The following is a 72089-nucleotide window of genomic DNA, read 5'->3' as shown; positions in this document are numbered from 1 at the left end:
TCCTTAAATGTTCGGATGAAGACCCCGAAGACACCATTGGATGTAGCTTCCTTCAGTGGTCCATGATGGGTGGAAGACAATGCCGCTTCACAGGATCACACAGCACTCTCTCAGAGGTCTCTAAGACACCATTGGTTCTAAACTTCCTGCGGAGGTCTAATGCTTTGGACTGAAGACACCATTCAGCCTCAGACTTCTGCAACACTCTGTCCAGGGTCTGAATGCACCATGGCTCTTAGCCTCCTGCAGTGCTCTGAAAGGGGGACTGCAGGGTCTCAGGCTTCTGAAGCGCTCTGACAGAAGGAGTAGAGACATTTTTGGTCACAGCACTCTCATCAGCACCCTGAGTCCAGGAATGGAGACACCATTGGATCTCAGCCTACTACACTGCATTTTGAAGAGTGTAGACAATATCATTTGTCATTCTTGTGCAACATGCTGATGGAGGTATAAAGACACACTTAAATCGTAGCCTCCGGGATGCTCTGGTGAAGGTACTGCAGCACTGCTTTTTCCCCAGCCTCCTTCAATGCTATGGTGGAGAGACAGTTCACAGGATGGGATCTCAGCCTGGCACAGGGCACTCTTGTTAGGACTAAAAGGCTACCTGTGCCAGGCTTATGCTGCACTGAGAATAAGAGGCTAAAGACAGCATTGCTTCTCAGCCTCCTGCAGTTCTCTGCATGAAACACTGAAGTCAAAATTGGTTCACAGCCTCTTGCATCACTCAGAGGAGGGGCTGAAGTCAGCCGTTGGTCAGAGCCTTCTGCAGTTTCCAGTTGGAGGGACAGAGGACAGCATGCACCCTAACCTTCTACAATGGTCTGTTGGAGGGACTGAAGACACAAATAAATGGAAGCATATACTGTGTTCATGGGTTGGAAGAATTAACATAAACAAAATTTCTATACTGCCCAAAGCAACTTACAAAATCAATGCAATCCCTATAAAAATACCAATGACATATCTCAAAGACATAGAACAAACATTTCAAGATTTATATGAAACAATAAATGACCCTGCATAGCTGCAGCAATATTGAGAAAGATGAACAAAGTAGAGGGATCACATACTTGACGAAAACAATTAGAAGGCCATGGTAATCAAAACAGCCTGGCACTGGTATAAGAACAGAGACATAGATCAAGATAACAGTGTGGAAAGCCAGAGATAAACCCAAGTCTCTAAGTCAATTAATATTTGACAAAGAGAGCAGAAGCATAAAATGGAGTGAAAATAGCTTCTTCAACAAATTGTGTTGGGATAGCTGGACAGCTACATGCAAAACGTGAAACTTAGCCCTGGCTGGCGTAGCTCAGTGGATTGAGCGCGGGCTGCGAACCAAAGTGTCCCAGGTTCGATTCCCAGCCAGGGTGCATTCCTGGGTTGCAGGCCATAACCCCCAGCAACTGCACATTGATGTTTCTCTCTCTCTCTCTCCCCCCCCTCCCTTCCCTCTCTAAAAATAAATAAATAAAATCTTAAAAAAAAAAAGAATTTCAAAATGTGAAACTTAACCACCAACTTACACCATGCACAAAAATAAATTCAAGGTAGATAAAAGACTTGAGTATAAGTCACAACACCATAAAAGTCCTAGAGGAGACTATAGGGAGGAAAATCTCAGATATACCATGCACCAATATTTTCACCAGTATGTCCCCCAGAGCAAGGGACATAAAGGAAAGAATAAATGGGATCCCATCAAAATAAAAACTTCTTCACAGCTAAAGAAGAATCAGCAAAATGAAAGGGGAGCCATCAGTATGGAAAAATATATTTGCCAGTGATACCTTGGACAAGGGTTTGATCTCAAAATACATAAAGAACTTACACGGCTCCATTCCGGGAACAAATGACCCATTAAAGAAATGGGCAACAGACCTCAACAGTCATGTCTCCAAGGAGGACATACAGAGGACCCAGAGACATGTGAAAGGAAGCTATGCATCAATAGCTATCAGAGAGATGCAAATTAAAACCATAATGAGATAGTGCTTCACACCAGTCAGAAAGGCCACCATGAACAAACCAAACAAGTGCTAGAGATGTGATGAAAAGGGAACCCTCATACACTGTTGGTAGGAATGCAGATTGGTGTAGCCACTGTGGAAAACTACATAGAACTTCCTTTTGACCTAGAAATTCCACTGCTGGGATTATAACCTAAGAATCCTTAAACCAATCCAAAAGAACCTATGCACACCAATGTTCATAGCAGCATAATTTACAATAGCCAAGTGTTGGAAGCAACCTAAGTGCCCATCAGTAAATGAGTGGGCCAATACACCATGGTACATACCCACAATGGAACATTATGCAGCAAAATGAAAGAAGGAGCTTCTACCATTTGTGAGAACATGGATGAATTGGAGAGCATTATGTTAAGTGAAATAATCCAGGGGGTGAAAGAAAAATACTACATGACTTTACCTATAACTGGAACCTAATAAAAAACAAACAAACCAGCCAGCAGCATGATATAACAAGGGACATTGTAATAAAGAACAAACTGAGGGTAACAAGATGGAGGGGTGGCAGCAGATAACGGGATAAAAGGGGAAGAGTCAAAAAGAATATGAATAAAGGACACATGGACACATCCAAAGGGTGTAATATTGAGTGGGGGCTGGGGTAGTCCAGGGAGTGTTGGTAGGTGGGGGTGGGAGAGGGGGGAAATGGAGACAATCTACTTGGACAACAATATAAAAAGACAGAAAAAAAAAGAAAACGCTATAGACGCCACCAAAAATCTAGTTGATCTTAGTAAGAGAATTTGGCAAAACTGCAGGATAAAGTCATATTAAGAAATCAAAGGCACTTTTGTGTACCAACAATGAAATATTCAGAAAACAGATATCAGGAGGAAAATCCCATTTGCTGTAGCAAAATGAAAAATAAAGTACCTAGGAATAATCCTACAAGGTGGCAAAAGTCCTGTACCCAGGAAACTATAAAATACTGAAGAAATTAAGGAAGACATAACCAATGGAAGCATATATCATGTTCATGGACTGAAGAATTAACATTATCAAAATTTCCATTCTACCCAAAGCAATTTATAGTTTCAATGCAATCCTATTAAGTACCAAAAAACACATTTTGAAGATATATAACCAACACATCAAATATTCATTTGGAACCAAAAATGATCGTAAATAGATGCAGCAAATTTCAGAAATAAGGACAAAGTCGATCAAAATACCTGATATCAAAGTACATTATAAAGCCACTGTCATCAAAACAGTTTGGTAGTGGCATAAGAAGAGACCCATAGATCAGTGGAACATTAATAGAAAGCCAATAAGTAAGCCCAATTCCCTATGGTCCATTAATATTCAACAAAGTGGGAAGAAGCATAAATGGAGTAAAAATAGCCTCTTCAACAAATTGTGTTGGGAGAACTGGACAGCTATATGCAAAATGTGAAAGTTGACCACCAAATTACACCAAACACAAAAATAACTCAAGATGCATAAAAGACTTAAATGTAAGTCCCCATAGCCTAAATGTCCTAGAGGAGATTATAGGGAGGAAGATGTCAGATGGTCCATGCAGCAGTACTTTCACTGATATGTCCCTAGAGTAAGGGACATAAAGGAAAGAATAAACAAATAGGATGTCATTGAAATAAAAAGCTTCCATGCAGCTAAAGAAACTATTAGCAAAATGAAAAGGGAACCATTCCCATAAATATATGGGAAAATATATTTGCCAGTGATACCCTCAGACAAGAGTTTGATCTCCAAAACATATAAAGAACTCACATGACTCCACTCCAGGGAGACAAACAACCCAATTAAAAACGGGCAAAGCACCTGAACAGACCCTTCTCCAAGGAGAACATACAGAGTGCCCTTATATGCATGAAAAAGTGATCAACATTACTTGTTATTTCAGCGATGCAAACTAAAAACACAATGAGATGGCACTTTACACCAGTCAGAATGACCATCATAAACAAGTCAACAAACACGTGCTGGAGTGGTGGTGGAGAAAAGGGATCCCCAGTACACTGTTGGTGGGAATGCAGGCTGGAGCAGCCCCTGTGGAAAACAGTCTAGAATTTCCTCAGATAACTAAAAATGAAACTGCCCTTTCACCAGATAATTCTGCTGGGATTTACCCTAAGAATCCTAAAACACTAATTCAGGAGAACCTATGTTCCCCAGTGTTCATAGCAGTGCAATTTGCAGTAGCCCAGTGTTGGAATCTAACTAAGTACCCAAGTAACTAAGTACTGAGCAGTAAATGAGTGGATAAAAAAAACTATTGGACATTTGCAGAATGAAATACTACACAGCAAAAAGAAAGAAGGAGCATCTACCTTTTGTGACAGCATGGATGGATCTGAAGAGCATTATGTTAAGTAAAATAAGCCAGGGGTTGAAAGACAGATACCATATGACCTCACCTATAAGTGGAAATTAATCAACAAATCAAACAAGGAAGAAAAACATAAACCAGAGACATTGAAATATAGAACACATGGGGAGTAACCATAGGGAGGGTTGAGAGACATAATGGGGAAAATTGTAGGTAGGGTCAACAAGGAGCCTATGTAAAGGACACATGAACAAAGCCAAAGGGGCATAGAATCAAGGGGGGTAAAGTGGGGATGGGTGCACTTTGGGTATGGTGTTGGGGGGTGAATGGAGACAACTGTACTTGGACAACAAATTTAAAGAGGAAATAATTGAACATGTTGTCATAGGGTGTTCACTTTGTCATTCCTCTTGTTGCAGAATAACTTGGTTCTTACTTTAAAACCACTTGGTTAACCAAGGGAAGTTTAAGTAGTGTATTTTTATAAAAACTAGATGGAGTTTTGTGATATGCAAAGCTTCTAGTTTAATATTATTCTCTTCCTGTTGAACCAGTGTTGCCATCTCTATGAAAGAAGCCCATAATTCTTCAGTTTTATTTTTCTTATATTTGGGGGTAGGGGGAGAAAGACAGAGAGAGATTGTTGTTCCACTTATTTATTCATTTATTGGTTGATTCTTATATGTACCCAGGGATTGAACCCACAAACTTGGTGCATTAGGATGATGTTCTAAGCAACCAAGCTACTGGCCAGGGTAGAATTAATTTTTTTTGAATGACAGGAGTCTCTTGTCACTAGCATTTCTTCAGAGAAAATGGCAAAAGGAAGGACTAAACATATGGATTTCCCAAAGGGCCACCTTTTTCCTAACCCTGTTCTAGAACAAATATAAGATTAACGTCCAAACAAAAATCCTAACTGGCCCTTGGTTATGATTTCTGCCTTTTAGCTGTCAAACTTGCCCTCTGAATCTCATGTCAACATAGAACAAAAGAACTTAGAACTCATAGAATGGCCTAGCGGGCTAGCCAGTAGGTTCTGACTAATGAAACATCCTACAGAAGTTTCAAAGAGCAAGGTGTTGTGTATCGTAGTAGAGGGATCTTAACATTAGGTTGTAGCATCAACATGAACTGCCCATTCTCCCTCTAGAATATCTTTCAGATCCATCTCCTTTCCACTTTTACCACCTCCCACCCATTCTGTGGGAAAACTTCAGACTCCACATTACTCAGCCACTTCTCTATAGTACTAGTGATTTTCACTGGACAAATTTTTTTTAATTTGGGTTGAGCAGTTTTGGATTCACAATATAATGAAGAGGAAGGTACAGAGCTTTTCCATATATACCTTTCTCCCCTCCACCTGTGCAGTCTCCCCTGCTATCAACATTTCCCCACATGGTTCATTGGTTGCAGTGACAAACTGGCAGTGACAGAGCCCATAGTTGACATTATCACCCAGAGCCCATAGTTGACATTAGGGTCATATTGCTATTGTTTATTTTGTGGGTCTGGACAAATGAATAATGATGTGTAACCACCCTTATATTATGACAAAGAGTAATTTCACTTTCCTAAAAGTCCTCTGCCCTCCCCTCCCTGTTCATCTCTGGTGACCACTTTGTCTTCCCCAAACATCATAGAATTTGGGTCACACAGTATATATCCTCCTCAGCTTATCCTCTTTCACCTCATATTATGCATTTAAAATTCCTGCATGACCCTAGTTTTTTGTTGTTGTTGTTGTTGTTTGTTTGTTTGTTTTTGGAAAACACAAACCAGATTACATACCCCTTTCAATTTAAATATGTGCTGACTCCCATTGAAAACATCTCAGTGGGCCCTAAAATCTGCAGGCTGGTTCCAGGTCAGTGCTGTGCTGTCAGCCCAGACCTGAACATCTGGGCCACGAAAGTGGGTCCCACACCATGGAGACATGGGATTTTCTTTTGATATATTTCATTGATTATGCTATCACAGTTGCCCCATTCCTCCCCCCTTTACTCCCCTCTGCCCTGCACACTCCCTCCCACCCGTATTTCCCCACTTAGTTCATATCCATGGGTCATACATATAAGTTCTTTGGCTTCTACATTTCCTGTACTATTCTTACCTCCCCCTGCCTATTTTCTACCTACCATCTACGCTACTTATTATCTCTACCTTTTCCTCCTCCCTCCCCCACTGATAATGCTCCATGTGATCTCCATTTCCGTGATTCTGCTCCTGTTCTAGTTGTTTGCTTAGTTTAATTTTGCTTTTGTTTGTTTAGATTTGGTTGTTAATAGCTGTGAGTTTGTTGTCATTTTACTGTTCATATTTTTTATCTTCTTTTCTTAGATAAGCCCCTTCAACATTTCATATAATAAGGGCTGGGTGATGGTGAACTCCTTTAACTTTACCTTATCTGGGAAGCACTTTGCATGCCCTTCTATTATAAATCATAGCTTTGCTGAATAGAGGAATCTTGGGTGTAGGTCCTTGCCTTTCATGACTTCAAATACTTCTTTCCAGCCTCTTCTTGCCTATAAGGTTTCTTTTGAGAAATTAGTTCACAGTCTTATGAGCATTCCTCTGTAGGTAACTGTCTCCTTTTCTCTTGCTGCTTATAAGATTCTCTCCTTCCCTGTAATCTTGGGTAATGTAATTATGATGTGCCTTGGCATGTTCCTCCTTGGGTCCAACTTCTTTGGGACTTTCTGAGCTTCCTCGACTCCCTGAAAGTCTATTTTCTTTGCCAGCTTGGGGAAGTTCTCCTTCATTATTTTTTCAAATAAGTTTTCAGTTCCTTGGTCCTCCTCTTCTCTTTCTGGCACCCCTATGATTCCAATGTTGGAACATTTAAAGACGTCCTGGAGGTTCCTAAGCCTCTCCTAATTTTCTTGAATTCTTTTTTCTTCATTCTGTTCTGGTTGAATGTTTCTTTCTTCCTTCTGCTCCAAACCCTTAATTTGAGTCCTGGTTTCCTTCCCATAACACAGTTCTAGCCAGGACACTAACTCTCGCCAAGGGACAAACAGTAAACACACACACAGACTCCAAGTATGCTTTCCATGTCATACATTCACACATCCCATATGGAGGGAGAGAGGATACCTCACCTCTAAACATACCCCATCATTAACAGAAACCTCATTCTCAGGCTCTTCCAGGCAGCCTCATTACCCAAACATGCTGCTGTAATTCGCTGCAAGGGACATCAACATAAAGAGAGATCACATCTCCATAGGAAACAATAAAGCAGACACCGAGGCCAAAAGACAAGCTCAGATAACCCAACCACTTACTCAACTGTCAGTAAGGTCCTCTAAAGCACCACCATACACCAAAGAGAAACATCTAAATATCCCTAAACTGGGAGTGACCTTTTCCAATGAGCAGTGTACTCTTAACAACAAGATAATTTTACCAGAACAACGTGTCTCCCAAATCCTTACTGACCTTACAGATGGGCCTTAGATATTGTAACAGCTGAGGTGGGAGGTGCCTCTGCTATGCTTAATGAGGCCTGCTGCTTCTACATCAACACAGGTATAGTAGAGGAAGATTGAGAGGTACTGAAGAAAAATAATGACATAATATAAAGAACCAAGGAAGAAGCTGCTTCTTATCTCTCCCCATCACTCAAGGCACTGCTGTTGCCCCTAATGACCCCTTTCCTCATTTTAGTATTTCTCTCAGTAGGACCCTGTATAATTAAGTTGTTAATCAATTTCATAAGAACAGCTGACGCCACTGTGGCAGAAACCATGAAGGCCGTTCTGCTACTAAGAGGGTGCCATCCTCTCCACCATGACTCCTGAGATTTTATAAACTCCGGCCAAGAAGAGGAAGTCCCCTTGGCCTGAGCTTATAAAATATGCACGCTTCCCACGCCCCCGCCGCCCACCACAACCAGCAGGAAGCAGACAGAAGACCTTTGATGTCCGCGTTCTGCTCACCCCTACTTCTCTTTTTTTCTTTCTTTCTTTTTTTTTTTTTTTTTTTTGGTATAAAGAAAAAGTCAGGAATGACAGTGGTATGATCGTGTATAGAGGCACCCAAGTTAGCAAATCAGGATATTGGAACAAACGGACCAGCGTGGGACAGCACCCAAGTAACTGGTCAGGAAGAGGATAGTTCTAGGAACTAGAAAGCCATGGGAACAAATTCTAGGAACCAGAGAGCCACAGGATAGAAACACCTTATAAGAGGAGGAAGAAAGTAGAGAAGTCCCAAAGTAATCAATTACAAGACCACATCCTCCAAGTGTGGGTGTTTTTTCTTCAAAAACACTACACAGAACCATCTGGGTGGGAACAGGTCTCAGCTCAACTACTTTCCCTCTCTTGCTCCCAAGAGAGTCATCTTTTAATAAACCCCTTGCTTTGCTATCAGCTTGCTACCTTTTCATGGTTCTTTAATGATCTCATACTTTGCTATTTTAATTTTGACGTGTCTTGTTGTGGTCCTCTTTTGGTTCATTTTGTTAGAGACTCTGTGAGTTTCTAGGACTTTTCCTTTATCAATATCAGAAAATTTTTGGGCATTAATTGTTCAAATAGGTTCTCAATCCCTTGATCTCTCTCTACCCATTTGGTACCCACATGATGCTGTTGTTATGCTACATTTTGTCCCTACATTTGGTCCCTTAAACTAACCACACTTCTTAAAATTCCCTTTTATTTTTGATGCTATGATTGGGTGTTTTCTTCTACCTTCTCTTACAAATTGCTGATTCACATCTCTGCTCAACCAATGCACAGTTTTTTCTTCCAGTATATTCTTTATTTCATACATTGTAGCCTCCATTTCTCACTTGTATTTTTTTTCCACTTTTGGTTTTCTGAGGAAATTCCATATGTTTTCTACGGTGGCTGCACCAGTCTGCATTCCTACCAACAGTGTACCTGGTTTCCCTTTTCTCTGAATGCTCTTCAGTGCTTGTTTTTTGATGTGTTTATGATGGCCATTCTCACTGGTGTGAAGTCGTATCTCATTGTGGTTTTAATTTACTTTTCTCTGATGGCTACTGATGCTGAGCATCTTTTCATGTTTCTGGGCCCTTCATAGACCCTTCTTGGAGAAGGCATTTTTTTTTTTTATCATTTCCATGTTCATTTTAATGCTGTTGAGCATCCTTATAACCATTTTTTAACTCTTTATGTGACAAATAAGTTTGCATTTCTTTTCCTTCTCTTCTTCAGGGTTTTCCTGGTCTTTTATTTGGGGGCTGTTCCATTGTGGCTGCATCATTGTTTTTTTTCCTCCATGTATCAGTAGATCTGCTATAACTCCTGGTCTCTGTGGGATGGCAATATGTGGTAGGTGTCCTGTGGGACCCTATGGTACAGTCTTCTTGATCACCTGAGTTGAGTGTTTCAGAAATGTCCCTTGTATGGGTTATGTGGGTCCTCCTGTTGTAACTGAGTCTTGATAGTTATTTATCAATTTATACCTGAGATTGACCCTAGACTGAATGACTCAACTCTGATTATTGTTTGAAAGCTGCTGTACAGTGGTGAACTACACAAAGAAGAATTCACCTCAGCAGAGTTTTGTGCCTGCTGAGATCTTCTTGCAGATGTGCTGCTTGTGAAGCTTATTGGGTCCTGCTCTGATGTTGTCTGAAGCTGGCTGCTGGGTATGTTAGCTCTGGATATTTTGGGAATGACTCTGGAGTAACACTGGAGACCAGTGTTAGACACAGCCTGTGATTGGCCCTCAACAACCTGTTTGGTTCTACAAGCCATCCACACCTTCTTATTGCCTCTGCTTGGCCTGGGTACATTTGGGAAGGATCAAGTGGCACATCAAGGCTGGCTTTTACCAACACCAGGTCCATGGGCAGGTTAGCAAAAATCCACGTCTGCCTGTCTTCACCTGCTAGCTACCTGCTAGGCTCAGTCACTGAAAGAAACTCTGGTAGTACTCAAGGTGCATCAGTCAGGTTCACAATGAATCACCAGATAGGAGTCAGTGGTTGTGCCATTAAGGGGAGTTGCTGGTCAGGCTTCACAGATGGTGGGTTTATAGTCCCCACCCCAGAGACACACAACTCAGTTTGCCCCAGATTCTGCCAGATCTCAGTAGTGTGGAGCCACTGGGGCTGTGGCAAGTGGGGCCACAGGATTGTGGATGGTGGGTTGGTTGAAAGCCTGGAGAGTGGACTAGCAGATTTTTGATGAGAGGTAAACAGTCAGGTTAAAGGGAAGTGGACAAAAAACACTCAATTTAGTCATTGATACCCTCTCAGTCTACACATACTCTTGTGCTGTTAAGGGGCATGTATGAGATCATGGCTACTTAATTTGGAGGTTTAGATTTGCAGACAATAAAATCCCCAAGTAAAAGGTGAATAGCTAAGCAATGTATTAAGAGAAAGCAAAGAGGAAGGCAGAATCAAGAGCATATTCACCAGAAGGGAGTTCACCAACACCCAAACATAGATGCTGGGGAATCCCAGAGATAGCATTCAGGGTCTGACTTGGAAAAGTTCTGAGCAAAGCATCCTTCTCTCAGGTGAAATTCCAAAATCTTACTTTGGGGGCTATGTTCAAGTGGTTTTTAAACAAAGTTGGCTATGTGTCAAGGGCTTATGTGATTTGGTTAATAGGTCCTTGTGGGAGAAGGTCTATTCCCCCACGAAGGAGCAGTTAAACATTAATAGTACTAGTTCCCCAAGAAGGACCCTTCATCTCCAGGAGACAGCACATCAATATTCTCATTCTTACAATAAAGGTCATGACTCAGCATGGATTCTTAACAGGGAGGATTCTTAACATTCCTTTAACCTGTCAACTCTACACACCAAACAGTACAGCTGACTCTTCAAAAGGGCATGAGCTTCACAGATTGTGGTGGGAAGGGTTCCAGAGTGTACAGCTATTGCTTTTTTCCAGGCTGATGGGAATTCACAGCACAGGGTTCTAGTGACTGTCCTTTCTGCTCTTTCCCCAGAAGAAGCCCCACACTCTTCTTGCATAACTCTAGTCTTCTTCAACCTCCCTTTCAGGATACCAGGGTGAGTAGCTGTGGAAAAAATTTGGTTGTTAGCCCTTTAAGAATGTGTCTATAACTCTAGTAGACTTCTATCTACCATTGACAAATAGAATCCCCACTGCTTTTCACAGCCAGGTGGTATATGAGCACTACTTCCTGGCTCTGTATAGATGCCAGGCTTCTTAGGGAGAATGATTCACAGCTCAGATATGTCTCAGAAACTCAGCCACTGCCCAAGGAAGTGGGACCAGCCCTTTTCATATCTCCTACCAGCCTCAATGTGGCTCCTTCTTTAAATCCTTTGTCATAAGACTTTTTTAAACTAGTCTTTAGTTGGTTGTTCAGGATGCCTGATCTATAACTTTGTTGGGATTCCAGTTTGGCTCTGTGAGGTGGTGATTATACCTTCCACCTATTCCACTGCCATTTTGAATTCTCCCTACAACTTTCACTGTCCTTCATTGCTTGTCTGTTCTTATTCAGAAATAACAACTTACTTTAAAAAAAGAGTTTATTTATTTATTTTTAGAGAGAGAGGAAGGAAGAGAGAAAGAGAGAGAAACATCAATTTGTGGTTGCCGCTTGCATTCCCCCTATTGGGAACCTGGCTTGCAACCTAGGCATGTGCTGTAACTGGGAATCAAACTGGTGACCCTTTGGTTTGCAGTCCTGCACTCAATCCACTGAGCAAAGGCACAACTTACTTTTAAACAAACCATTTTCATTCAATTTTCTCAAAAATGCTTTTCCATACCTTATACAACTTAAAAGTAATATATTACCATTCTTTAGAGTGGTAAATTTATAAATATATTTTAGAAACATTGGTTCCTTTACTAACAAATGTTTCCAATTTTAAGAAACATGCTTCCTTAACAAAACACAAAACACATTCACTAACCAAATATTCTTTGAAGTGTTATATAAACACTTCATCATTTGGTATATGTATGTATGTATACATATACAAAATGATTCATTCTTTAAAATTTCAGTCATGAGACAAGTTTACAACAAGGCAAGACTTTACCAATGTATGAGTTAGTACAAATCCATTCATTCAGATGGCTACAACTTATTAATATTTCTGAAGATGATGGTTAAGATAAGCATTTGTTTTTGGCAAGGTGTCTTGAATTCATAGAAGCAATTTGGACTTTTTTAAAAAACAAAACAAAATAACTCATTTCTCCTTTTTTGTTCTTCAGTTTTAGGATTAAAGAGTGGTAGAAAAAATAGTTTCCATTGAATTGTTACTAGAGTTGCATTCCTGGTTTTGCAACAACTTCTACAATAATAATACTTGTTATTGGTTCCCTAAAGAACTGCATTGCAACTTATGTGACATTATAGATTAACCTAAGTGTCTACCTCTATATTCCTACCTTGACTCTTTACCTCTAGATACATAGTTTTATTTTAGCTTTGGGAAGGCATTTTTAATCCTATCTGATTTTTGCAGTTTTAGCTATCAATTTTGCTAAATTACTGATCTTAGAGATATTAAATTATTTCATATATTTTCTTGGTCTCTAAGGGGCAGAAAAAGTGTTTTTGGCATTACTAAGGAATTCTGTGGACTCAAGAAGGTACAGAGGGACTTGGCTAGATAACACAGTTGGTTAGAGCATCATCCCAATATGTTAAGGTTGTGGGTTTGATCCCTAGTCAAGGCATATATAAGAATCATAAATAAGTAAAATAACAAACAATGCTTGTCTTTCTCACTCTCTTTCTCTCCAAATCCCCACGTCAAGTCAAAAAATAAGAAAGAGAGTATTGGCAACCATCATTCTCTCTGAGAGTCAAAATCAAGAACTGACAAGCTGCATTTCCAGGTAGACAGAATTAAGCCACACACTTAAAACACAGGCAATAACTCTCCCTTGCAGAGAAAAAACAATAATTAATTGGCCTACTGGGCATTTTGTTTTGTTTTGTTTTAGGTACCTATTATAACTTTAATTTTTCAGTGGCCTGTTACAGGAGATTCTTGGTTCTAATGATCTGCTCAGTGACCCAAGTTTCTATTAAAGTCTTTTTAGGGCTATTTTTTAAATGCATTTCATCTTTTAGAAGCTTCTAGATAGCAATCAACAAATATATTCCACCATTCTAAGAAGTTTGAAATTCTTAAGGGAAGACCCTTGAAGTGAACTAAAAACAAATATTTTCCTTAATATGTGATCTAGTCAGTAGAGCTTAAAATTTTGACTAAATTGGTCCATTTCACTCAAAAGGCTGATGAGAAGAGATTGTGATTTTTGTATATATCAATAGGCATAGTCCCTAAGAGAAGAACTTTTAGGGCACTGTTTAGAGTGTTCAATATTAAGATAAATTCTCCTGAAGGCTGTCACAGTCCAACCAAAAAACAGAAGACATGTTAACACTATGTTTGAATAATTTAATTCCTTAAGGGCCTTTAAATACTGATTGAAAAATAACAGTTTGAAGATTTTGAAATTTTACATGTAAATATATAATTTCAGAATCTTAAAGGATTCCCTAGAGTCACCATTGTATTCCAAATTTTCCTTCTAATTATAATTTCATCAAGCCAAGTACTTAACAGAAGATGGACCATAAATACATTAGGTTGTCATTGCCCAGTGGCTTTTTTCCTTCATAACAGACTAAAGAAGCATGTACCCCATTTAAAAATATATCAGAGAACCAAAGAATAAATGCTCAGAACCTCAACAAAAGGAGAGACTTTGGGAACTGAGAGAACTCACACTGGGACACTGGAGCTATCAGGGTGAATAGAACACCAAAAGATCAAGTAGTAGATTGTTTCAAGTAATGGGGGCACTTGAACTGAAGTGGACTATTTTTTGGATGTAATGATCCTGACAGCTTGTATGTCCAACAAACTCCAACAATGCCAGGGTATGATAAAGATCATACAGTCTCAGGGTTTACAAATGGAAACATAAGTAAGGTGTAACCATAGTGTTTTAGATAAGAGAGAAAGCTAAGAGTTTTCATAGGAAAAACACATTCTAGAGCTGAGTAAACCTTGCATTACTAGCCTCTGGACCCTGTGGCTTGCCTACCAGTAGGGCACAAGCAAACAAAGTTTCCTTGAGATTTCTCCTCTTCACCCCGCTCTCTTGTCTTCCACAAAACTGGTCCCTGCTCCCAGAAAGGTTGGGGACCACTTTTCTAGATAATTGGTGGTCTGAATAACATATATGAGGTTGTCTGGATAGTGGGTGAGATCATCTATATACCTTAATGCAAAGTGTAATGATAGGGTTAGCTGAATTTTTCTTGTATATCTAGGTATTGATGCAAGCCTGGAAAGTTCAAAAGCTTATGTTTCCAGGGTAGATACAATAGCAACAGAATAATTTTTCATTACAATGTATATAATTTTAGTAATATAGAAGCTTAATTATAGTAAATCCATTTATCTCTTCACTGTATTCCACAGGTTGTCACTGTATCACAATATATAAATTATCAAATTAACATTTGGTACTCCTTAAACTCACACAATATTATAATAGAGTTATATTTTAATTTTAAAAATAAAAGTAAACAATAACAATAGTAACAAACATTTCACACATAGGGCATCTTTGTTCTTTTCCAGCAGTTCAAGGTAGCTGAGCATTGCAGAAACCTGGGTAAAATTTAGGTAAAATCTTAGAGGTAATGAATCAGTAACTTGTAAAACTGTACCACAGGACTGTTACAAAGCAGAGAATACCACTGGATTCAATCACCAGTGGTATTACCATAATTTGCCATGTGTAATGTGCTCCTGTGTATAATGTGTTTTTGGCACAATCTTTCAGGAAAAAAATCTTCCATTTTCATTTTTATTTTTTAAAAGATTTTGTCTATTCATTTTTAGAATGAGGGGAAGAGAAGGAGAAAGAGAGGGAGAGAGATATCAGTGTGTGATTGCCTCTTATAGGCGCCCTATTGGGGACCTGGCCCACAACCCAGACAGGTAACCTAATTGGAATTTAAACTGGCAACTCTTTGGTTTGAAGTCAGAGCTCAATGCACTGAGCTACACCAGGCAGCGCCATTTTAATTTTTAACTTAAATTATGCATTTATTTATATTTAGAAAAAATACATTACCATAGTCTAGGGTATTATTTTGCATACAGATATCATTATTACTTTTTAGAGTTGTACTTTTAACACATAAGTACAAATAAAAGAATTAAAAATATTTATATAGATATAAAATTAGTACTACCCATGTTTAATAGGCACTGTTACTTTCCCCTAAAAAATTTAGGCAAAGTGTAGGCATTATGTATGCAATTTCACTCCGTCTGCATGCAGGCCCTGAAGGTTACAGTCAGGCCATCATACACTCTCTTTCATATTTTTAGTTCTTCCGCTCCTAGCTAGTACTTTGTCTTAACACTTTGCACCTCATTTCCCTGTTGGCGTCCCTCTTGCTCTAAGAGGCGTCAGTCATCTGGTACGCAAGCGCAGTACAAGCCGGAAGATAGGCGGGACAAAAAGGATGTCAGAACAGGGGCAGGTCGCGGTGAAGGCACGGAGAAACTACGCACACAGCTGCGACACCAGCAGGCACGACGCCATTTGCTTAAGAAGAAGCGTGGTGGCTTACGCGTCTACTTAAAACACAGCATCAACCGTTTGGCCTGCCGAGCTCCTAGCAGGAGTCGCTGTTCGGTAAACAGCACCAGATAAGAGTCAGAAGCGCCCGAAAACAGTCGGCATCGTCATGCCCAAGAATAAAGGTAATTACGTGCAACCACGGTCTGTTCAACCCAGTGCCATCTGTCTTGATTGGGGAATAATCATCGTTTACCTACCTTTTGTCCTGACCGCAGCAAGGGGATCGCGGCTGTCAGTGGGTGATCCAGGCGTTCTGGTCTCGGGAAAGGAGGATCCTGTATTTCAGCGGGATCACAAAACCGTCGCCATTTTTATAGGGCCTCCTGCGGCGCGATAGTGACATGTGGGAGACGTGGTCGTTCGGTCCTTCCCAAGACTGACCTGATTCAGTTCTTAGCTTTCGAGGGTAATCCCTACTTTATTGGTTTACTTATAGGCAATTAATGATTGTTGAAGACATGCCTCTTCCTTCTTAACAGTACGTGATTTCTTCATGCATAGGTTAATCTATGGTGTTTTACTTTCCGCCAGCCTTTCACAGAGTTTAGCATTGTTTTCGAAAAGACGTGTTACGTATTTAGAACTTTTCAGTTTTCTTTTCCAGAATGTATCGTTGACATTTCTACCTGCTTTTATTCTAGGGCAACCCGTTCATAAAGTATCATAATTGAGAACAGGTTTACTTGAAACTTAAATTGAACACCTACCCCTATATAAAGCACAAAGCTCGCCCAATCACTTCTGGGGAAAAATATGATTTTAATGACAGCATATGTTCTTACATTGTAACCATCTTTAAAATGTGTAGGAACAAAAAAGATAAGTAAAAACAGGAAAACTTTTCTTTTTAATTACAAAATAAGATCATTTCACAGCCCACAGTAAGTCTTTGATAATTTATTCTTTGGACACAGACCTACCTATATATTCTCTTTTTATTTAATATCTGGTTCCAGGGATTACACCGTGTTTCCTTTTGTAGCTGTTACTATGTACTCTATGTCTCTCCTATTCAGGGCAGTCCTGTCTGGGTCCCCAAAAACAATTGCGTAGACTCTTTGTGTATCATTGATTTTACTGCTAATTACTCTGAGAGAGACTGTCATTCTTAGTATATGTTAGAAAACTTTTTAGCTTTCTGCTGACATGTGTAATTCATGGTTAGCCAATAGATGATAACTAGATCAGTTTAAAAGGTATGTTATTCTCACCTTTATTTGTAGTGATCAGATTTTCAAACATGCAGCTCATTTAACGTGTGTACTCTCTAAAAGCAGTAGTCCTGCTTTGTGGACATTGTACTACTGCAACATGATACTTAATAGGTGTTGAATCAAGTTTGTTCATATTACCTTCTGTGAAGACTACATCTTTAGATAAATAAAATTCTCTTTTGTTTCTGTAGGACTTTTAAACTAAATTCCTAAGAAAGATCCCATCAGAAAATACCTGACTTGTTTAAGGAATATTGTAATTTTGATTTACTTCACATTTAGAAAAAGGGCAAGGTAAAAATACATAATATATGATCAATTCAAACCTTATTTTTTCAAAAGAGATTTTAAAGTGGATTCTGTTACATGACAATAATGGCTTGGTTACAAAACACTATGGTTAATTCAAGTAAATTGACAACAAATCATTTTTACATTTGAGGCACACGAAAAAGTATAAACATAGTAATAAATTTGAAAAGAAATAACTTTTCTGAACTTAAGAATTGCAACAAACATATTCATTGAAATCCCCCTGTTTGCCTCTCCCAAATCTCTCTTCCTCTTTTTCTGGAGATAATTGCCTTGAATTTTATGTTTTCGATTGTATGTAATACCAGTCTGTTTTCTCCTAGGTTACATAGTTCAAAGAGTTCTTTTTGTTCTCCAGATACAACTTTAAAAATTTTTTTCACTTTTGTTCAGTTACAGTTGTCCTACCTTTTTCCTCATGGCTATCCCTTACCCCAATCCCCACCCACTCCCACAGTTAATTCCCCCACATTGTCCATGCCTATGTCCATGACTCCTCTATTTGTGATCCTTTGCAGGTCCCTTCCCCTCCACAGACAGTAATGGTCAGTTTGTTCTTATTTCAGTGTCTCTGGTTATATCTTGCTTGATTGTTTATTTTGTTGATTAGTTTTCACTTACAGGTGAGACCCTATGGTATTTGTATTTCATCTCCTGGCTTGTTCACTTAGCATAATGCTCTCCAGTTCTATCCATGCTGTCCACAAAGGGCAGGAGCTCCTTCTTTCTTTACACTGTGTAGCATTCCATTGTGTAAATGTACCACAGTTTTTTTATTTTTTCATTTACTGATGAGCACTTCAGCTGTTTCTAGCACTTGGCTATTGTAAATGATACTGCTATGGAAAGAGTTCTTTCTAGAAGTCCTAAATTTTATAAAGGGAGGTTTACTGGTATAGATTAAAAACTATTGCCCTTTTTCTTCATTTGAAAATTTCGACCCTGGCTGGTAGCTTAGTTTCTTAGACCATCATTCCCCTAGGCCAAAGATTACAGCTTTGATTCCTGGCAGGGGTCACATACAAGAAACAACCAGTGAATGCATAACAAAGGGAAAAACAAATCAATGTCTATTTCTCTCCCCACCTTCCTGTCTCTTTCCCCTCCGCCTCCTCCTCATTCTCAGCCCCTTCTCCCTCCCTTCCCTTTCCTATCTCTAAAAATCAATTTTAAAAAAAGAAAGAAAATTTGAAAACCCTGTGATCATTGTATTAGTAACAGGTATCCAAGCAAAGATATAAATTACATTATGCCATATATTGAATACTTAGTAGTTTGGGCTCATTCTCATTCAGTATGTCACCTTTAGAAGTTTTAGACACCCATCTTCCAGTCTGGAAAAAGGGCATCTTCTCTGGCTTATTCATGAAGAGCATTTGGGGTGAGACACTCCTATACTTTAAAGGTATTACTATATGTGATTTTTAAATTGCTACATGAAGTAGCAATTTAAATGAGTGTTCAAATGAATGAACACTTCTTGGTTCATTCATTTGGAAAGAATGCCAAACTTTGTTATATATAATTAAGTAAGCAAAGCAGATATGAACCTTATCCTACTGGAACTGGCATGATTAATGGCTTGAGATACAGAACATTTTCCTTTTAGGAAATCAGTTTTGATGTATCCCAAGAAGTTGAGAAGGCTCACCTCTCTTGTTGAATAACAACAAAGTAATGTGTGTCTGCTCCAGAAGGAACTGTACCAGAAGGTGCATATTAGAAGATAGATTTTTGCCTTTGTAGTGTAAACTTTTTTTCATATTCTTCCCAGTTTTCCTTATTACTACCACTCATAGCTTCTCTTTCACCTACTAGAAATAAACAGCTCTTACAGTTTTAGCTCCTGGAATAGAAATAAGATATTATGGAGAAATACCCCATACCTTAATACTCAATAGAATGTCTCAGAATTAAATAAAATTAATGTCATCCTCATGTGTTAAACTTTATAAAAGCAAACACTGAGAAATCCAATTAAGTATTATTTTATATCTTTAGCTTGGTATGGTTATGGCAGAGGACTAGATAATATTCCTTCTTTGTTGATGGGAATGTAAATTAGTGTGGCTCATTAAAAGCCTAAGGAAGTAGGTGTATAACATTTAATTCAGAAATTATATATAAATTTCTTATCTGGAAATATTTTTGTGAAATTATCTTCAACATTATTTAACAACAGTGAAACATTAGAAATAAACAGAGTAAGGAATCAAATACACTAACCTTTAAACTGTCTATTTCAGTGTGGAGTTAATTGACGTTAAAAGACATTTAGGACAAATTGGTGGAATTATAAAGAGTTCTATTTCTTAAGCTCTGGCTGGCATAGCTCAGTGGATTGAGTTTGGGCTGGGAATCAAAGTGTCACAGGTTCGATTCCCAGTCAGGGTACATGCCTAGGTTGCAGGCCATGACCCCTAGCAACCGCACATTGATGTTTCTCTGTCTCTCTCTCCCTCCCTTCCCTTTCTAATAAATAAATAAAATCTTAAAAAAGTTCTATTTCTTTTGGAAAGCATAAACTATAAAATGATAATAGTAATCTCTGGTAGTGGAATTTTTATTCTGCATACTTTTATATAACATACTGTTATGTCAGAGAAATCCAAATGCAATGTCAGGAAGGTAATGGGGTTGATATATCTTGGTCTGGTAAAGAACTAAAAGGAAATTCTTAGGGCATTAAAAGTGTAACTGAATCAGTCACCAAATCAGGTAAATGTTTAAAAATCTCATTTAGAGTTCTGTTAATGTTATAGTGCTATTTAAATGATACCTTTATTTTTAAGTGACTTTATAAAGTTTATGGGTCTTATTTTAGATAGGTTCCATGTTTCATAGTTTAGTGTTTGAAATATAGATTATTTGATTTGATTTTTTAAATTCACTTTTTTAATCAGGTAAAGGAGGTAAAAATAGGCGTAGAGGTAAGAATGAGAATGAATCTGAAAAAAGAGAACTGGTCTTTAAAGAGGATGGGCAAGGTAAGACCTTTTAGAGTTATTAACATTAAAGTTATTTAAGTTATTCACTTTAATGTTTTAAAATGAATTTTAATCTTTAACCTGAAAGAGATGATAGTTATAAATCCTAGGTTGTTGATCCAATGTCTTTTTTGCTTTTCCTCATTTGTAATCCTTTATCCTTACCCATAATTTGTTTATTAAATAATCAACTACATACTGGAAAATTAATTAGTGGAGTTTTTGTAATCATATATTTCATTGATGTATGTGTAAGAACATGATCTAAATGACAGTGAATTTTAGAGTTAAGCAACTTTAGACTGGAAAGTTATCATTGAAAATTTCATACTGTAATGTTGTATAGTAGATCATAGATGTTTGCAAGGGCTTTTGTTCTTAAGTTCTCTGGTGCCACTAGTATGCAATGTAATAAAATGACTGGATAACTTAATAATATTGATTTAAGCATGTGTAGTCTCTCAAGAGACAAAAATAAGGATAATGAACTGACTGGAGTACTTGGTTTTTCCTTGTTAAAAAATAATGTTAAACTTATAGAAAAGTTGGAATATGAATACAGAAACTTTAATCTATCTTTTACCCAGATTGCATAATTTTTAACATGTAATATTTTCTTTCTTTTTCTTTGTATATATTTTTAAATTTTTTTTTTAAGTTATAAATGTCTGGTTACATACAGCTAACAGATTTCTGTGTGAATTACTTCATATTATCTCCTAAGAACAGGACTTTTTCTTATAATAGCAGAACTACTGTAAAACTTTTCACTTTGAAATTATACTGTTTTTTAGTATTATTCTTTCTACCAAATAGCCACCAGCTGTATGTAGCTGTTTAAGTCAATTAAAAATCATATTTGACCTATTGATTATCATATTGTTCAATCCAGATACATAATCTGCAGAAAAAGTTCTCCTGGGTAGTGTTGACCTAGTGTACAGTCTACATCAGATTTCTTTCAGCACTTTATAATAAAAGCATGTGATTATTCATGCCATACATGTAGAGCATGAAGGACCCAACATTTTTTGTTAGTTATATAAAACATGTTTTCTGGTGAAAGATAGTCAGTTACTCAGTTACTTAGCTTTCATCTTTCTCACTTCCATTAAAAGTTTGTTTTCAGGGCTTTTAATTCTCCCCCACCCCGCCCGTTCAGGGAATGCTGAGTAATAAGCCAGGTCATTACCTATGGTAAAAGGGATTCCTTGCCACCTATTAATCTCACAATGTATGTACAGTTTATCTCTCAGTATAACTTTAAATTTATCCAGGATTTCTTTGGAGTTAGTTCTAACAATTTTTAGTAGTGTGATAATGCTTCCCTTTCTTACTCCCACTCCTGCCAGTTATATTTAGAAAGAAACTGCCCCATGCCATCTAATTCTCACATATTGTATTGTTCATCTTTTCTAGTGGGAATGAAGTGAGGTTGGCCTCTTGGAAAGACTTGTAAATACTTTAATTAAACACTTAGCATTTTATCATGAACTTGTTTTAAAGGAACCTGAACTTCCAAGTTATTCGAAAGTAAACAAAAGTGTATTAATAATTAACCTACTGTTTTTGTCACTAAAGTTTCTGTGGGAAAGGAGAGCCAAGATTGGGCTAGTATTTAAGTGAGAAAGATTAATAAGCCAGTGTTCTCCTGTGTATTTAGAATGAGTCACTTTGTTGTATAAAGGTAGAGCATTTTATTATGAAGACAGGAGCAGAATGATTTACTCAAAATAAGTGGATAATTAAGTATTCCAAAGAACCGAAAGAATGTCATGGATAGGCCATTTGTAACAAATTACTAATGTCTGTAGGCTTTTATTTACTTTAAAAAGAAAAGGAGGAAATAAATAAGCATAGCAGAAAGAAGCCATAAGAATAGTTTTACTGGTGGAGATTTCTCTGATTTTTTTGGATAAAATTAGAATGTGTCACCCTTAAAGAGCTCATGTAGGGTACAGTACTTAAGCCTTTTGCTTATCAATCCTTAGCTTAAAAAAAAAAGTATAGGCTGACCTAAATGGAACAGTAAAAATGAAGTTATCAACTATGTGCTAATTTCAGTTGTTAACATCTTAAGAAAAATTGAACAATATCTCATACTCTTTTCTGCCCTCAGAGTATGCTCAGGTAATCAAAATGTTGGGAAATGGACGATTAGAAGCAATGTGCTTTGATGGTGTAAAGAGGTTATGTCATATAAGAGGAAAACTGAGAAAAAAGGTAGGTATGGAGATTTATCTTACTTTACATTTTTTTAAAGGAATGGTTGTGCTTTAGATATATATGGGTGGAATAATTAATTTTTCTGAGTTTCCAAAGATGATTCTAAGAATAGTAATCTATATGACAGCATAAAGCAAGATCTTTAACAAGATGGGAACTTTTATAATAGAAAATTGTATTTACAAAGAATTATGTGCTTCATCTAAGTTGTGCTTCTGACAGAAACATTTACTCCGAACATAGTATTGAGGAAACACAGAAATACAATGTACAAAGCAATTCTTTAAGAAAGTTGACTCTTGCCCTGGCTGGCGTAGCTCAGTGGATTGAGTGCGGGCTGCGAACCAAAGTGTCACAGGTTTGATTCCCAGCCAGGGTACCTACCTGGGTTGCAGGCCATGACCCCCAGCAACCGCACATTGATGTTTCTCTCTCTCTCTCTATCTCCTTCCCTTCCCTCTCTAAAAATAAATAAATAAAATCTTTAAGGAAAAAAAAGAAAGTTGACTCTTAAAAACAGATTATACCCTGAAATAAGGAACAAAAGCCTGAGAATTATTTTCAGATTAAAAGAGACCAAATAGACTACTAAATGAATATAGTGCATTTTCCTTGAGTAAATTTTGCTTTGAGGGAAACAGCTGTGCATGTTAGGGATATTTTATTGCATTAATTATATGCTTAGTTAGTTCTTCATCACAGGCAGTTTTATTAACCATGTTTGTTAAGTGTTTATCTCTAATTTTATGATGTACAGCTTTTTTATGTTATAATCAATTCTTTTCCAAGTTAATAGTAGTTTTAGGACCTGAATTTACATAGATTGGTAACCGAGTGTTTATATGTATAGATGGCTAATTTTCATGTTTTGAATAACAAATATATTACACTGTTTTGTGATCAAAAGCCTATAATTCCATAACAAATTATTATTCTTTTACAATTTTCCATTCCTCAAGTAGATGAAATAAAATTGTTACATATTTTAATACCTTAATTTAAAAATTTGAGACAAACTCACCTGTATAATATAGTCTTCCCTAATATACTATAACTATATGTAACTAGTCATTTTTCCCTATATTCACATACACACAAACATACAAAAGACTATAGTATAGTATATACTGTGGTTTTTCTTTAACCTTAATATATTTTTTCTACTCTAGGTGAATAGTAGGTATCTTTTGTAGGAGGAATGGTTTATCACTGCAGGTTATTATTTGTATTTATTTTGAATATAATATACAATAAATTCTTTTTTATAGGTTTGGATAAATACCTCAGATATTATATTGGTTGGTCTTCGGGACTATCAGGTAACAATTATAGTAACATTTCATTGAATACTTATGTATAGTATGTCAATTTTAATTTTTTAATTTACTTTAGTCATTAATATTTAAAAGATACATTCTCTCATTAAAATTTACTAAGGGCAAGTTGTGTCCGAACTATGATATTTTCTTAATTCAGAGTAGTTCCTACAGTTGATTAATAATGTATGTGTTTTGTAGGACATCTGTTTTCTTTGGTACTGTTCTTTGTTGTTTTTAAATATGGTATGCAGTAAATACTCTTTGGAAGTTTGGTGTAAATACTAAAGGTCATTCTGTCTTCATTTACTTAAAAGTCAGTTGTATTCTAGGAATTGTAGTAGATATTCCAGGATTATGGGTCCCAAATGCAAGGGTGTGAAATACTATTGATGAAGTATCAAATTTTTACTGTTCTATGGTAAAATAAGAAGACATATAGGTATTATATGGTATTTTCATAAAATTCAGTATTTTTACCACTTTTGAAATAAGAGTGATCATACATGGTAGTGACTTTTATTAAGGGTTTTACTTGGAAAACAAAAAATTTGTTACCTTATGTTGGAATCCCATCACCAATTTTTATTTTTTAATTTAAAGGATTCAAATCCCAAGTCCAAGAAACTGCTACTCTAAGAGATACAGCTAAATTAAAGTCAAATCTTCCATGCTTCAAAAGGTTAACAATGTAACACAATTTTTGGACATGTGCCCTAGTAGTTGCAATATGGTGTTATATAAATATATGCTATAAGTTTTAGATGAGCATTTAGAAAAGATGACAGTTGCCCTTGTGATCTCAGCCTTCAGACTATACATGTATTCAGTCAAACTCATTGATATCTGTCTGTTGGAAAACATCACCATATACTTCATGATATTGTGAGTTTGAAAGTACCACTGTCTTTTTTTGTCAGTATTTAGGTGTAGTTTTCAATAGAGGTCTTACAGATTGGTTTATAATGTTTCAGTCTTCTGTTTTCTTTTTGATTTTTCATATAATTATTATGTACATTGTTGAAAGAGACATATGGAAGATAATTATTTTACTTTCATCTCTAAATTATTTTTTAAAATAATTGATACGTTGATTTTTCTATTTAGTGAGACATTATTCCCGTAATTGTTTTTTTTTCACCCACTGAACTCAAAAAGGTTTTATATTATGTTGGCAGAATTTAATAAAAGAGTAGTCAGAGGAGACAGCTAAGAACTTGGCATTCAAGGGAAAGAGATTCCAGGGAGGTATAAAATAAAATAAATTAGAGAGGAGAAATGACATATAAATGAAGAAAAATAATTGAATTAATATACATCTGATCATGTCAATGGTGATGTAGGCTTCAAAGGATAAATTGTCATGCTATTATCCCTATGTGGCAAAACATTCAGATATTATTAGGTCCTGAAACTAGCTAATCAGAGAAAGACAGGTACCATATGATTTCACTCACATGAGGACTCTTATAAAACAAAATGAACTAATAAATAAAATAGTGGTAGATTCACAGGAAGACCAAGGTGACACCTGTGTCATGGAGGGTGCTGAGGGTTGATGTGTTTCAGTAAAATACATTCTGAAAATCATCACATTCACCAAAAACTTTCAGTTCATCCCCAGTCAGGTCACATACAGGAGCAGCTGATTGATTTTTCTCTCTCACATTGATGTTTCTCTTTTTCTTTCTCTCTCTCTCCCTTCCTCTCTCTACAATTAATAAATATATCCTTGGGTGAAGATTAAAAAATATTTTCATCACTTAAAAAATATTTTTAAATGCAGTTTCCTTACATTCTTTAAACATTTATAGTATCTGCTGTAAATTCTTAGGTAATTATAACTTCTGGGTTTCTTCAGGAACACTTTGTACAGACTGACATTTTTCTTATTTCTAAGCCACACTTTTCAGTTTTTTGGAGGATATTATAATTTTTTGTTGAAAATTAGAAATTGCTAATATGTAGGAAAACTGGAAATCAGATTTCCTCTCCTAGGAGTCATTCATGGTACTTACTTGTTTAGTGACTTTTAAATTAATTTTGTATGACTCCTGTTATTTTTGTTGTTTATGACCTATTAAAGGCGTGGTTGGGTAGGCAGGCAGTTTATGTTTGGATTGTTAAAATCAGTAATCCTACCAGCCATTGTATATAGACTGTGTGCATATTGATGTATGTCTTTAACACTAAACCAGGCAATTGACAACTCTGCTTTAGTCTATATTTTATGTTTGTACAAAATCTCAATGTCAATGAAAGCTGGGAAATTGGGACCTGCCTGGATCTCTCTTGAGCGTGTTCTTGACCTAGAATCCTCTAGAGCATGCAATCATGAAGACAAGAGTGAACTCTGATTTATTCAAAATTACTAGATAATTAAAGTACTCCAGTGCCAGAAAGCTTGCAGTGGAAATGGTATCTGACACAATGTACTTCTTGTCAAGAATTCGACAAGATTCCTACCACTATGATAGCTTACTGAGTGTCTTCCTGTAAGCCAGAAGGTCACAGGTTTGATTCTCGGTTAATTCACGTACCAAGGTTGCAGGTTCAGTCCCCCGATCAGGTAGCATGTAAGAGGTAATCCATCAATGTTTCTCTCCCTTTCTCTCTTTCCCCCTCTCTTCTCTCTCTAAAATCAAGTAGCATGTCTTCGGGTGAGGATTTTTTAAAAAGAAAAAGAATATAATAATAATATGTTGTGCATTTGAGATCTGTGTACATCTCATTCCAAAGATTTTCCTGACAAGGTTTTTAAGATATAATCCCAGCAGTGGAATGCTGGGTCTAAAGGCAGTTCCATTTTCAGTTTTCTGAGGAAATTCCATACTGTTTTCCACAGTGGCTGTACCAGTCTGCATTCTCACCAGCAGTGTACTTAGACTCCCTTTTCTCCGCATCCTCTCCATCACTTTTTTATTAATTTGTTTATGATGGCCAGTCTGACCCGTGTGAGGTGATATCTCATTGTGGTTTTAATTTGCATCTCTCTGATGGCTAGTGATGCTGAGTATCTGTCATATGTCTCTGGGCCCTCTATATGTCCCCCTTGAAGTAGTGCGTATTCAAGCCTTTTACCCATTTTTTTAACTGGTTGTCTTCCTGGAGTGGAGTTGTGTTACTTCTTTATGTATTTTGGAGATACAACCTTTGTCCAAGGTATCATTGGCAAATGTGTTTTCCCATACACTTGGTTCTTTTTTCATCTTAATGCTGTTTTCTTTAGCCATACAGAAGTTTTTTAATTTGATGAGGTTTCATTTGTTTATTCTTTCCTTTATGCCCCTTGCTTTAGGGGACATATCAGTGAACAACCATGAAACACCAATCCAAAAGAACCTCTGTGCACCCCTACCTTCACAGCAGCACAATTTATGATAACCAAGTGCTGGAAGCAACCTAAGTGCCCATCAGTGAGTGAATGGATCAAAAAATTATGGTACATTTACACAATGAAATCTTATGCAGAGAGAAAAAAAGAGCTCCTACCCTTTGTGACAGCATGGATGGAGCTGGAGAGGATTCTGCTAGGTGAGATTAGCCAGGCAGTGAGGGACAAATACCATGTGATCTCACCTTTAACTGGAACCTAATCAGCTAAAGAAAAAAGCAAACAAAATATAACCAGAGACATTGAAATTAAGAACAATCTAACAATAGCCAGAGGGGAGAGGAGAGAGGACGTTGGGGGGAAGGGTTTCTTTTGTTTGTTTGTATTTTTACTTCTATTTTATTTATTTATTAATTTTTACATTTCTGTTTAAATATATTTTATTGATTATGCTATTACAGTTGTCCCATTTTTTTCCCCTCCACCCTGCACACCCCTTCCTACCCACATCCCCCCCCCTTTAGTTCATGTCCATGTGTCATACAAAGTTCTTGGCTTCTGTTTTTCCCATACTATTCTTACTCTCCCCCTGTCTATTTTCTGCCTACCATCTATGCTACTTATTCTTTGCACCTTTTCCCATTCTCTCCCCCTCCCACTCCCCTGTTGATACCCTCCATGTGATATCCATTTCTATGGTTCTGTTTCTGTTCTGGTTGTTTGCTTAGTTTGTTTTTGTTTTAGGTGTGGTTGTTAATAATTGTGAGTTTGCTATCATTTTACCTTTCATATTTTTTATCTTTTTCTTAGGTAAACCCTTTTAACGTTTCATATAATAAGGGCTTGGTGATGATGAACTCCTTAAACTTGACCGTATCTGAGAAGGACTTTATTTGCCCTTCCATTCTAAATGAAAGCTTTGCTGGATAGAGCAATCTTGGGTATAGGTCCTTGCCTTTCATGACTTCAAATATTTCTTTCCAGCCCCTTCTTGCTTGTAAGGTGTCTTTTGAGAAACCAATTGACAGTCTGATGGGAACTCCTTTGTAGGTAACTGTCTCCTTATCTCTTGCTGCTTCTAGGATTCTCTCCTTCATGTTTACCTTGGCTAATGTAATTATGATGTGCCTTGGTGTGTTCCTCCTTGGGTCCAACTTTGGGACTCCCTGAGCTTCCTGTACTTCCTGGAAGTCTATTTCTTTTGCCAGAATGGAGAAGTTCTCCTTCATTATTTGTTCAAATAAGTTTTCCATTTGTTTCTCTTCCTCTTCTCCTTCTGATACCCGTATAATTCAGATGTTGGAACATTTAAAGAGGTCCCTAAGCCTCTTCTAATTTTCTTGAATTCTTGTGTCTTCATTCTTTTCTGTATGGTTGTTTCTTTTTCCTCTAGTCCACACCATTGATTTGAGTTCCAGTTTGCTTTCCATCACTATTGGTTCCCTGTACATTTTCCTTTATTTCACTTAGTGTAGCCTTCATTTTTTCATCTAATTTGTAACCAATTTCAACCAATTCTGCGAGCATCCTGATTATACCACTGTTTTGAACTTTGTATCTGATACGTTGGCTATCTCTTTATCACTTACTTGGTTTTTTTCCGGAACTTTGTCCTTTCATTTTGGGTCATTTTTGTTGTCTTGATGATGCTATTTCATAGTGAGTGGTAGAGCCTTAGGTGTTCACCAGAGCGGGGTAAGTCACGTTGCTGTGTTGTGATGCTGTATGTGGGTAAGGGGTTCAAGAAGGAATAATGGCACTTGCTCCACTCTCTGCCAGATTTCATTTACTTCCTCCACTTCCCACAAGCAAATTGGGTCCTTCTGGTGTTGATTCCCTGGTGGGTGGGTTTGTGTAGGTTCTAGGACCCTGTGGGTCTCTCCAGTGAATTCTCTTGTGAGGCTGGGAGTTTCTCCTTATGCCTCAACCCCCACAGTGTTTTCATAAGTGGTTTGAGGCTTTATTTCCGTGTGCTGGAACCCTGGGTTTCTCAGTCCATCTCACTCCTCATTTGTTCCTCCTGGTTTATCTGTGTGCAAATGTGGGAATGCCACATCTGTAGTCTGCCACCTTGCCATCCACCTGCTGCTGCCTTGCCAGCCAGCTGCAGCCTTGCCTACCCCACTCCACAATCTACCACCTCCCTGACTCCGCCAGCCACCTCCTTGCCCTGATTAGTCCTCCAGTCATCACCTTGCTGTGGGTCCTCTCTGCCCAGCTGCCTGTCTCCACCCCTCCTACCTGTCCAGATGAATATGTCTTCTTTAATTCCTTAGTTTTCGAACTTCCATGCAATTCAGTTTTCTGTCAGTTCTGGTTGTTTTTTGTTTTAAAATTGTTGTTGTCCATTATTTGGTTGTACGAGGAGGCACAGCGTGTCTTCTATGTCTCCATCTTGGCCGGAAGTCTGGCTTAGGCTTTTTAGATTTCACATGTGAAGTCATATAGTGCTTGTCTTTCGGTCTTAATTGACTTAGCATAATGTCTTCAAGATTCATGCATGTTGTCATAAATGTCAGGATTATTTTCCTCATGGATGACAAATAAGTGGGTATCTTTATCTGTATGTTCAGGAGACATCTTTATCCATTCATTCATTGTTGGACACTTATGTTATTTCCATCCCTGACTATGGTGAACATCAGGTGCAGGTATCTTTTTGATATATTTTCATTTCCTTTGGATATATACCCAGACGAGTTCAATCTTCAGTCTTTTGTGGGACTTTCTGCTGTTTTTGATAGTGGGTTTGGCAGTTTAGATCCCAGTATATTACCAATATTTGTTCTCTCTTATCTTTTTGGTAATAGTTGTCCTAACAAGTGTGTGAGGTGATAGCTCATTGTAGTTTGATATACATTTCCATAATGATTAAGGAAATTGAACATCTTATTACTTACCCATTGTCCGATGTCTGTGGACTTAAATGTGTGCCAGGCCTTTTGCCAACTTGTTAATTGAATTATTTGTGGGAATTTTTTGGGTAATTTTCCTGAGAGTTCCTTGTGTATCTCACATATTAGCACAGTATCCAGTACATGGTTTGAAAATATTTTTTCCCCTTTTGTTGGTTCCCTTTTCATTTTGTTGATTTTTATTTTGCTGTGCAGAATATTTTTAGTTTGATGTTGTCACACATGACTTTTGTTTTTGTTTCTTATGATCCAAAAAATAATTGCCAAGGATAATGTCAAGGAGCTTTCTCCTTGTATTGCCTTCCAGTAGTTTTATAGTTTCAGATCTTGTTTTAAGTCTTTGATCCATTTCGAGTTAATTTTTATGAGGAGTATAAGATAGAGGTTCAGTTTCATTTTTCTGCATGTGTTTGTCTAGTTTTTTTCACCATCTTTCAAGAGACTATTCTTTCTCAATTGATTATTCTTGGTTCCCTTGTCAATTATTAGTTGACCATATGAAAGATTTATATGTGGGCTCTTCATTTTGTTTCATTAGTCTCTCAGTCTATTTTAATGTTATTCTGTGTTGATTACTATGGTTTGTCATGAATTTCACATCAGTGCATGTGATGCCTCCAGCTTTGTCCTTTCTCAAGATGACTCTGGCTTTTTGAGGTCTTTGTGCTTCTTATAACTGCTAGGGCTTTTCTTTCTCTGTGAAAAATGCCATTGCAGCTTGATGGAATTATGTTAAATGTATAAATTGCTTTGGGTATGTATTAGGACACTTAGATAGTATTAAATCCAGTTTAATAACATTGGCTATCTTCCCTTCTGACTTTAGCTTCACTTGTCAGTACTTTACAGTTTTTAGGGTAGAGGACTTCCACCTCCTTTGTTAGATTTGTCCCTAAGTATTTTATTTTGATGCTATTATAAATGCTGTTGTTTCCTTGATTCTTTGTTCAGATAGTTCATTGCTAGAGTATAGAGATAACAACTGCTTTTTGTGTATGAGTTATGTTTTCTATTAATTTTATTTTGTACTGGTCTAAGATGTACAGCCTAGTGGTTAGAAAATCATATAGTTTACATAGATTTCCCCTAGATTTTTCAGTATACCACCTGGCACCATATATATTTATTGTATTAATAACTTGCAGTACTGACTATATTTTATGTTTTACCTATGTCTACATTACTCTTTTCTAACTACCGATTTGCACCACTTAATCTCTTCACTCAATCCCTAAAACCCCTGGCAACCACCAATTTGATTTGTCTATGAATCTATTTCAATTTTGTTTCTTCACTTTTTTGTTGGTCAAATTCCACAAATAAGTGAAATCGTGTTATTTGTCTTTCTCTGAATGACTTACTTCACTGTTGGTTTTTGTCATAAACCTTTACTGAATTCATGTCTTGTATTAATTTTTATAGACTAGATAATACATTAATTCTTTAACTCTTTTTAAAATTCTGGGATGACTGGGATGACTTTTTTATAAGGTTCTGTGAACCTTTTAAAAATATTTTAATGGCCATAATCTTGTCTTAACATAACTTAGATATCAAAAATTGAGAGAGTAATTAATTCCACATTCTAGGCATTGAAACCACAAATCTGAAAGAATTAATATTTTAATGTTAAAGTGATAGCCAACACCAGCACTTTTAATTCTTAGTCTTTTGTGACCAATTCTATACCTTTACTCCAAAGAATGGTCTAAATTCTATTCCCTTGCACCAGAGTGATCTAAAGATTATGTTAGCAGTACCACCACAGCATGCTACCACCACAAGGTAGCATGTTAGAAATGAAAGTTTTTAGGCCAGTCTTTTTACTTTCCAAGCCATAAAATTGAATTTTAACAAAATCCCTCTGTATTTTGTATGCACAGATAGTTTGAAAACTGTTTGAGATCACTGCAGTTGGATCCTGTGGTTATTTTAGTGTTCTCCTTTGGGTTAATTGTAATTTTTCCCACTAAATGACTCAGATTATTTTTAATTGACACTACAGATGTCCCCTATATTTCACCCTCTTTGTATGCCTCCACTTAGACCTGCTTCCCCACCCCCTGGCCTTCACCACATTGTTGTCTTTATCCATGAACTAGTCATATATGCATATATATCCTTTGATTAATCTCTTCCAATTTTTCTCACCACTTGCCCTTTGAAATCTGTCCGTTTCATGTATCCATGCTTCTTTCTGGTTTTATGTTGTTCATCAGTTTATTTTGATTCCATATATCAGTGATGTCATATGGTTTTTGTTTATCTCTGCCTAATTTATTTCACTTAGCATAATGATCTACAGGTCAAACAGTACATCACAAATGGTACCAGTTCCTTCTCTTTTACAGCCATGTAATATCCCATTGGGTAAATATACCACAGCTTTTACCCACTCATCTACTCATGGGCTGTTTCCAGATCTTGGCTCTTGTAAATAACACTGCTATGAACATAAGGGTGCATATATTCTTTCTCATTAGTGTTTTGGGGATTCTTTGGCTATTTTCCCAGAAGTGGGACTGATAGGTCAAATGGCAGTTCCATTTTTAGTATTCTGAGAAAATCCATACCGTCCACAGTAAGCTACACCAGTTTGCATTTCCATCGCAGTGCACAAGGGGTCAAGGGGTTCTGATTCTCCACATCCTTATATGTATACGGAGGTTCTTCACTTTAATTTTAACTTGCATCTCTCTAATGATTAGTGACGTGTATTTTTTTCATTTGTCTATTGGCCATTTGTATGTCTTCATTGGAGAAGTGTCCATTCAGGTCATTTGCTTACTTTTTAATTGGGTTGTTTGTCCCCATGTTGCTGAGTTGTATAAGTTCTTTGTTTATTTTGGAAATAAACCCCTTATCAGATACTTCATTGACAAATATGTTCTTTCATATAGTGTGTCACCTTTTTATTTTGATGGTTTCTTTTGCTGTGCAGAAGCTTTTTATTTTAATAGTCCCGCCGTATGGGTTTATTTTTTCTTTGTTTCTCTTGCCCTAGGGGATGTATCAGCAAAAATCTTTTTCTAGACATCTGGAAGATGTCTGAGATTTGACTGCCTATGTTTTCTTCTAGGATTTTTATGTTTTTGTGACTTACACTTAAGTCTTTTACTCATTTTGAGTTTATTCTTACATATGGTACTAGTTGGTGGTCTATTTTCATTCTGTTGCTTGTACCAGCTCAGTTTTCCCACACCATCTATTGAAGAAACTCTTTTTAGTCCACTGTATGCTCTTTGCTTCTTTGATGTACACTAATTGACCATTAAGGTGTGGATTGATTTCTGGGCTCTCTTTTCCATTTCATTAGATCTATATTCCTATTCTTATGTCATTAATCATAGGCTGTATTATTATAATGGATTTGTAGTATAGTTTTATGTTCATCCAGTATTGTTATCCTTTAGGCTTTGTCTTTATTCTCAAGATGGCAGAGATTATTTAAATGTTGTCATTTTTAGTTCCATAAATTTTCAGATTGGTGGTTTAATAAGAATTGTGTTAAATCTATAGATTGCTTTGGGTAGTATGGACATTTTAGTGTTGTTCTTTCTTTCTATCCATGAACAGGGCATATGCTTCCACTCGTTTGTGTCTTCTATTTCTTTCTTCAGTGTTCTGTAGTTTTCCAAATACAAGTCCTTTACCTCCTTGGTTACATGTATTCCTATATACCTTACTTACTTTTGTTGTTGCTGTGGTGAAAGATACTGCTTTGTTTATTTTTTTCTGAGACTTCATTATTCATGTATAAAAGTGCCACCAATTTCTGAGTATTAATTTGGTAATCTGGTACTTTGCTGAATTCATTTATTAAATTTAGGGATACTTTGGTGGAGACTTTAGGGTGCTCTGTGCATATCACCTGCAAAATATTACAGTTTTACATCCTTACAAATTGGATGTTTTTTTACTTCATCTTGCCTATAGACTATGGCTAGAATTTCCAGTACTATTTTGAATAAGAATAGTAAGAGTAGGCATCCTTGTGTTGTATCTGATGCTAATGAAAACACTGTTAAGTTTTTGCCCATTAAGTATGATGTTGGTTATAGGTTTTCCTTTTCAAAAAATATTTATTTTTAGAAAAGGGAAGGAAGGGAGAAAGAGGGAGAGAAACATCAATATGTGGTTGCCTCTTGTGTGACCCCTACTGAAAACCTGGCCCACAACATAGGCATGTGTCCTGACTTGGAGTCGAACCTGTGACCCTTTGGTTTGCAGGCAGGTGCTCAATCCACTGATCCACCCCAACCAGGGCTGGTTTTAGGTTTTTCATATATGGCCTTATTGTTAAGGTTGCACCCCTTATGTGTACTCTGCAGAGAACTTTTACCATTAAATAGGTGCCAGATTTTATTGAGTGCCTTTTCTTTGTATGCTATAATCGTGGTTTCTGTCCTTCTTTTTGTTAATGTAATGTGTCAGATTTATTGATTTGTGAATATTGCACAAACCTTCAATTCTAGGAACAAATCCCACAAATACCAGGATCATGGTGTACATCTCTATGTATATGCTGGACCCACTTTGTTAATACACTGTTGAAGGTGTCAGCACCTGTGTTCATCAGGGACATTTGCCTATTATTTTCTTTTATTGTAGTGTCTTTATCTGGTTATGGAATTGGGATAATGTTGGCCTTGTAAAATGATCTTGGAAATCAACATTCCTTTTGAGTTTTTTTGAAATAGTTCAGGGAGGAGGATTGTGTTAGTTCTTCTCTGAATGTTTGGTAAATTCACCTGTGAATCATTTCTGTTCAGAATCTCATTTGCTGTGAATTTTTTGATTCCAGCTGCTATTTCATTAGTTACCATTCTGTTCAGCTTTGCTAATATTCCTGATTGAGTTTTGGAAGATTGTGTGTTTCTAAGAAGTTGCCCATTTCACTTAGTTTTCATAATTTGTTAGCATATAAATTGTTTGCACTATCTTACACTCTTTTGAATTTTTGTGATGTCTATTATTTTTTTTAACCTGATTTTATATATTTGGGTTTTCTCTCTTTTTCTTGATAAGTCTGGCTAAAATTTTATCATTCTTGTTTATCTTTTCAAGGAATTAGCCCTCAGTTTCATTGATTTTTGTGTATGTATTTTTTAAAATTTCTATGTCATTTATTTTTGCTCTAATCTTTATTATTTCCTTCCTTCTTCTTACCCTTGGCAGCTCTTGTTTTTCTTTTACTAGGCTTTTCAAGTGTAAAGTGTTTATTTGAGAGTTATTTTTTAAAGAGTTTATTTATTGATTTTTTTAGTTGGAGGAGGAGGGAGGGAAGGAGAAAGAGAGGGAAGGAAACATCCATGTGTGGTTGCTTTTCACTTGTCCCTACTAGGGATCTGGCCTGCAACCCAGGCATGTGCCTTGAGTGGGAATCAAACTATTTGTTACCCTTTGGTTCTCAGGCCAGCTCTCAATCCACTGAGCCACACTAACCAGGGCCATTTGAGTTTTTTGTGCTTCTTTAGGTAGGCCAATAATACTATATACTTCTCTCTCAGTACTGCTTTTGCTGTGTCCTATAGATTTGGGTTGTGGGTTCATTTCATTTGTCTGCAGGTAGTTTTTGATTTCTTCTTTGATCTCATTGGTGATCCATTTATTGTTTAATAACGTGTTATTTAGCCTTTATATGTTTGAATGTTTTTGAATTTTATTTCATTGTAGTTTATTAATTTCATGCTATTGTGTTCTGAGAAGAATGCTGGATAATGATTTCAGTCTTTCTGAATTTGTTAAGACTTATTTTGTGTTCTAACATGTGTTCTGTTGTTGAAAATGTTCCACGTGCACTTTACAAGAATGTGTGTTCTGCTGCTTTAGGGTAAAATGTTCTGTAAATACTACTTAAAATCATCTGATCTCATGTGTCATTTAAGGTTGCTATTGTTGATTTTTTTTGTCAGGAAGATCTATGCTTTGATGTCAGTGGGGTGTTAAAGTTCTCAATTCTGGCTGTCTTGCTGTCATTCAGTACATTAAAGTCCACCAAGAGTTTTTTTTAATGTATTTAGGTGCTCCTATATTGGGTGTGTATATATTTACAAGGGCTATATCCTGTAATAGGTATCATGTGGGACCTAGTGGTGCAGTTTACTTACTGAGCTCAGTATTCTAGGAATGACCCTTCTGTGACGTATGTGGGCTCTACCTATGTGCTGACTTATTTCATCTCTAATTATGTCTTTTGTTTTTAAGATTATTTGGTCATATATAAGTAGTGTTACTATGCTAGTATTTGGGGGGATTTTTGTTTGTTTTTATTTAAATGGAATAGTTTGCCCTATTTCTTCTCTTTCAGCCTTTCTAATCTTTTGTTCTGAGGTTGGTCTCTTATAGAGATGTGTATCTGTTAAGTTTTCTTATCTATTCAGTTACCCTGTATCTTTTGATTGGAGTATTTAATTCACTTACATTTAAGGTTATTATTGACAGGTACTTATATAGGAACTGGGTGATCTGATCCAAGTGCCAAGGTACTTATATATGAGGACTCTCCAGAAAAAATCCAACTGTTGTTAATATATGAAAATGGTTTGCTTGACATCAGTGTAACCTGGCATGCTTGCATCAGTGTATCTACAGCCAAGGAGAGTGGACTGGTATGCACATGCATGAACAATGATGACCTCACTGTACTAGTCAGTGGAGGTGGTAGATGCCATAGAGTGAGCATGTGTACTGTGTGGTTGTCACATTCAAAATGACTGAGCGAGTAGAGCAATGAATCTGCATCAAATTTTGTGTGAAGCTTGAATATTCCTCCATGGAAACTATTGAGATGATTCAGAAGGCTGCAGCTATGGGCAATGGGTGATTGGCAGTTTCATCACAACAATACACCTGCTCATGCATCACATTTCATGCAGAATTTTTTTGGGAAACACCAAATCACCTAGTGACTCAGCACCCCCTACAGGCCAGATTTGGCACCATGTGAATCCTGGTTTTTTACAAAACTAAAATCACCTTTGAAAGGGAAGAGATTTCAGACTGTCAGTGAGATTCAGGAAAATATGATGGGACAGCTGATGGATATTTGGAGAACTATGAGTTTTCAAGGTGCCTAATTTGAAGGGGCTGAGGCATCATTTTCCTGTGTATAGCACTTCTTGTATCCTGTATCAATTTTCTTTAATAAATGTCTCTTTTTCATAGTATGTGGCTGGATACGTTAGTACCATGGAAAAAAAAAAACTTAAAACCATGAAGAATATCTAGTTGTAAATGAAGAATAACAACCTGAGGGAAGAAATCAGTAGTTACAAGTTTAAACAAAAAATCAGAGCACCAAAACAAACAAACAAAAAAAGAATTAAAAAGTAGGAGAATCTTTTCGTTCTCCCAAAGATTATTTAATGGATCTTTGGGACAATGAGAAATGTAACACCATCTGCATCCTAGGGGTACCAGAAAAAGGAACTCTATAAGACTGTCAGCTGATTTCTCAACAGAAACACTACAGGCCAGAACGGATTTGTATGAAGTATTAAAAGTAATGAAAGCAAGGATCTGAAACCATGATTTTTCATCCAGCAAGGTATTATTTAAAATTGAAGGTAAAATAGCTTTTCAGAAAAAAATAAAAAAGGATAAAGGAGTTTATTACCACCAAACCAGCAATTTGAGAAATGTGACTGCTGTAAAAAGAAATAGAGCAGTATTGGCAGAAAGAATAAAAATGGCTACATGAGATTTGTGCAGAAGGTATACAGTCACAAACTATGAATATAGAGACATTTATTGAAGAAGATACAAGAAACCTTGTTCATAGGACAATGACATCTCAATCCCCTTCAGAGCAGGCACCTTGGGACCTCCACACAAGCTATCCCAATCACCATCAGTTGTCCCATTGTATTTTCCTGAATCTCATCAATGCTCTGAAATCTCTTCCCTTTCAAAGGTACTTTTAGTTCTGGGAAAAGCTGAAAGTCACAGGGCACCAAATCTAGACTGTACAGGGGCTGAGTCACCTCGGTGATTGGATGTTTTGCTAAGAAAATCTGCATGAGACATGATACATGAGCAGGCACATTGTTGTGGTGAAGCTCATAGCTGTGGCCTTTGGAATCATCCAGACAGGTTCTGTGGAGAAATGTTCAAGCTTCATGCAAAATTGGATTCAGATCCATTGCTCTACTTGCTGAGTATTTTGAATGTAATGGCCACACAGTACACAGTACTCTGGGGCATCTACCACCCCCACTGACTATACAATGAAGTCATCATTGTTCACACATGCACATTCCAGTCTACTGTTCTTGGCTGCCAGGTTACATCATTGTCACAAATCATTCTCATTATGTTATCAATGGCTGGACATTTTCCAGAGAGACCTCATATAAATAAGTAAGAAAAAGGAGTAATAAATTATAAAATTAAAAAGGAATAAGAGAAGGAAAAGGGAATTGGAAAAGAAAAAAAGGAAAGGAGAAAAAATAAGTATAGAGACAGAAAATATAAAAGTAAAGCAAAAGAGAAAAGAAAATAGGATAAAAAGGATTTAAAAAGAAGAGAAAAATATAGTAAGAAAAGGAAAGCGGGAATAAGAAATATGGAAGAAAAGAGAAGGAAAGAAAAGATAAAAAAGAAAAGTATTCAAAGAATATTGTTATACTTGATGCAGTCACTCTCTGGATATGCTGTTTATGAAACCTTTTGGATCCTGCTCCTGTGTTTCTGAGACTGGCCCTTTGTGCCAGTCCTGGGTTTCTTGAGAGGTTCTCTATTGCAAAGCAATGTCAGAAGTTGTCCCCATCATACCCTTCCCAAGCTTCTCAGTGCAGAACTTCTAGTAGACAGTGGCTGCTCATTTTTTCTTCCATGGAAACTATGCTCAGAGGAGTATCCTGGATGTGGCAGAGGTAATTCAAATAGCCTGAGGAATGGTGCTCCCATGCTATAGGTGGGTTGGGCAGACACTTTCATTTCTTCCTTGTGGCTGTGTGGGCTGCATTTGCTGAGGAGTTCAGCTCAGCTTTCCCATAGTACAGCCCTAGAGCCCAGCGCACACTTGATTCCAGACAGAATTCTGGTGAAGATGGCCTGGGCTGGGGAAAGTGGTGGTGGGAAGATGGAGACAATTGAACTTAAACAACAGTAAAAAAAGAGAGAGAAAGCAGAAGCCAACCTGGGAGATGCAGTAGCCAAATTCCAGTACTGTGTGGATTAAAAGAAGATTACAAATATTATCAGGCCTCTTTGGCACTCCAGTCTGCATGCTTGCCAGCCAACAATGTCAAGACAGGGTCAGAACTCCCAGCTCCCCAGCTTGAAGCAGGCTAAATGTCCCTCACCCCTAGCAGCATGGTGGGGCTAAATTTCCAGGCTGGCACCATACAGTTGTATTTTTTCCTCAGAAAAACAGAATAGGCAGACTAAGCAATTCAGCAGATGGAAAGAAGGGTGGTGCCCTTAGCACATGATGGACAAGGCCATGCCTCTTCATCTCCTCACACAATCTAGATTGTGACTGGCTCTCTGTCCAAAGTCTTTCCTGAAAATAATAGCCTTGCTTGTCAAAGTCGCTGCTGGCTGTACTTAGCGGACCCATCCTCTGTCCTCAAAGTGCTACATCCTCTCCAGCAGTCAGATTGGAAGAACTTCCCAAGCTGGTGTTAATAGTGAGTTAACACCTTCCCCCAGTCAGTTGCTCTCCAGGTCACCCATCTGGACTGAATCCCTGCTGATTGACACCACTGGATGCTACATGGTTCATCTCTTACTGCTCTAGTTTGGGGACCATTGCATGGTGTTGAGACCCTGTGCTTCCAGGGAATAGGAATTCTACTGCTGCATTATTGTTCCAGCTTCCCAGTTGCTCTATTTATGGGAGAGGGTCTCACTGTGTTCTCATCTCATGTTAGAAATGTGTGAGAAATAGAGGCCATAGGAATTGGGTGATCTGATCCAAGTGCCTTTATTTGAGGCTGCACAGAGAGGCAGGCTGAGTCACCGTCAACTTCAGCACCGGGGGAAGGCAAGAGTGCAGTTATTAAAAGAAGTGCCAGTTTTTGTTTAGAGGAGGGTTAGTCTCTTGTTCATCCACACGGGTGCCTCAGAGATCCAGGATGTGAGCTGGAACAATTGGCTAGGTAACAGGTGAGCTGTTCTCAGGTACAGGAGGGTCTGTGTACCCACCACATTCTATTGTGGCTGGTGCCAAGCACCTATTTTGTGAGGTGGGAGAGAGTTTTAATTAGGCCTCAGGCTACCAAGCAAGTTGGGACAACTGAGCCATAGGCAGTACGTAGGTTTGGAAACTGGCCTGACTGGGTCTTCAGCAGTCTGGGGATTGGAGAATTGGCCAGACCCTTTCATCTCTTTCCAACTTCCTTTATGCCTCCATTTATAAACTTCTAGCTCAGTTATATTTTGATTAATTTTTCAAATGTATTGCTCTGCAGTTTCATGAGAGGTGTTTTTAAATGCTAAATATGAACATTTTTACAATGGTAATTTTCAAAGGCATTTGCATCAGAAACAGCACAAAGCTTTTTAAGTACAGATTTTTTAACTTCAAATCTGTTGTTTTAAAAACTCCACAAGCAATTCTGATACATAAGATACTGCATTGCAACTTTTTTCTACTATTCCTTTTCTTTTCTCTCATTAAAATAAATTTTACAAGCCATTTTTAGGCTATTTATTATTATTCATTCATGCAAAATTATTCCTAATTGATTAAATCCAAGGGTGTTTTAGAAATGTAGACAGTTTTTAACAAAACAGTTAAGTGTGCTTTTCCTTAATGTGTTTCATTTGAAAGTAATTTTTGAAATGACTAATGGTATAATGGCATAGAAGGCTTAAAAATTATTTATCTCTAAGGATAACAAAGCTGATGTAATTTTAAAGTACAATGCAGATGAAGCTAGAAGTCTGAAGGCTTATGGCGAGCTTCCAGAACATGGTAATGTCAATTTTTTTTTCCTATTTTAAGATACTACTAGTTTGTTGGTAGTATACTGACATAATTTAAATAGAATTCTGTCATTTCTGTATATTGTTTGTGTGTGTACTTAACAAAAATTACTTAGAGTAACTGTACTAAACTAACTAAAATTTAGTAGAGTGCCTCTCTACTTTATAATATTAATACTTTAGTAATAGAATTCTCTTTCTAACATGTTTTTTTGGTGATGAGTTTAGGGTTTTAAGCTCCGAGCTTGTGAAAATACCTGTTTAAGGGAGTACTCTTTTTTGTTATTGTTTTTAGCACATCGCCAAAAACATTTGTCAGTTTTCAGGTATATGGTGACAATAATTATGATCCTGGTACAGACTTTTTTGTAAAAAACAATGGTCTTGATATTATATTAATTCACTAATCCTTCTTCTTTATTTTTTGGTGTGTATTTTTTTAACATTTCATTCTTAAGTATTCTATTCTCGCTGAAGTACACTTTAGAAGACGGAGTAAGCACCTCAAAACTTCAAAGAGGAAATGCATTATTTCTAAGCTCACATTTTTCACTTGGCACCTATTTTGTTTTACATTATTGCATTTTGTAATGAAAATACAAGATTTTATGTAAGCATAAATTATAATAAAATTATTGGCATTTAAAAAATATCTGTAAATCAAACCAGTATTTCCTCTTTCACCTCTTTTGCATAGGGCAGTGATTTGCAACCAGTGTGCCACTGAATTTTTAAAATAGGCAACACCTGACTAAAAAAGGGGCACTGACCTTTTTTCCCTTAGATTGTCGACTAAAAAAATACCAACAGCCAATACAATAGCCAGGTGGCATCAGTATGTCAGAACCATTCCTATATTTTGTCAAATCAGCAAAATATATATACTTTGGTGTGCAGATTTTTAGAAATTAGTTTATGTGTGCTATGAGATGAAAAAATGGTTCCAAATACCTGACTTAAGAGGATAATCATAATTTGATTAAGTATTTTTGACTGATTGGTATCTAATAGTTGGTGTACAAGTTGTTTTTACTTCAGAAAACTTTATATGTTCTAGAAGGTTGTTAGCATGTTTTCAAACCCATTTTGAAGCATACATGGAAAGTGTGAGAGCTACTTTGTCAGCATAATTAGAACCTGCTGGCCTTTGTTATAATACCTTTCTAAATAAAACACAGATGTAGTATTTATGTTTTCAATTATAATTAACATAGTAGGAAACTCCTGGAAATTTATTGTGAATTTACTTTTTTATGAGTTCTTAGGTATTAGGAGGGTTTTTCTTGTAATGAAGTATTTCACCTGAAGTAGCCCTGATATGAACACTAAACTAGAAGAGCCTGCCATTACAGATTAATGTTTTATATCAAGCCCCATTTTTAAATAACTAATTCATCTGGTAGTATCTTGACGATATATAGACGTACTTATTATTGTGTCTTTAGCTAAAATCAATGAAACAGATACATTTGGTCCTGGAGATGATGATGAAATCCAGTTTGATGATATTGCAGATGATGATGAAGACATTGATGATGTAAGTAGTAGATGAATCTTGGTGGGGGGGTTGTTTGTTTATTCTAGGTTATCTACAAGTAAACCAGTTCTTTCCCCTAACATTTTTAATCTAACAATATTCAACATTTAAATTTAGTTCATTGGAAAGCTTCTCCATGAATCTGAATATTCATTAGTACTCAGAAGCCAGACTGTTTATATTTTGAAAACCTTATAACCTTTGAAAACATTTCTTTCTGAAAAGATATGTATTAGCTCTGACAGTGGGTATACTGTAATGATAACTTTGTTAAGAGTGTCTATAGAGATAGTGTTAAGAAATGTACCAGGCATTTTTGAGAACATATCTTTTCTCAAATGAAATATGAGTATGTTAAAAGAAGAATTGTGTTTGAACCAGCTTGCTGAAGCATTTTTAATATTTGTTAAAAATCATATTAAACAGGCACCTGGTGTCAAGGTATATGTTGTATCACATTATTTTATTTGTCAGGTATCATTGGCCAAATTCTTGGTTTGGAGTATGTATGTGTTTGTATGTGAAAATGTTCCTATCTACTGTATTTCCTATTTATGGGCGTGCTTTAAAACATACATAACATCAGAACTACATCAAAATTTTATAAATATTGACAAATGAAAAGGATAGAAGTGACAGCTCAAGTGCAAGAAATATTTTATTTAAACTGTATAATCTTTGTGGTGTGTATATAGGAATATTCTTGAATTGAAAGTTTTTTCAACTTCTGTGAGTAGCTGAAAATGCTATTAATGAAGATGTTTGTGATTGAAAAATCTGAAGATTCCTGTCCTTGGTCACTAATTTTCTAGTCACTTGCAGTACCCAACAAAGGCCTTATACATTTGAAAAGCTCTGCTAATTTTGCTGCACAAACTTTGTCAGCAACAAATGTTCTACATTTTCTAAAATTCCATCTTAGTATCCAGACATTCATTATATTTATATTTGTGGTTTCTAAATTATAGTTTCCTTACAGAGGTAATAAAAAATGAGTCTAAACCTAATTGGGATATAAGTCATACTACTTTGCCACTCTTAAGGAAATTGTAATTCTCCAAATTTGTTTGAACTCTTAGGTCATAAGGTCTATAACCACTGCATTAAATAAAAGAGATGCTAAACTTCATTACGAATAGTCTGTATAACATAATATATTTTTCAGACTATAAGATGCACTTTTTACCACATTTTTTTTTTGCTTCAAAATTTGCTTTCCTATTTTCCTCTTCTAAAACCTAGGTGTGTCTTATGGTGCATCTAGGTTTTAGAGGCAGAAAATGGGGGTGGACTTTGAAGCAAAAATGTGGTTTAAAAAAAAACAAAAACAAAAAAGTGTGTCTTATAGTCTGAAAAATACTTAACTGTTTCAAAGTACTCTCAAAGACATCATAAAAATTTGGCAACAAACTGGTATTGAGAAAAATTTGGTACACAGATTTTCTTTTGGAAAGAATTTGTTTTCTAGATAATTTTAAGGGGGTCCTTATTCATTAGACTGTTATAAGAATTATTTTTCTGATATATGTGATGTCCTTTGCTCTTACAGATCTAAATAGAACTTAAAGGTCCAGACTAATGTTCTACAGTGTGGATTTTGCCCCTCACCATTTAAGAAGACTAAAACTGCAGCATGAGTGCAGGTTGTTAAGGCATACTAATTTATTTTCATTGTTTTACAGTATTTATATGTCTTTAAATGAAATGTTAACACTTTATTCTTTTGAAGTAATAGAACTTAGGGGTAGAAGACTACAATGTCTGTGGTTAAAACAACACAAAGAAGACATGGAAAGACAAAGAATAAAAGATATGTTTTCCAGTTTGGATGTTTTGAATACATTGTCTTATCATTATGGTTAGTAATAAATCTTAGTTCCAACTAATTTTTTTTGCAGAAAATGTTGCAGTTACTTAGATGTTCTCTTTGATTTTTGTTAAAACATAAAGAAGTTAGAAATCTATATTTGAAGTCAAGAAAATGGGCTATTTTTATATTTCTGTAGCTGTATTTTTATACTATGTTTGATAATACTCTTATTTTTTGCTTTCACCTTCATAAATAAGCATTTTCAAACTGCAGATTTTGGAATGTGGGTTTGAGTAGCAAGTTTGAATTTATAGGATGAATAGTTTCAAAAGTTCAGGACTAGATAATACCCAATTAATTCTAAATTGAAAGTATTGATATATTGTTGACAGGGTTTTTTTTTACTTAATGTGTAGAAAATTTGTTAAATAAGGCAACTTGTAATGGCAAAATAAGGAAAATAGTTTATACTATATCAAAAACTTGTGTTAAAATACATTATTTTATTGTCAAAACTCATGTATACTTGTAACCTATAGTTTTGGACTTTTTGGAGAATAAATTACAATATATAAATGAAAACCTAATTTTATAATAAACCTGTGTAGAATGAAAAGAATGAAACCACAGCTAAGATATGAAATAAAATGTTCATTGAGTGTATTTTGGTCATATTCTGTGTTGCTGTTGTATTTATTGTGTGTACCAATTCTTCATGTAGATCTACTAGGAATATATATTATGATCTTCCTTTTTAATGTTGTATTTGTTTTGAAAGTTATCAGTTGTAACAAGATGATATTAAGGGTGGGGCAAAATACTAACCACTGTGAAATTTTACAGAACTTTAATAGAAAAGAGTCATTAAGTAGTTTTGAAACACATTTATTACCAGAGGGTTTACTTTCAGCAGGGAAAATCAATATAAAGGAAATATGTCTTTAGCTGTTTTCAATTACACACACACACACACACACACACGCCCTGGTTGAGTGCCTGTTAGTTGGCATGCCATCCCATACACCAAAGGGTTTTGTTTTTGACCCCCAGTCAGATCATATACCTGGGTTGTATGTTCAGCCTCTGGTTGGAGGTGCATAGGAGAAGCAACCAGTTGTTGTTTTTCTCTTTCTCTCTGTCTCCCTCTTTTCCCCGGCGTTTTCTTTCTCTGAATATCAATAAACATATCTTTTGTTGAGGATTAAAACAAAAAGACAGATTTCACCAAGGGAAGGAAGAGCTCTACCAGTAGGGCATGCTATGGAAAAATGGGCCCTTCCTCAGATTCTGCTGGGATCCCCAAGCTCTGTGAGTCAGGAGGGTAAGGCTATCAGATTTCTTGTGTGGGGGTTCTGATACTGGTCAGTTTCCTGGGACTGGGTTTATAGCCCTTGTTCATTGACCTTTGAGTCTGCCCAGACTTTTACAATCCAGCTTAGGCAGCTGACTCCTCAGCAAGGTGTGAGCTCTGTGGGGGTGGGGTATGACAATCCAGAAAGTGGGGCTGTGGCTTTCCCCCAGGCTGATACAATGAGGGGAGTGCTCTAGTCAAGAAAGATGGCATCTGTGGTGTCAGAGAGGTTTTCAGCACAGCAATCTTGGTCCCTGTCCTTCACTTTCATTTCAGAGCCACAAATTCATCTCTCCTCACCTAACTCTAGTTACCTGTACCATTGTTCTGCCAGAGCCAAGAGTGTATGGCTTTGAATGAAGTTTTAGCCCTTTAAGAGGATGCATATGTCTGGCATGCAGAATCCCTGCTGCTTTTCACACCTATATGTTATATGTGTGCTTTTTCCTGGCTCTGTTACTCTGGAATGGGAAATCCAGTGTGGGGATTAGAGCATGGCAAGGTTTGAGACCCCAGTTCAGGATTCTTTTCTGCTGAGCTCTCCCTCTGGAAAACCTTGAGAGTGGGGCTGTATCTTTTCATACCTTATCCTTCCTAGTCTTGAAGTAGCTTCTCTAAATCTGTAGTTATATGAACACTTCAGCAAGTTTTTGGTTAGTTATTCAGTACTATATTTCTATGATTCAGTTGTAAATCCTCTGTGGCAGTAAGGAACTATATAGTATACCCTCCAGCCACATTGTTGCCATCTTGGATTTGATTTTTTTCATTGTTTACAAAAAAATTTGAACTATCCCACAGTTCATATGAGATTACTAGTCGAAAACGTTAATTATTTGTATTTTTAAGTGTACTGAAAAATTGTTTTTTCACATGTTAGTTTATAAACCTTCAACAATTTGAGCTCAGAAACTTTTTAAATTGTAACTAGTAAACTTTACATGATGTATTTGTATTCTGTCTTAAAACTACAATATAAGATCTCTGTTTGTTATATCTGTCTACACATGTATGTTGTAGATGTTTAGTACTTTATACCTTAAGATACCATTTCCAAAGTAAATTTAGCCCTGGCTGGTGTGACTCGGTGGATTAAGCACCAGCGTGTGAACAAGGGTGAGTCACAGGTTCCATTCCCAGTCAGGGAAAGTGCCTGGGTTGTGGCCAGGTCCCCAGTAGGTAGGCGCAAGAGGCAACCACACATTGATGTTTCCCTCTTCCTCCCTTTTCCCTCTGTCTAAAAATAAATCTTTTACAAAATTTTTTTAATAGTCAAAGTAAATTGACAATGATTATGTACTTTTTTTAATCACAGAAAGTAACCCAAGTATTTCTCATATGTGATCTAGGATTAAGCTTTAGTAAATATAAAATATTGTGTTTGTTGGTTAGGTTAAAACAGGCATGCCTAAAATGTATCAATGTTAAATGAAGACAAACAGCTTTTATGCTATCTGGATTTATTAGCCAAATCAGTTAATCTGATTTCAGCCATAAGATAAAATAGTTTTATTTATTGTACATAGGTTCATCAACTTTGGGGAGTTTTACTTTAAAGGCATTTGGATCCATACCAAACATGTTTTGTGCAGCATTGCAAAGTTGTAGAAGGAGGAAACACTTATCTCTAGAAAATATTAACTGTATTTAAGAACTTGTCAATCCGGAAAAGTAATTGTGTAAGGCAGTTCACACTGCTTACTTATTGTAGTTTTCATTAGAATTTTAAAGTTTTAAAAATATGCTCATATGTGATTAAAGCCACTAGAAATAATAACATTTCCATATGCAAAAAAAGGTAGAGTGTGGTGGGTTCGATTAAAAGTATATAAAATAAATTTTTGAAAGAAGTTTTATATGTGGTCAGGACTGGCAAAAATTGAATTAAGTTTAATTGGATGAGTTTCAGTATCCTTATAAAAGGGGAATTTGTGCAAAATTCTGTCTCTGCATGTCTGGTATTAGCAAGGAAGAGCCAAAAGTTTCAGCCTGGTGTGGCTTAACACCAAATTAAGGAGGATGATCTTAAAGTCTCAGCCTTACACAGCTCCTCTGCCTGGAATTCATCACTGATGCACATCAACAGGATGGGGAAGGGGTGTTGACTATATGCTCAATATGGGAGATCAGTTGTCTTTCCCTAGCCATTCCTTTAAGTCAGTAACACTCTGCATAAAGCCTGTCCAGACAATAGAAGCTCCCTTCAAGTCACTGCTGGGTGTAGCCAGCAGACCCCTGTACTGGACCTAATGCAGCAGCATGGTCTTTACAGCAGTCAAGAGTTGATACTGAACTCCAGGCTGGTGCTGTAAAACTAGGAGTGCCATACCCAGGAGGGTGCACCCTGGACTCTTTATACAAGGTCAACTTCCATAAAATCCCACTACCAGATGATTACATGGATTCCTCTTCCCATTTGTTACCAAGGGTTGGGGATCACTGCATGGGTTTGATTCCTACCATTCCAAGGAGTCAAACTGCAATGTCTGTCTGGTATCTCACCTGCCATAGCATCTGTATGCTGTGAATTTCTCCCTTATTATCTCAATCCCTCTTAGCCAGCCTATGTAGCATTCTTTGTGCTCTTTGGTTATAATAATGTCCTATCAGCTAGCTTTCAGTTCATCAGGATGACAGTTAAACAGTTCACTAAATCTGGGAGTCTGTGACATAGGAACCACTGGGAAACCACAAGATGACAGCAAACTAATAGCAAGGCAAGGGTTTTATTGAAAAATGATTCTCTTGGGATCAAGAGAGGGAAAGTAGTTGAGCTGAGACCTGTTCCCACCCAGATGGTTCTGTGTAGTGTTTTTGAAGAAAAAAACACCCACACTTGGAGGATGTGGTCTTGTAATTGATTACTTTGGGACTTCTCTACTTTCTTCCTCCTCTTATAAGGTGTTTCTATCCTGTGGCTCTCTGGTTCCTAGAATTTGTTCCCATGGCTTTCTAGTTCCTAGAACTATCCTCTTCCTGACCAGTTACTTGGGTGCTGTCCCACGCTGGTCCGTTTGTTCCAATATCCTGATTTGCTAACTTGGGTGCCTCTATACACGATCATACCACTGTCATTCCTGACTTTTTCTTTATACCAAAAAAAAAAAAAAAAAAAGAAAGAAAGAAAAAAAGAGAAGTAGGGGTGAGCAGAACGCGGACATCAAAGGTCTTCTGTCTGCTTCCTGCTGGTTGTGGTGGGCGGCGGGGGCGTGGGAAGCGTGCATATTTTATAAGCTCAGGCCAAGGGGACTTCCTCTTCTTGGCCGGAGTTTATAAAATCTCAGGAGTCATGGTGGAGAGGATGGCACCCTCTTAGTAGCAGAACGGCCTTCATGGTTTCTGCCACAGTGGCGTCAGCTGTTCTTATGAAATTGATTAACAACTTAATTATACAGGGTCCTACTGAGAGAAATACTAAAATGAGGAAAGGGGTCATTAGGGGCAACAGCAGTGCCTTGAGTGATGGGGAGAGATAAGAAGCAGCTTCTTCCTTGGTTCTTTATATTATGTCATTATTTTTCTTCAGTACCTCTCAATCTTCCTCTACTATACCTGTGTTGATGTAGAAGCAGCAGGCCTCATTAAGCATAGCAGAGGCACCTCCCACCTCAGCTGTTACAATATCTAAGGCCCATCTGTAAGGTCAGTAAGGATTTGGGAGACACGTTGTTCTGGTAAAATTATCTTGTTGTTAAGAGTACACTGCTCATTGGAAAAGGTCACTCCCAGTTTAGGGATATTTAGATGTTTCTCTTTGGTGTATGGTGGTGCTTTAGAGGACCTTACTGACAGTTGAGTAAGTGGTTGGGTTATCTGAGCTTGTCTTTTGGCCTCGGTGTCTGCTTTATTGTTTCCTATGGAGATGTGATCTCTCTTTATGTTGATGTCCCTTGCAGCGAATTACAGCAGCATGTTTGGGTAATGAGGCTGCCTGGAAGAGCCTGAGAATGAGGTTTCTGTTAATGATGGGGTATGTTTAGAGGTGAGGTATCCTCTCTCCCTCCATATGGGATGTGTGAATGTATGACATGGAAAGCATACTTGGAGTCTGTGTGTGTGTTTACTGTTTGTCCCTTGGCGAGAGTTAGTGTCCTGGCTAGAACTGTGTTATGGGAAGGAAACCAGGACTCAAATTAAGGGTTTGGAGCAGAAGGAAGAAAGAAACATTCAACCAGAACAGAATGAAGAAAAAAGAATTCAAGAAAATTAGGAGAGGCTTAGGAACCTCCAGGACGTCTTTAAATGTTCCAACATTGGAATCATAGGGGTGCCAGAAAGAGAAGAGGAGGACCAAGGAACTGAAAACTTATTTGAAAAAATAATGAAGGAGAACTTCCCCAAGCTGGCAAAGAAAATAGACTTTCAGGGAGTCGAGGAAGCTCAGAAAGTCCCAAAGAAGTTGGACCCAAGGAGGAACATGCCAAGGCACATCATAATTACATTACCCAAGATTACAGGGAAGGAGAGAATCTTATAAGCAGCAAGAGAAAAGGAGACAGTTACCTACAGAGGAATGCTCATAAGACTGTGAACTAATTTCTCAAAAGAAACCTTATAGGCAAGAAGAGGCTGGAAAGAAGTATTTGAAGTCATGAAAGGCAAGGACCTACACCCAAGATTCCTCTATTCAGCAAAGCTATGATTTATAATAGAAGGGCATGCAAAGTGCTTCCCAGATAAGGTAAAGTTAAAGGAGTTCACCATCACCCAGCCCTTATTATATGAAATGTTGAAGGGGCTTATCTAAGAAAAGAAGATAAAAAATATGAACAGTAAAATGACAACAAACTCACAGCTATTAACAACCAAATCTAAACAAACAAAAGCAAAATTAAACTAAGCAAACAACTAGAACAGGAGCAGAATCACGGAAATGGAGATCACATGGAGCATTATCAGTGGGGGAGGGAGGAGGAAAAGGTAGAGATAATAAGTAGCGTAGATGGTAGGTAGAAAATAGGCAGGGGGAGGTAAGAATAGTACAGGAAATGTAGAAGCCAAAGAACTTATATGTATGACCCATGGATATGAACTAAGTGGGGAAATACGGGTGGGAGGGAGTGTGCAGGGCAGAGGGGAGTAAAGGGGGGAGGAATGGGGCAACTGTGATAGCATAATCAATGAAATATATCAAAAGAAAATCCCATGTCTCCATGGTGTGGGACCCACTTTCGTGGCCCAGATGTTCAGGTCTGGGCTGACAGCACAGCACTGACCTGGAACCAGCCTGCAGATTTTAGGGCCCACTGAGATGTTTTCAATGGGAGTCAGCACATATTTAAATTGAAAGGGGTATGTAATCTGGTTTGTGTTTTCCAAAAACAAACAAACAAACAACAACAACAACAACAAAAAACTAGGGTCATGCAGGAATTTTAAATGCATAATATGAGGTGAAAGAGGATAAGCTGAGGAGGATATATACTGTGTGACCCAAATTCTATGATGTTTGGGGAAGACAAAGTGGTCACCAGAGATGAACAGGGAGGGGAGGGCAGAGGACTTTTAGGAAAGTGAAATTACTCTTTGTCATAATATAAGGGTGGTTACACATCATTATTCATTTGTCCAGACCCACAAAATAAACAATAGCAATATGACCCTAATGTCAACTATGGGCTCTGGGTGATAATGTCAGCTATGGGCTCTGTCACTGCCAGTTTGTCACTGCAACCAATGAACCATGTGGGGAAATGTTGATAGCAGGGGAGACTGCACAGGTGGAGGGGAGAAAGGTATATATGGAAAAGCTCTGTACCTTCCTCTTCATTATATTGTGAATCCAAAACTGCTCAACCCAAATTAAAAAAAATTTGTCCAGTGAAAATCACTAGTACTATAGAGAAGTGGCTGAGTAATGTGGAGTCTGAAGTTTTCCCACAGAATGGGTGGGAGGTGGTAAAAGTGGAAAGGAGATGGATCTGAAAGATATTCTAGAGGGAGAATGGGCAGTTCATGTTGATGCTACAACCTAATGTTAAGATCCCTCTACTACGATACACAACACCTTGCTCTTTGAAACTTCTGTAGGATGTTTCATTAGTCAGAACCTACTGGCTAGCCCGCTAGGCCATTCTATGAGTTCTAAGTTCTTTTGTTCTATGTTGACATGAGATTCAGAGGGCAAGTTTGACAGCTAAAAGGCAGAAATCATAACCAAGGGCCAGTTAGGATTTTTGTTTGGACGTTAATCTTATATTTGTTCTAGAACAGGGTTAGGAAAAAGGTGGCCCTTTGGGAAATCCATATGTTTAGTCCTTCCTTTTGCCATTTTCTCTGAAGAAATGCTAGTGACAAGAGACTCCTGTCATTCAAAAAAAATTAATTCTACCCTGGCCAGTAGCTTGGTTGCTTAGAACATCATCCTAATGCACCAAGTTTGTGGGTTCAATCCCTGGGTACATATAAGAATCAACCAATAAATGAATAAATAAGTGGAACAACAAATCTCTCTCTGTCTTTCTCCCCCTACCCCCAAATATAAGAAAAATAAAACTGAAGAATTATGGGCTTCTTTCATAGAGATGGCAACACTGGTTCAACAGGAAGAGAATAATATTAAACTAGAAGCTTTGCATATCACAAAACTCCATCTAGTTTTTATAAAAATACACTACTTAAACTTCCCTTGGTTAACCAAGTGGTTTTAAAGTAAGAACCAAGTTATTCTGCAACAAGAGGAATGACAAAGTGAACACCCTATGACAACATGTTCAATTATTTCCTCTTTAAATTTGTTGTCCAAGTACAGTTGTCTCCATTCACCCCCCAACACCATACCCAAAGTGCACCCATCCCCACTTTACCCCCTTGATTCTATGCCCCTTTGGCTTTGTTCATGTGTCCTTTACATAGGCTCCTTGTTGACCCTACCTACAATTTTCCCCATTATGTCTCTCAACCCTCCCCTATGGTTACTCCCCATGTGTTCTATATTTCAATGTCTCTGGTTTATGTTTTTCTTCCTTGTTTGATTTGTTGATTAATTTCCACTTATAGGTGAGGTCATATGGTATCTGTCTTTCAACCCCTGGCTTATTTTACTTAACATAATGCTCTTCAGATCCATCCATGCTGTCACAAAAGGTAGATGCTCCTTCTTTCTTTTTGCTGTGTAGTATTTCATTCTGCAAATGTCCAATAGTTTTTTTATCCACTCATTTACTGCTCAGTACTTAGTTACTTGGGTACTTAGTTAGATTCCAACACTGGGCTACTGCAGATTGCACTGCTATGAACACTGGGGAACATAGGTTCTCCTGAATTAGTGTTTTAGGATTCTTAGGGTAAAATCCCAGCAGAATTATCTGGTGAAAGGGCAGTTTCATTTTTAGTTATCTGAGGAAATTCTAGACTGTTTTCCACAGGGGCTGCTCCAGCCTGCATTCCCACCAACAGTGTACTGGGGATCCCTTTTCTCCACCACCACTCCAGCACGTGTTTGTTGACTTGTTTATGATGGTCATTCTGACTGGTGTAAAGTGCCATCTCATTGTGTTTTTAGTTTGCATCGCTGAAATAACAAGTAATGTTGATCACTTTTTCATGCATATAAGGGCACTCTGTATGTTCTCCTTGGAGAAGGGTCTGTTCAGGTGCTTTGCCCGTTTTTAATTGGGTTGTTTGTCTCCCTGGAGTGGAGTCATGTGAGTTCTTTATATGTTTTGGAGATCAAACTCTTGTCTGAGGTATCACTGGCAAATATATTTTCCCATATATTTATGGGAATGGTTCCCTTTTCATTTTGCTAATAGTTTCTTTAGCTGCATGGAAGCTTTTTATTTCAATGACATCCTATTTGTTTATTCTTTCCTTTATGTCCCTTACTCTAGGGACATATCAGTGAAAGTACTGCTGCATGGACCATCTGACATCTTCCTCCCTATAATCTCCTCTAGGACATTTAGGCTATGGGGACTTACATTTAAGTCTTTTATGCATCTTGAGTTTATTTTTGTGTTTGGTGTAATTTGGTGGTCAACTTTCACATTTTGCATATAGCTGTCCAGTTCTCCCAACACAATTTGTTGAAGAGGCTATTTTTACTCCATTTTATGCTTCTTCCCACTTTGTTGAATATTAATGGACCATAGGGAATTGGGCTTACTTATTGGCTTTCTATTAATGTTCCACTGATCTATGGGTCTCTTCTTATGCCACTACCAAACTGTTTTGATGACAGTGGCTTTATAATGTACTTTGATATCAGGTATTTTGATCGACTTTGTCCTTATTTCTGAAATTTGCTGCATCTATTTACGATCATTTTTGGTTCCAAATGAATATTTGATGTGTTGGTTATATATCTTCAAAATGTGTTTTTGGTACTTTAATAGGATTGCATTGAAACTATAAATTGCTTTGGGTAGAATGGAAATTTTGATAATGTTAATTCTTCAGTCCATGAACATGATATATGCTTCCATTGGTTTATGTCTTCCTTAATTTCTTCAGTATTTTATAGTTTCCTGGGTACAGGACTTTTGCCACCTTGGTAGGATTATTCCTAGGTACTTTATTTTTCATTTTGCTACAGCAAATGGGATTTTCTCCTGATATCTGTTTCTGATATTTCATTGTTGGTACACAAAAGTGCCTTTGATTTCTTAATATTGACTTTTATCCTGCAGTTTTGCCAAATTCTCTTACTAGATCAACTAGATTTTTGGTGGCGTCTATAGCGTTTTCTTTTTTTTTCTGTCTTTTTATATTGTTGTCCAAGTAGAGTTGTCTCCATTTCCCCCCTCTCCCACCCCCACCTACCAACACTCCCTGACTACCCCAGCCCCCACCTTCAATATTACACCCCTTTGGATGTGTCCATGTGTCCTTTATTCATATTCTTTTTGACTCTTCCCCTTTTATCCCCGTTATCTGCTGCCACCTCCCCTCTTGTTACCCTCAGTTTGTTCTTTATTACAATGTCCCTTGTTATATCATGCTTGCTGGCTGGTTTGTTTGTTTTTATTAGGTTCCAGTTATAGGTAAAGTCATGTAGTATTTTTCTTTCACCCCCTGGATTATTTCACTTAACATAATGCTCTCCAATTCATCCATGTTCTCACAAATGGTAGAAGCTCCTTCTTTCATTTTGCTGCATAATGTTCCATTGTGGGTATGTACCATGGTGTATTGGCCCACTCATTTACTGATGGGCACTTAGGTTGCTTCCAACACTTGGCTATTGTAAATTATGCTGCTATGAACATTGGTGTGCATAGGTTCTTTTGGATTGGTTTTTAAGGATTCTTAGGTTATAATCCCAGCAGTGGAATTTCTAGGTCAAAAGGAAGTTCTATGTAGTTTTCCACAGTGGCTACACCAATCTGCATTCCTACCAACAGTGTATGAGGGTTCCCTTTTCATCACATCCTCTCTAGCACTTGTTTGGTTTGTTCATGGTGGCCTTTCTGACTGGTGTGAAGCACTATCTCATTATGGTTTTAATTTGCATCTCTCTGATAGCTATTGATGCATAGCTTCCTTTCACATGTCTCTGGGTCCTCTGTATGTCCTCCTTGGAGACATGACTGTTGAGGTCTGTTGCCCATTTCTTTAATGGGTCATTTGTTCCCGGAATGGAGCCGTGTAAGTTCTTTATGTATTTTGAGATCAAACCCTTGTCCAAGGTATCACTGGCAAATATATTTTTCCATACTGATGGCTCCCCTTTCATTTTGCTGATTCTTCTTTAGCTGTGAAGAAGTTTTTTATTTTGATGGGATCCCATTTATTCTTTCCTTTATGTCCCTTGCTCTGGGGGACATACTGGTGAAAATATTGGTGCATGGTATATCTGAGATTTTCCTCCCTATAGTCTCCTCTAGGACTTTTATGGTGTTGTGACTTATACTCAAGTCTTTTATCTACCTTGAATTTATTTTTGTGCATGGTGTAAGTTGGTGGTTAAGTTTCACATTTTGAAATTCTTTTTTTTTTTAAGATTTTATTTATTTATTTTTAGAGAGGGAAGGGAGGGGGGGGAGAGAGAGAGAGAGAAACATCAATGTGCAGTTGCTGGGGGTTATGGCCTGCAACCCAGGAATGCACCCTGGCTGGGAATCGAACCTGGGACACTTTGGTTCGCAGCCCGCGCTCAATCCACTGAGCTACGCCAGCCAGGGCTAAGTTTCACGTTTTGCATGTAGCTGTCCAGCTATCCCAACACAATTTGTTGAAGAAGCTATTTTCACTCCATTTTATGCTTCTGCTCTCTTTGTCAAATATTAATTGACTTAGAGACTTGGGTTTATCTCTGGCTTTCCACACTGTTATCTTGATCTATGTCTCTGTTCTTATACCAGTGCCAGGCTGTTTTGATTACCATGGCCTTCTAATTGTTTTCGTCAAGTATGTGATCCCTCTACTTTGTTCATCTTTCTCAATATTGCTGCAGCTATGCAGGGTCATTTATTGTTTCATATAAATCTTGAAATGTTTGTTCTATGTCTTTGAGATATGTCATTGGTATTTTTATAGGGATTGCATTGATTTTGTAAGTTGCTTTGGGCAGTATAGAAATTTTGTTTATGTTAATTCTTCCAACCCATGAACACAGTATATGCTTCCATTTATTTGTGTCTTCAGTCCCTCCAACAGACCATTGTAGAAGGTTAGGGTGCATGCTGTCCTCTGTCCCTCCAACTGGAAACTGCAGAAGGCTCTGACCAACGGCTGACTTCAGCCCCTCCTCTGAGTGATGCAAGAGGCTGTGAACCAATTTTGACTTCAGTGTTTCATGCAGAGAACTGCAGGAGGCTGAGAAGCAATGCTGTCTTTAGCCTCTTATTCTCAGTGCAGCATAAGCCTGGCACAGGTAGCCTTTTAGTCCTAACAAGAGTGCCCTGTGCCAGGCTGAGATCCCATCCTGTGAACTGTCTCTCCACCATAGCATTGAAGGAGGCTGGGGAAAAAGCAGTGCTGCAGTACCTTCACCAGAGCATCCCGGAGGCTACGATTTAAGTGTGTCTTTATACCTCCATCAGCATGTTGCACAAGAATGACAAATGATATTGTCTACACTCTTCAAAATGCAGTGTAGTAGGCTGAGATCCAATGGTGTCTCCATTCCTGGACTCAGGGTGCTGATGAGAGTGCTGTGACCAAAAATGTCTCTACTCCTTCTGTCAGAGCGCTTCAGAAGCCTGAGACCCTGCAGTCCCCCTTTCAGAGCACTGCAGGAGGCTAAGAGCCATGGTGCATTCAGACCCTGGACAGAGTGTTGCAGAAGTCTGAGGCTGAATGGTGTCTTCAGTCCAAAGCATTAGACCTCCGCAGGAAGTTTAGAACCAATGGTGTCTTAGAGACCTCTGAGAGAGTGCTGTGTGATCCTGTGAAGCGGCATTGTCTTCCACCCATCATGGACCACTGAAGGAAGCTACATCCAATGGTGTCTTCGGGGTCTTCATCCGAACATTTAAGGAGTTTGAGACCCAAGTACCTTCAACCACGCACCAGACAGCTTTGGAAGGCTGACACAGAACATCAGTCTTCAGTGCCTCAGGCAGAGCACTGCAAGAAACTGACACCCAGTAATGTCTTCATTCCTTCCATCTGAGTTCTGGGAGGCTGTAAAACAACACTATCTCCAGTGTCTCCAATACGTCACTGCAGTAGTTGAAGCCCAACTGTGTCTCCAATAATTCTCTCAGCACACTATTGGAGGCCGAGACCTGTATGGTCTCCAGTGCCTGCATCATAGCTGAGGAGGAGGATGAGACAAAATGGAGCCCTCAGGACCTCCATCATAGCACTGCAGGATGCTAAGAACCAACATTGCTTGCAATTTTTTTGAACAGTTGTTGGGGAAGGATTATAACCAAGACCAAACTCACTGTTCTATCAGAGCAATACAGGAGGATCTGAGAGTGTCTTCAGTCCCTCCATTAGAGCTCCATAGGAGGCTGCAAGCTAGGTGGACCTCCATCCCATTCACCACATGCTGCAGATGTCTGAAATCAAATGGTACCTTCAGTCCCTGCAATTGAGCACTGCAGGTGGCAGAGTTCAATGGAGTCTTATGTCCCTAGGACAGAGCCCTGCAGGGACATGGGAACCAATGGCATCTTTAGTGCCTCTCTTAGATCACTGGAAAAAACTGAGACAAAACAGTGTTTTCAGTTTCTTCAGGACAGCAATGAGAAGGCTGAAACCCAGGTGTCATCAGCGCCTCTGACTGAGCACTGCTGGGGAGAGAGACCCAAGTGTATTTCCAGCCATCCTTCAAACACCACCAGAGGCTTGGACCCAAAGGTAACTATGAACCTCCACCAAATCACTGCATGAGCCAAAGGCAGTAGGGCACCTTCCATATTTCGCTGAAAACCCTGAAGGAAACTGAGTCCCAGTGGAGTCTTCACTAGCTCCATCAGAGTGTTGGACGATGTTTAGATTCAATGGCATCTTCTGTCCCTCCATTGGAGAGCTGCAGAGGCTGAGACACATGGTTCTTCACCCCTCACTGAGAGCACTGAAGGAGGCTGAGAAAAAAGATGACTTCATTGTCTCTGTCAGGCCACTTGAGGCTGAAACACACAAAGTCTTCATTCCCACCATCAGAGTGCTACAGGAGGCTGTATGAAACGGAGTCCTCAGTGTCTACACCAAAGCAAGGCTCATGGCTGAGAACAAACACTGACCTCAGTCCCTCATCAGTATGCTGCATTAGGCTGAGAACCACTGTGCCTTTTGTCCCTCACTCCCAGTGCTGAGGTATGCTGGAACAAAATGATGACTTCAGTCCATAAGTCACAGTGCTACAGGACCTATGAACAATGTGTCCCTTCATCAGAACATTGCAGAGTTGATATCCTGGGATATCTTCAGACACCACAGGGAAGCGCTGTGGCAGTGTGAGACACAATGGTGCATTCACTTTCTCATTCTGGAGGCTGAAGTTGGCTGAGACTCAAAGGTGTCTCCAGTCAACCATTAGAGCACTGCAGGATGTTAATACACAAAAGTGTCTTAATACCTTTAATCCGATTGCTGCAGTAGTCTACAGTCCCTCCGTCACAGCGTTCAGTAGGCTGAGACCCAACTTAGTCTTCACTCACTCAATCACCTTGAGGAAGGAGAATGAGAACCTATGGTGCCTTTAGTCAGTCCATCACCACGGGTGATGGTCCTGACTCAGCCAGTGCCTGTAGAGGCTGAGACCAACACGGCCTTTAGACTCTCGTTCAGAGTGCTTCATGAAGACTAGACATTAGACACAAAGATGTCTGTACTCCAATGATCAGAGTGCTGCAAGGGGCTGAGGCCCAAAGGTGCCTTCAGTCCCTCCTTCATATTGCTGGAAGAGACTGAGTCACACTGTCTTCTGTCCTGATGTCAGTGCACCACAGGTGGTTGAGACCCCAAAATGTCTCCACTATATCCATCAGATGGCTGCAGAAGGCTAAGGTCCAGAGTGGTCTCATTCACTCCATCATGCCACCACAGACGTCTGAGAGTAGAGATTGTCTTCAGTCATGCTGTCTGACTGCTTCAGGAAGCTGAGATGCAAAGGTGTCTTAGGTGCTCTGACACAGTGCTACAGGGTCAATGAAATCAATGGTGGCTCTAGGCTTACCAGTAGAGCACTAGGGGTAGTTGAGACACAATGGTCTCTTCAGTTTCTTTTTCTGAGTAGGGCAAAAGTCTGAGGCCCAGGTATCTTCAGGAACCCCATCAGAGCTCTGTAGGAGGCCCAGACACCTGGTGTGTTCAGTACCCCTGTCAGGAGATTCAAGAGGATGAGTGCCACCAACGTTTTCATTTCCTCTGTGTGAGTGCTCAGGGAGGCTGAGAAACAATGATGTCCACCATTTGTCAGTTATCATGCAGAGGAGGTGAGACCCAATGGTGTCCTCGGGTGCTCAGTAAGAGACTCACATTCAGTGGTTCTACAATCACTTAATCCCTGATTTTAAGGAGACTTGACCCAAGGTAGTCTTCAATCCCTCCATCAGATTCCTGAAAGAGGCTGGCACCAAACATGATCTTCTGTCATGTAGTGTTGCTGGAGTTTCAGACACAATGGTGCCTCAGGCCTTCTGTCTGAGTGCTCCCACATGTTGAGATTCATCTGAATCTTATGTCTGTTGCAAAGAGTGCTGTCGGATGCTGAGACCCACTGTTGTGTGCAGTTTTTCCATTGCAGCATGAAAGAAGGCTAAGAGTTAAACTTGCCTTCACTCACTCCAACAGAGCACTACCATGCTGTGAGACAATGGTGTCTTCAGTTCCTCCATCAAACCTCTGCAGAAAGCAGAGATCCAACTGTGTCTTCAGTCACTCAGGTAGAGTGGGACAAGAGGTGACACCCAAAGATTTCTTCATTTCCTTATGGGAGTGTGGCAGTAGAGTGAGAACTAACATTGTTTTCAGTCCCTCCTTCAAGTGCTGCAGGATTGCGAGACATAACGATATCTTCATTTGTATTGTTTGAGGACTACATGAGCCTGTGATCCACCATGTCTTCAAGCCTCTGTTGGGACAATGCACGAGGCCAAATGACCACGTTCTCTGCTGTCCCTCTTCAAATCCCTCCAGGAGGCAGAGAACAAAGTCTGTGTTCAAAACCTCTATCAGGGGGCCGGCAAAGACGGAGGCATAGGTAGATACACTGTGCCTCCTCACACAGACAAAATAAGGACAACAAAAGTTTATAAAAAAACAACAACCAATACTGACAGAAAATTGAACTGTATAGAAGCCCAACAACCAAGGAGTTAAAGTAGACGCATTCACCCAGACCAGTAGGAGGGGCAGAATTGAGCAGCTAGGTGGAGAGGGGTTGTGGCAAAAAAGAGGGTGGCTGGTGGACCTCAGGTGTGCAAGGCAGCAGCTGGTGAATCCTGGGTGTGCAAGGCAGCAGCAGGCAGACCCAGCGAGGTGGCAGATTGTGAAAGGGCACTGGCATGCAAGGTGGTTGGCATACCAAGTGGTCCCACATTTGAGTGCAGATAAACCAGGCGAAACTGGGGAGTGAGACAGACTGCACAACTCAGGGTCCCAGTGCAGGGAAGTAAGCCTCAAAATACCAATTGAAAACACCTGTGGGGTTTGAGGCACTGGGAGAGACTCCCAGCCTCACAGGGGAGTTCATAGGAGAGACCCACAGGGTCCTACAACATACACAAACCCACCAGCATGGGAATGGCACCACAAGGGCCCAGTTTGCTTGGAGAAAGTGGCAGAAGTGACTGAAATCTGGCAGAGAGGTGGCAAGCACGATTGTTCCCTCTCAGACCCCTGACCCACATACAGCATCACAACACAGCAACATGGGTTGCCCTGCCCCAGTGAACAACTAAGGCTCTGCCCCCAGTATATAACAGACATGCCAAGATTAAAAAAAAAAAAAAGACCCAAATGAAAAGGACCGATCAAAGCTCCAGAAAATATACAACTAAGAGACAAAGAGATGGCCAACCTATCAGATGCACAGTTCAAAGCAGTGGTGATCAGGATGGTCACGGAATTGGTTGAAATTGGTTACAAATTAGATGGAAAAAAATGAAGGCCACACTAAGTAAAAAAAAGGAAAATGTACAGGGAACCAATAGTGCTGGGAAGTAAACTGGAACTCAAATCAATGGAGTGGACCAGAAGGAAGAAAGAAACAAACAGAAAAGAATGAAGAAACACGAATTCAAGAAAATGAGAAGAGGCTTAGGAACCTCTTTAAACGTTCCAACATCTGAATTACAGGGGTACCAGAAGGAGAAGAGGAAGAGCAACAAATGGAAAACTTATTTGAACATATAATGAAGGAGAACTTCCCCAAGCTGGCAAAGAAAATAGACTTCCAAAAAATCCAGGAAGCTCAGAGAGTCCCAAAGAAGTTGGACCCAAGAAGGAACACACCAAGGCACATCATAATTGCATTAGCCAAGGTAAAAATGAAGGAGAGAATCCTAGAAGCAGCAAGAGATAAGGAGTCAGTCACCTACAAAGGAGTTCCCATCGGGCTGTCAGCTGATTTCTCAAAAGGGACCTTACAGGCAAGAAGGGGCTGGAAAGAAGGATTCCAAGTCAGGAAAGGCAAGGACCTACATCCAAGATTGCTCTACCCAGCAAAGCTTTCATTTAGAATGGAAGGGCAGATCAAGTGCTTCCCAGATAAGGTCAAGTTAAAGGAATTTGTCTTCACTAAGTCCTTAGTATATGAAATGTTAAAAGGGTTTACCTAAGAAAAAGAAGATAAAAATGATGAACCGTAAAATGACAACAAATTTACAGTTATTAGAAATCACACCTAAAACAAAGCAAACAACCAGAAAAAGAACAGAATCAGAGAAATGGATATCACATGGGGGGCAGTATGAAGAGGGGAGTGGGAGGCAGAGAGATTGGGAAAAGGTACAGAGAGTAAGTAGCATAGATGGTAGGTAGAAAATAGACAGAGGGAGGTTAAGAATTGTACAGAAAATACAGAAGCCAAAGAACTTATATATATGACCCATGGACATGAATTTCAGGGGAGGCATGTAGGTAGGAGGGGTATGCAAGGTGGAGGGGAATAAAGGGAGTAAATGGGACAACTGTGATAGCATAAACAATAAAATATAGTATTAAAAATAAATAAGTAAAAAAAGGGAGAATTTAAACATCTGGACCTAATAAACATACAGAACACTCTTTCCAAGAAGCCATCTACATTCTTTTTTAGTGTACATGGAACATTTTGCAGTTTGTTCTGTATGTTAGGAGACAAAGTAAGTCTTAGCTGACTAAAAGGAATACAGGCCATACAAAGTATCTTCTCCAAACAACATTTGCAGGTTGTTTCAAATTAACACATTCTCTTTTTTTAAGTTTTTATTTTATTTTTTTTAAGGGATTGGAAGGGAGGGAGAAAGAGAGGGAGAGAAACGACAGTGTGAGGTTTCTTCTCACGCACCCTCTACTGGGTAACTGGCCCTCAACCAAACATGCGCCCTGATTGGGAATTGAACTGGCAGACCTTTGCTTCATAGTCCATTGTTCAGTCCACTGAGCTACACCAGACAGGGTGCAAATTAACACAATCATAATGAAATCAATAAGTGAAAAGAGAAATCTCAAAGGAAATTAGAAAATACTTAGAACTAAATGAAAATGAAGGTACACAATGCCACAATTTACGGGCTTCAGTTTAGAGTTCAAGGAAAAAATTTATAGCAATAAATGCTCACATTAAAAAAAAACAAGTGAACAATGTAACTTTACAATTAAAAAAAACTAGAAAAAGAACAACATCCCAAAGTTAATAGAAGAAAAAAAAAGAAAAATTATAGAATAGGTAAGTGAAATAGAAAATAAAAAATAAAGAATAATTTATAAAACCCCAAATTGGTTCTTTGAAAAGTAGCAAAATTGCCAAACCTTTAAAGATGAATGAAAAACAATCAGTAATGAGAGTATGAACCTTACCGTAGAATATGCAAAAATAAACATAGAAGTAAATAAATAAAACACTATCATAACCAGAAACAATTATGACAACAAAATGGACTACCTAGATAAAATAGACAAATTATTGTATTACTAGAAACACAAAACCTACCACAAATTTAAAAAGAAAAATCTGAATTAATCTGTAACTAGTAAAAGCATTAAATCAGTAGTCAAAATTCTGACAAGGAAAAGCCCTTAATCTTACAGCTTAACTAGTAAATTCTGACAAGCATTTAAAGAACTAACACCATCTTCCACCAAAAATGAATGAGGCAGAAACTTCGTACTTCAGTCAAAAGAATTTATAATTAGACAGATATCAACCCATGCAGAGACACTGCAAAACAAATGAAAAGGAAACAATTATCTCCAATAAATACTGATGCAAAAATCCTGAGTAAAATAAGAGAAAGCCAAATTTTGCAGCACATAAAATAAAAAGGATTATGCATCACACATGAGTATAATTTTTTCAAGCAATGCCAGGTGGTTCAAGACCCCAAAATTAATCAATATAAAACAAGATATTAACAAAAAGACAAAACTCCCATATCATCTCAATTAATAAGGAACATTTCATTCTTATTATTACATTTTTCCCAATTTCTTGTTTATTCCATACCCATAATCCTAGCACTGCAGTAGTCTATAGTCCCTCCTTCAGAGCCTGCAGAAGGCTGAGTTCCAAAATAGTTTTCACTCATTCAATCACCATGATGAAGGAAATGAGAATCTATGATGTCTTCACTCATTACTTCAGAGTGCCACTAGAGGCTGAGACCCACCATGGCCTTCAGACTCTTATTCAGAGGGCTTCATGAAGATTAGACACAAAGATGTCTTTAGTCCAGGGATGAGAGCTATGCAAGAGTTGAGACCCAAACCTGTATCCAGTGTACCATTAGAACATTCATTACAGGATGTTAAGACAAAATGTTGCCATCATGTTCATAATCCCAGCACTATAGTAGTCTATAGTACTTCATTCAAAGCCTGAAGAAGCCTGAGACCCAGTATAGCCTTCATGCAGTCAATCACCATGATGAAGGACAATGAGAACCTATGGTGTCTTCAGTCAGTCCACTGGAGTGCCACTACAGCATGAGACTCAATACAGCCTTCAGACTCTCATTCAGAGGGCTTCATGAAGATTAAGCACCAGTTGTCTGTAGTACAGTGATCAGATTGCTGCCAGGGCCTGAGGCCAAAGATGTCATTCCCTCCTTCATATTGCTAGAGGAGGCTGAATCACACTGCCTTCTGACTCATGTCAAGTCATTGAGGCCCAAAAGTGTCTTCACTGTCTCCATCACAGCACTGCAGAGGGCTAAAACCTAGAATGTCTTCAGTCACTCCATTATGCCACCACAGAAATCTGAGAGCCAAGATTAACTGCAGTCTTGCTTCTGACTGCTGCAGGAATCTGAGATGCAACTGCGTCTTATGTGCTCCAACAGAGTGCTGCAGGACAAGGAATCAATGGTTTCTCTAGTTCTACCAGCAAACTGCTGAGAAAGCTGGGAGACAACAGTTTCATCAGTACCTTTTGTTAGTGATCCTAAAGGCTGAGACTAAAGTGTCTTCAGGAACTCCATCAGAGCTCTGTGGCAGGCTTAGACACACTGGTGTGTATCATTCCTATGTCAAGACATTCAAATGGGTGAGTCCCAGTGATGTCTCAATGGTGTCCACAGATTGTCCATTGTCCTGCTGTGGAGGCTGACACCCAGCCATGTCCTCAGACTCTCCATCACTGCTCTGCATGAATATGAAATCCAGTGGTGCCCACAGTCACTTAATGCCAGTGCTCCAGGAAATTGGCCCAATATTTTCTTCAATCTCTCCATCTGAATCCTGAAGGAGGCTGAGACCAAACATATTCTTCATCCCTCTGTCACAATGCTGCAGGACTTTGAGGTGCAATGGTGCCTTAGATCTCTTATCTGAGTGCTCCCACAGGTTCAAACCTATATGAATCTTATGTCTGTTTCACAGAGCACTGTAAGACACCAAGACCCACTGTTGTGAGCGGTCCCTCCATTGCAGTGCGAAAGAAGTCTAAGACCTACACTTGCCTTCACTCACTCCAACAGAGTACTGTAGCAGCCTGTGACACAATGGTGTCTTCAGTTCCTTCATCAGACCTCTGCAGAAGGCAGTTTCAACTGTGTCTTCAGACACTCAGTGAGAGTGAGACAAGGGCTGACACCCAAAGATTTCTTCTTTTCCTCATTGGATCAAGTAAATTGAGAGAAACCCCTGTTTTCAGTGATTCCCTCAGTTGCTGCAGGATTGGAAGACATAATGATGTCTTTATTTGTATTGTTTGAGGTCTACATGAGGGTGACATACAAGGCTGTTTTGAGGCCTCTGTTTGGGCAATGCAGAATGCTGATTGATTTTATTTTCTGCTGTCACTCCTCAAAGCCCTCCAGGGGACTGTGTTCATTCCTTTCCTCAGTTTGCAGCAGGAAGTTGAGTACCAGGGTGTCTTAAAACTCTTCAGCATGCTGTAGGACTAAGAGGTGTCCTCCATCCTTCCAATAAAGCACTGAAAGAAGTAGAGACTCAAGGATGTTCAGTCCCTTCATGGCTGTGATGCAGGAAATGTGACTCGATGGGTATATTCAGTCCATCCATTAGAATACTGCAGAAGGCAGAGAACCATGGTGCCTTCCTAAATTCTATCACAGTGTGGCAAGATCTTGAGAACCTATGTTGTTTTGAGGCCCTTCAATAGAGTGCTGCATGAAGATGACACATGTGGTGTTTTTGATCTACTCATCCAAATTTTGCATGGGGATAACTCTCAATATGCCTTAGATCGCCCCATTAATGTGCTATAAAAGGAAGAGACACAGTGATTTCTTCAGTCTCTTTTTCAGATGGCTGCATGAGGCCAAGACTTAATATGTCTACAGCCTATACTTGTAGAATGACAGGAGGTTTGAAGCCATAGTTGTGTATCCACCCATAGAGTGCTGCAGTTCCTTGAGACACAAATATATCTGTGGTCATTCCTCAGTGCACTGAAAGAGAAAGAGTACCAAAGTTGTTTTCTGCTGCTGCTGAAGATCTCTGCCAGTGTCTGAGACCCAAGTTTTCCTCATTTCACATCAGGGCCTATGGGTGGTTACAACTCAATGATGTCTTACATCAATTCATAAGAGCACGGGTGGAGGGTGACACAAATGTATCTCAGTCCCTCCATTACAGCGCCACAAGAAGCCAAGTACCAGTGAGATATTTAGTCTCTAGGTCAGAGGGCTGTGGAAGGCTGAGATCAAAAGGTATCTTCAGTCCCTACATCAGAGTGCTGCAGTAGGCTGAGGATCAACTCTGTCTGAAACGCCTGCTACAGAGCACTGTCATATAGAAGACCAGGTGTTACCTTCAGCCACTTGGTCAAAGTAATGCAGGTGGCTAACACCCAAAGATTTCTTTGACACTTCCTCCAGAACAGTGGAGACCTAACAGTTTCTTCAGTACTTCATCAGAGCACTGTAGTAGAATGAGAACAAATGGTGATTTCCATACTTCCATCAGAATTCAGCAGGAGTCTGAGAAGGAACATTTTCTTCAGTCTATCCTTTAGAGGCTTACAGGAGGCTGAGATACAATGATGCCTTCAGCCTACTGGTGGAGAATTGCAGGACATGAGACACTGAACTTTCTGCAGTACCTCCAAAGAGCACTGTTGAAGGCTGATAATCAACAGTGGTTTTAGTTCCACCTACAGAGTGCTGAAATAGACTGAGAGTAACTGGAGTCTTCAGTCTTTCAACCAGAAGCTTTGCATGAGACTGCGTACCAAAGCTGAGTACCCTCACTGTGACTGAAAGCTATTGGGCTTGAGATGCAGCAGTTCAGTGCCTCCAACAGAGTGTGCTGGAGTCTAAAAAACTGTGTTTAAAAGAACTTCCATCACTGTGCTGCAGGAGAATGAGACCTGATGGTGTCTGCAATGCTTTCATTCAAGCGCTGCAGCAGGCTGACAACAAATGAGTCCTTCAGAACTTTGGTCTGTGTGTTCCAGGAACCTGAAACCCTGTGGTGTCTTCAGTCTGACTCCAAGAGTTCTGGAGGCAGTTACATGCAAGTGTAATTTCATTCCCTTCATCAGATTGTTGGAAATGTTCAGTCCCAAAGCTGAGTTCTGTGCCTCTGTCAGAGCACTGCAGGAAACTGGGAACCAACAGAAGCTTCAACACTCCACCATTCACTGAATGAGTCTAAGACACACACTGTTTTCAGTCCTTTCACCTAGAATCTGCAGTGTTCACCTGAACACTGTTTGGGTCTCTGCAGGAGACGGAGACCCAAACATGTCTCCAGCCATCCTTTTAACACTGCATAAGGCTTAGACCCAACAGTACCTTGATCCCTCTGTCAAATTACTACAAGAGCCAGAGGTACCAGGGTGTCTTCTGTACTTACCTGGAATCCCTGGGAAAAAAACAACAACGGAGTACCAATGGTGACTTTACTACCTTCATCAGAGTGCCACAGGATGTTGGAACTCAATGGTGTCTTCTGTCCCTCCATCAGAGAGTCTCAGTTTGGAGATACATGGTTCCTTCATCACTCATTGAAATCCCTGAAGGAGCCTCAGTTACAGAGACACCTGAGAAACAAAGGTGTCTTCTTTCCCTCTTTCAGGACACTTTGGGCTGAAACTAATTGTCTTCAGTCCCTTCTTCAGAGCTCTACAGGAGGCTGAGACAAAACAGTGTCTTCAGTGTCTCCACCAGGGCAAAGCAGATGGCTTAGAACAAATGCTGACTTCAATCCCTCAACAGTATGTTGCACGAGGCTGAGAACCACTGTGTCTTCTGTCCCTGAACCCCACTGCTGAAGTAAGCTGTGACAAAACAGTGTCTTCAGTCCCTAAGACACATTGCTTTACCCTTGAAAACAGAGTATCTTAAGTCCCTTCATCAGAGCATTGAAGAGTTTAAACCCCAGGGTCTTCAGACATTGCATCCAAGTGCTGTGGCAGTGTGAGACATGATGGTGTCTTCAGTACCTCATTCTGAGGGCTGAGACCTAAATGTGTTTCCAGTCCTTTATTAATGCTCTTCAGGATGTGAAGACACAATGATGCCTTCATACCTTTAATCCCAGTGCTGCAGTAGTCTTCTCTTTCTCCTTCACTGCCTGCAGAAGGCTGAGATCCAATGTAGTCTTCATTCGCTCAGTCACCATGAGGAAGGAGGATGAGATTCTATGCTGTTTTGAGTCTGTCCATCAGAGCGCCACTAGAGGCCAAGAACCAGCAGTCTTCAGACTTTCATTCAGAGTGCTTCGTGAAGATTAGACACAAAGTTGTAATCCAGTGATGAGAGTGCTGCCAGGGTCTGAGGCCCAAAGTTGCCTTCAATCCCTCCTCATAGCACTGGAGGAGGCTGAGTCATGCAGCTTCATTTTGTCCCCATGTGAGCAAGCTACATGAGATTCAGACCCAAAAGTTTCTTTACTGTCTCCATCAGAGTGCTGCTGAAGTCTAAGACCCAGAGTGTGCATCATATTGCCACAGAGTCTGAGAGCAAAGATTGTCTTCATTCTTGCCTCTGACTACTTCAGGAAGCTGACACAATGGTGTCTTATGTGGTCTGACAGAGGGTTAAAGGACAATGGAGTCAATTGTGTGTTTAGACACTCCTTCCAATAACTGGATGAAGCTGCACAGAAGAGTCTCTTCAGTTCCTTTGTCTTAGCAGTGCAAAAGGCTGAGACCCAGGTGTCTTCAGGAACACTATCAGAGCTATGTGGGAGGCTGATGCATGATTTTATTCATTCCTCCCATCAGAGTCCTGCAGGTGGTTGTGATAAAACCTAGTCTTCAGTTGCTCTAACAGAGCACTTCAGAGTTTAAGACACAACAGTGCCTCAGGCTTTCCAAATGAGTGCTGCCAAAGGCTGAGACTGGTGTTTCATGACCATTGAATGGTGCTGCATTACTCTGAGAACCACTGTTGTTTGAAGCTCCTCCACTGTAGCACAAAAAGGGTCTAATGACCATGGTTGCCTTTATTCACTCCATTCTAGCATTGTACCAGGCTGACACAGTGGTGTCTTCAGGTATCCCCATAGACCTCTGCATAAGACAGAAATCCAACTATGTCTTCAGCCACTTAGTCAGAGTGCAAAAAGGGCTGACACTAAATTTTTTATTTGCTCATCTGAACATGGCAATAGAGTGCAAACAAACATCTTCAGTACTTCCCTCCACTGCTGCAGGACTGTAAAACATAAGACTGTTTCAGTCTTATTGTGTAAGGACTGCAAGAGGCTAAGATACCACTGTGTTGTGAAGCCTCTTTTGGGATAGCGAAGAATGCCGAGAGACAGAGTTTTCTTCTGTCCATCCCAAAGCCCTCCAAGAGGGAGAGAACAAAGTCTGTGTTAATTCCTTCCATCAGTGTGCAAAGGAAATTGAGCACCATAGTGTCTTCAACCTACTTCAGGACTGCAGGATGCAGAGACTGAAAGATGTCTTCAGTCCTTCCTATAATGTATTGAAAGAGGGGGAGATCCTAGGGTGTATAGTCCCTTCATCACTATGCACCAGGAGCTGAGATGTGACAGTATAAAGTCCCTATATCAGAATACTGAAGAAGGAAGAGAACCACTGATGTCAGCCTTAGTTTCATCAGTGTGCTGCATGAGCTTGAGAATCCATGTTTTCTTGAGATCCAATTATATCTCAGTCCCTCCACTGGAGTGCTAGAGAAAGCTGATTCCCCATCATGTCTTAGATTTGTTAGAAGGCGTATTTCAGGAGGCTGAGATCCTATGGTGAGTTCAGTGTATCTGTGGGGGTCCTGTAGTTGGCTGAGATAGAATGTTTTCTAGAGTCTCTTATGAGAGTGCTGCAATAGGCTGAGAACAAATAATGTCTTCAATCCCTGCTTCAGATCCCTGCCATAAGTGAAACCAGTTGTTTTCTTTAGCTGTCTAATCAAAATGATGAACATGGCTAACACAAAAATGATTTCAGTACATCCATAAGAATGTCACCTCTGGGTCCACCCCACTTGGTTTTATCCATGTGAACATTAAATGAGTTTTTTTGCTTCCTGAAGTGGAGTTGTGAGTTCTTTATGCATTTTGAACATCAAACCCTTGTCAGAGGTCATTGGCAAATATGTTTTCCCATATACTTGGTTCTCTTTTAATTTTAATGCTGTTTTCTGTAGCCATGCAGAAGCTTTTTAATTCGATAAGATTCCATTTGTTTATTTTCTTTATGTTCCTTGCTTTAGGGGACATATCAGTGAAGATGGTGCTGCGTGAAGTGCCTGAGATTTCCTGCCAATGTTTCCCCTATGACATTTTAATATGATTTTTAAAAAAGTCCCCTCCCCCTTTCTGTTGTTCAAGTAGAGTTTTCTGCCTTTTCCCCCATGCCAGGCAAGACCCCCAAGCCCTCCCATCCTCCCTCCCATTTCTGTGCCCTTCCTGTTATTGTCCATGTGTCCTTTATACTTTGTTCTTACAAACTTTACACCCTTTTCCCTGGAAATTCCCTCCCCTCCCCACTCTGGCCACTGTCAGTCTGTTCTCAATTTCAATGTCTTTGGCTGTACTTTGCTTGTTTCCTTGTTTTGTTGATTAGATTCCTGTTAAGGGTGAGATCATGTGGTATTTGTCTTTCACTGTCTGGCTTATTTCACTTAACATAATACCCTCCAGCTCCAGCCATGCTGCCGCAAAGGATAAGAGCTCCTTCTTTCTTTCTGCTGCGTAGAATTCCATTGTGTAAATGTACTATAGTTTTTTGATCCACTCATTTACTGATGGGCATCTAGGTTGCTTCCAGCACTTGGCTATTGTAAATTGTGCTGCTATGAACATTGGGGTGCATAGGTTCTTTGGGTTTGTGTTTCAGGGTTCTTAAGATATAGTCCCAGCAGTGGGATTGCTGGGTCAAAAGGCATTTCCATTTTTAGTTTTCTGAGGAAATTCCATACTGTTTTCCATAGTGGTTGCACCAGTGTGCAATCCCACCAACAGTGCACTAGGGCTCCCTTTTCTCCACAACCTCTCTGAAAGGTTTTCTTAGACTCCGCCCAGGAATAAATAGCAATTAGCCACAAAATTAGGCAGTATAGAGCTTTATGGGGGTTTGTGCACCTGAGCAAGATTTCCCAGTCTGCACGGTAGGGCCGAGAAAGCCATGCCAAGCAAGGAATATGGCAGGGTTTTATTCTGGTTGGCTCTCTTCATGGAAGCTGGGGATTGGTCCCATATGAACAAAGTAGCAACATATCATTGGTGGTTCTCCTTGCACCCTGGTTTGATGTCAGCCATGTCTTCTGGGTTGCAGTTCAGACACCATGTTTGTTTCAGCCGCCATTTTGTCCTACCCTGCCCATTCTGACATCCCGACTTCTTTGATAGGATAAGGGGTGTTGTGTTTGATCTGGCTACTTCTTGCTGTCAGGGAGGCATAGAGGGGAGGGGCTAGAGGTTGGCTGTTTCTGGTTTGTCAGGAAGGGGCAAGTAGGTTTGGGCCTTAATCCAACCTGAAAACATGTCAACAAAAGTTAAAAGATAGTGGAATTTCTTGTGGGGAGGCATGTGAGTGAAGTCAACTTGCCAGTCCTGGCCAGGGATATGTCCTGTCATCTGGTGAGTTGGAAACCTGGGTTTAAGGTTTCCCTGGGTTGATGTTTTAGAGAAGACTGAGAATTCAGCATGCACCTGCTTGATGGACTGGAGGAGATTTGGGAAGGAGAAGAGGGGAGCTAGGAACTTGAACAGAGCATTGGAACAATGTGCAGTGACGGGTGGATTTCT

General features: G+C 38.8%; 1 protein-coding gene across 4 annotated transcripts; it reads left to right on the top strand.

Moving 5' to 3' along the window:
* Positions 1-15750: 15750 nt before the first annotated feature.
* On the top strand, positions 15751-45182 carry LOC114489883 (eukaryotic translation initiation factor 1A, X-chromosomal-like). Of its 4 annotated transcripts, none has more exons than XM_028503729.2 (7): positions 15816-16048; positions 20356-20439; positions 22559-22662; positions 23934-23984; positions 41073-41154; positions 42611-42702; positions 44252-45182. In XM_028503729.2, the coding sequence occupies exons 1-7, from the start codon at positions 16033-16035 to the stop codon at positions 44255-44257; spliced, it is 435 nt and encodes a 144-aa protein (XP_028359530.1). In that variant the 5' UTR covers positions 15816-16032; the 3' UTR covers positions 44258-45182. The 4 variants fall into 4 exon arrangements, with proteins under 4 accessions (XP_028359532.1, XP_028359530.1, XP_035873108.1 ...); XM_036017215.1 differs by having other exon boundaries at positions 15817-16048; positions 41100-41154; XM_028503731.2 differs by lacking the exon at positions 20356-20439 and having other exon boundaries at positions 15751-16048.
* The last annotated feature ends 26907 nt before the right edge of the window (positions 45183-72089 follow it).

The sequence above is a fragment of the Phyllostomus discolor genome, chromosome Y, assembly GCF_004126475.2.
Source record: "Phyllostomus discolor isolate MPI-MPIP mPhyDis1 chromosome Y, mPhyDis1.pri.v3, whole genome shotgun sequence".
Classification (NCBI taxonomy): Eukaryota; Metazoa; Chordata; class Mammalia; order Chiroptera; family Phyllostomidae; genus Phyllostomus; species Phyllostomus discolor.
The sequence above is the reverse complement of the archived record's forward strand: the minus strand, read 5'-3'. Positions and strand labels throughout refer to the sequence as shown.

Excerpts from the sequence above, each read along its gene's own strand:
- LOC114489883 (XM_028503729.2), top strand. Across the intron at positions 20,440-22,558 it reads CTTTAAAGAGGATGGGCAAG|AGTATGCTCAGGTAATCAAA; the intron begins GTAAGACCTTTT and ends TTCTGCCCTCAG. Across the intron at positions 41,155-42,610 it reads TGGCGAGCTTCCAGAACATG|CTAAAATCAATGAAACAGAT; the intron begins GTAATGTCAATT and ends TTGTGTCTTTAG.